The following is a 72,089-nucleotide window of genomic DNA, read 5'->3' as shown; positions in this document are numbered from 1 at the left end:
GCTTGGCAAGTTTTCTACTACCGAGCTACTCTACATTCCAAGAAGATTCATATTGTAGACTGTTGTTTACTTATTTGCTTACTTATTGGGTGCTGGGAATTGACTCCATGTACTTCCTCTTGCTTAGTTATCCTCCAGAAATGAATTTCAATTTGTGAGCAGTGTTCTGGAGGTGGGCAGGTGTTTTACTGGGGAATATACCTACAGGCACTTGACCACTGAACACATCCTCAGCCCTTCCTTATTGTTATTTATTTTTTCATATACATATATTTTGTACAGTTATAGATGGACACTATACCTTTATTTTGTTTATTTTTCTGTGGTGCTGAGGATCATACCCAGTGCCTCACACATGCTAACAAGTGCTCTGCCACTCAGTTACATTCCCAGCCCCCACTTTTAAATCTGATGAAGACCAGTCTCACTAAATTTCTGAGTGTCTTGCTAAGTTGCTGAGACTGACCTCCAACTTGCCATTTCCCTGCCTTGACCTCCCTATTGGCTGAAGTTACAGGTGCACACCACCACACCAGCAGTTGGAGTGACTTGTCAGAACCCGCTGACCATCTGTAGTTCCTTATCAGGTGGTAACAGCAGAGATGCTGAAAGAAAGACACACACACACACACACACACACACACACACACACACAGTAGGAATGAGCACCTCTTTATTTTTTTCCCTTCATCTTTTATATAGCAAAAAAGAAACGCATCCTCCTGGCAGCTTAATCTTTTCCAGCTTGGATAAATATTCTCAGAATAACATTGTTCATGGTCACAGTGCTCCATACTTCTTATTATCTGACTTGTAGTTAGTTATTTCCTGGAAAGCATATATATATATATATCTCAATATAGACTTTAAACTTGGCAGAACATTCTTTTATCTTCTTAAGATGGCAACAAGGACACAGTTCAAACAGTGCATTGTTTCTCACAGAACCCTTTTGTTTTGCTAAGCACAGCAAAAGGTAACACTTTGAGTACATGGGCACACAATGATTTTGAAGACTGATCCTCGAATTTCTTTCCAGATGGAAAGAATATTGAAAATCAGTTTCCTTGATTTTGTCCATACTTTTGAAATTTGTAACTATGACTCTTCCTCTTTGCTTTATTTTTGCATTATTATGATAATGGTACTTGGCATGTACTATTGTTTCTTATGTATATATTTGTAAAACTTCATGGCTTGGTCATTTATTCACTTCTTTTTTTTTAAAGAGAGAGAGAGAGAGAGAGTTTTAATATTTATTTATTTTTCTTAGTTTTTGGCGGACAAAACATCTTTGTTTGTATGTGGTGCTGAGTATTGAACCCAGGCCGCATGCATGCCAGGCGCACGCTCCCACTTGAGCCACATCCCCAGCCCTTATTCACTTCTTTATTAGATAAACTTTGTTTTTATGAGCAATTTTAGGCTTACATAGTTTATTAGTCAGTGTTCTCTAGAGGAACAGCATCAACATGATGTATGATTATAAAAAGGTGAATTATTAGATTGGCCTACTTGACCAGAAGCTGTGTGTCCACAGTGGCGGTCTGCAGCTGGAGAGTTTTAGAAGTAGTAGCTGCAGAGTCGAGGAGGTTGAAGCCTCAGAACAAGAGGGATCAATGCTGCTGCCCGAGTCCAGACCAAAGTTTCTGGAAACTCCCTGGAGAATCACTGGCAGAGTCCACTTTGGGAGAGTTAGGAAGACAGAGCCTGATATCCTTAGGCCATTGCAGCAGCCATCAAGAACCCATTGAGAAGAAAGGAGCTGGCTCTGGTGCAGCTTCCTTCTTCTTCCAACTTTTGTTCCACCCAAGACACCATTCTATTGGATGGTGCTGTCTAGCTTAAGGAGGTTCTCCAGTTTGGTTCACTATTCCATATGCCAATCATTTGTAGACACACTGTTCCACATGCCAATCATTTATAGACACACCCATAAGGTTTTTAATCATTGGCATCTTTTAATCCAATCAAGGTGACAATTAAATGTGACATTACTCATAGTATTGAATACCCCTTCCCTCGAGCTGATACTCTCCACTCTTTTCAACATATCACATTAGTGTACGGTGTTTGTTAGTTACTAAACCCGTGTTGAACATTTGATAAAGAGTATTGATGAAGTAACATGTTATGATAAGCCAAAGTTCATCCTTTACCTTACGGTTCCTCCTCTGTGTGATGTGATTGTGTGTGTCACGTAGTATACAAGATAATGTCATACAGAAGAGTTTCACTGCTCTGGGAATCCTTTGTTCCACCCGTTCATCACTCCTCCTCATTGCTCCCTCCCTCTCTGCTCCCTGAGTCCCTGGTACCCATCAGTTCTGCTAGTGCATCTATAATGTTGTCTCTTAAGGAATGTTCTTGACTTGGAATCTTACCGCACTAAGCCATTTCAAACTTGCTTCTCTCATTTATCAGTCTGCCTTTAAGAGTGCTGTATCTTTCCAGGCAGCAGAGCTCATTTTCTGGTGATGTTCCTTGGTGTACTTAAAATGCAGCTTGTCTATTCAGTACTGAAAGGTGCATCTTCCTTGTGTCTAGCTTTGGGCACTTCTGGATATGGCTGCTGTAGTCACTGCAGTGAGGGTTCCTGTGCCCATAATTTTCACATAATTTTTATAGATCTGGAGTGTGATGACTTAATTATATAGTTTTTTGCATTTATGATAAAATTTTGCATTTATGCTTTGAGCATCATTTATAGTTATCTATTTAATACTTTTCTTTATCTATTTAATTTGGATTATATGGTAACTTATGGCTCAGAAAGAGTTAGGAGGTGTTAACTCAGCTTCTATATTCTGGAAAAAAGTAGAAAATTGGTGGCAGTTCTTAAGTGTATCATGAACACCTGTTTGAGATGTCAGAGCCTCGCCTTGCATTTTTGGGAAGTAATTAGTTATTGAGCCTGTTTTTTTTTTTTTTTGTTTTTTTTTTTTTGTTTTGTTTTTTTTTTTTTACCAGCCATGGGCTAATCCCTTGTCTGTAAGTTGTAGGAGATTGTCTCTCTCAAAGAAATGGTCCAGTTTCTGCAAGTTGTCTAATTTGTGTCAAGCACGTTCATGATAATCTTGAAGTCCCAATGCATTGTTGACGATGACACTTTTAAATCTGATAGCAGGTTTTCAGTCCTCTTTGCTTTTTTCTTTAAAATTATTGTATGTTGTACACTTTTATTTCTTTCTTTTCATGTGTCAGTGAAGATTGAACCCACTTTCTCCCAAGCACTAGGTAAGCACTCTTCCACTGAGCCACAACCCCAGTCCCTGTCCTCTGTATTCTTAGCCTTATGTCAGTTTATCATTGATGCTGATGTTCATGAAGAACTTGATTTTGTAGATTGCGGATTTCCTGGTTGCGGTTTCATCAACACCTTCTCTGTTACCTTCCTGTGGTTAATTTAGGTTTCTCTTGCTCTTCTTTCTCTGGTTTTATGAAGCCGCAGTTTCAATAATTGCTTCTAGCTCTTCTTTTTAGAAATGTGGGTTTGATGACTGAGATACAAATACACCACCACCTCTAGTGTACCCTGTAAATTTCCTATAATGGACTGTTACTTTTTTTCCTTCAAAATGGTCACCTTTTCTCTTGAGTCACCTCTTTGTCCTGTGTCTGTTTAGAGCCTTGTGTTTCACGTCCCCTTCTCTGGAGGCTTTTCAGCTGCTTCTGATCTGATTTCTGCTCTAGCTCTCATGTTCTTTGAGCATACATGGGAATTCACTGGTGGTGCACCTGTAGGGTGTGATATATGTCCTGTGGAGTGTTGCTGTGACCCTGAGACCTCAGTGTGCTTCCAAGGTTTGAAGGCCCATGAAACCCTCCTGCCTGCATCATTGTCCTGACAGAGTTGGGCTGATGTCTCTGAGTGTAATTGTGGATTCTTCCTTGTTTTGGGCGGTTCTGTATGTTTTCAGTCCCTGAGTGTGGTTCTGTTTCAGTGGCAGGGACATTTTCTTTTTGCCTGTTTCATCACTGTGCAGACATCATAGCATGCTTACAGATGTGAGTGGTGGCCTGTTCCACACCCAGACTGTGTGGGATAGTTCAGGAATCTGGGCTACAAACTTGTTGCTTTAGCACACTCTGGAAGAGCTTCTGTCTTAGGTTTGTTTGCACCACCATTGCTGCAGGCACGATGAATCTCTTTCACAACAGACAACCATTGCACATGTGGCCCAACATTGATCAAAATGTCTTTGAGCAGAACATTGGTATGTGTCTCATGATTGTACATTGTCGTAGTGAACCGGATGCTGTTAAGAAGAGTTTGACAGTCTTTAGACATTCATTGTTCCCAGGAGACTTAGAAAAGTAGTGCCTGCTGTTTATTAGGAAGATTGTTTTGAGAGTTATTGTAAGGCTGTTGTTTGGACAAGGTGACATTTTTGGGTCATTGAGTTGTTTTTAAGACATGTGCCATCTTTTACTTGCCCCATTCTGGTTTGACCGTAACCACAGGAAATTATAAATTTGTTGTGTTTATTAATAAATGAACTAAATTAATCAAATGGAGAACTCATGTTTTTTTTGGTCATTTAATAGTAAGTTAGTTGACTAAATTTGTTCTGGAGTAAAGCACCTGCAAACTTCTAGTTGTTCTCACAGGATGAGCTCAATCTCCAGTTAACACATTTTGACAACTTGCGTGAAAAGTTATCTAAATGTTGTCTATGAGGGAATCTCCATAGGGAACCCATGCCCAGAGAGTGTGGGTGGTGGCTGGTTCTAGGCATTTCTTTAAGTATGGAACAATAGACTTGCAGAGGAAACAAGACATCAGTTAATTCCATGTTATTTATATTAATCTTGTAGGTACAGGGAGCCATCAGAATCTCTCTCAAATGGTTAGTTTCATGATTCCTGCAATTTCCTGCTCATCACCTTTCTTTTCTAAACATAAGTACTATCAGACGTGCTTATATTAGCTCTGTACCACATAGGATGTTTCTAGGACATGAAATAGAGGTGCAACCAATAAAGAAGTTAGGTGTGATCTGGGAGCCCGTCTCACTTCCTGTGAACTCACCAAAGGAAGGGTATGAATCAGTATGATGTTTGCCTTCCAAGTAGCCAATTTCTAGTGTTGGAGTAGTTGGAAGAAGTTGAGTGCAATAAAGATTTGATGGACCAAATCGTGCAATTAATCGAGAGGCCAGGGAATTATGTGAACATCATGCATGTTGAGTATAGATTTCTCATGCTGTCAATCTCTCCTGGCCTCCACTATACATTTGTGGGATATTTTAGATCTCACTGACCTTTGAGGATGTGACTGTGAACTTCACCCAGGAGGAGTGGGCTTTGCTGGATCCTTCCCAGAAGAACCTTTACAGAAATGTGATGTTGGAAGTCCTCAGAAACCTGGCTTCTATAGGTAATAATGATGTTTTTAAAATTAATCAAATAGAGAACTCATGTTTATTTTGGTCATTTATGTAGAAGGTGAAAAGGGAATCAGTTGGTGAATTATTGCAGCATAAATGGCACGTATCATTTGGCAAAGCATTTCTAGCTCCTAAATATTCATAAAGCTTGTTCTGTTCTTTCATTTTAGGAGACAATGGGAAGACAAGACCACTGAAGTTCAGATTGAAAACTCTGGGAGCAATGTAAGGTAACTGTACTCACAAGAGGAATTCGTGAGGGAATCTGAGAACTGTCATGTAATATTTAAAGGAAACCAACGAAAGAAGTATGCATAATTTGAGAAGTATTTATTCTTATAATGTTTCTTTACCAGAAATATATACGTAGCTGTAACAGATATTCAGTCTTTTCAAAGTGTATGACATGCTAAAAGTACTATGAAATTGCATATGTGACTATCACTATTTGGACAATAGCCATAGAGTAGCTGTATTGTAAAAGATTGTTTGCTTTCAATCTCCTTATTTTTAGGCAAGTTAAACAAGTCAGAAAACCTAGCCTTTAGCTGATGTTGGTAGTAATGTAAAGATCTATCAATAAATAGAAAATTGTGAATGATCCAAGCATTGATTATGTGCTGGTCACTTCTTCTTCCTTAAAGAAGTCATATGGTAAACTTCAAAGGCACAAAATAGTGTGGGGTAAACCTTCAAATCAATTCCAATTCTTAATTGAACAAAATAAAATTTTAATAGAGTAAATCCATGTGACTTCATTATGTGTGCAAAAGACTTCATATGACCTTCATCCTTCATAGGCAGATCACATCTCACTGTGGACACAAATACTACAAGCATGAGGAATGTGAAGAGAAGCCATGTGAATTTAAACAATATAAGAAATCTCTGGTTTCTTTCAAAAATGTTCACACACAAATGTTAATACGAACTGGAGATGGACCTTATGAATGTACAGTACCTGGGAAAGTCATCAGTCATTCCAGTGACATTCAAAGGCATGATGATACTCATACTGGGTTGCAACCCTATGAATATCAGCAATGTGGTGAAGCCTCATCTTCTCCTACAGGTGTTCCAAGACACACGAGAACACACAGTGAACATAAATGTTTTCAATGTGAGGTATGTGAGAAAGCCTTTTGTTTCTCCTCTGTATTAAGAAGACATGAAAGAACTCTTGCTGGAGAGAAAGTGTATGAATGTAAACGAGGTGGTCAGACCTGTATTTCATTCACAAGTCTTCAAAGGCACAGGATCACATACATGGGGAATGAAGGTTTCAAATGTAAGGTATGTGGGAAAGACTTTGCTTATCCCAGTTTACTTAGAATCCATCAGAGAATGCATACTGGAGAGAAGCCCTATGAATGTAAGCAGTGTGGCAAAGCCTTTGCTACATCCAGTAGCCTTCACAGACATGAAAGAACACATATTGGAGAGAAGACTTTTGAATGTAAACAGTGTGGCAAAGCCTTTACTACATCCAGTTACCTTCAGATTCATGGAAGAATGCACACTGGAGAGAAGCCCTATGAATGTAAGCAGTGTGGCAAAGCCTTTGCTGCATTCCCTACGCTTCACAGACATGGAAGAATACATACCAGAGAAAAGCGCTATGAATAACAACAATGTGGAAAAGCTTTTGCCACATCCTGTCTGCTTCACACAAGTGAAAGAACAGATACTGCAGAGAAATCATATTCATGAAAACAATTGGTAAACGTTTCTGTTATTACTGTTTCACTCATATACATGTAGGAAGTTACTGGAGAAAAATTTTTTGAATGTAAAACCTGCTAAATCAATGTTTCATGTCATCCTCAAAGACAAGGAAGGAGTCACACTGCTTAAAATTTGTGTGTGTGTGTGTGTGTGTGTGTGTGAGAGAGAGAGAGAGAGAGAGAGAGAGAGAGAGAGAGAGAGACAGACAGATAGACAGAGACAGAGACACTGGGGATTTATTCTGGTTGTGCTCTACCACTTAGCTACATTCCAGTTACTCTTTATTTTGAGACAGGGACTTGCTGCATTTCTTAGGGTCTTCCTAAGGTGCTGAGGCTAGCCTCCAACATTGATCCTTCAGAATCAGCCTCTCAAGTCTCAGGAATTAAAGGCATACACCACCACTTCCAACTGAGTAACTCTTTAAATGTTTAAATTATCACAAATCATTCCATTTTTCCCTATTGCCTTCAAAGCCATTTCATTCACATTGAAAAATATACCCTCTGAATGTAAGCAGTGTGGCAACACCTTTGCTCCATCCCATCAGCTTCATAAACATGGAAGAATACATACCAGAGATTAGCCTTGGAATACATACGAGAATACATACCAGAGAAAAGCAACATCCTGTCAGCTTCCCATCCTGCCTTGTTTTTCTTCTCATATATGAAAACACAGAGAGAAGCCCTGTGAGTGTGAGAAATGTGGGGAATCTAGTTTTCACAGTACTTTACTAAGGACTGGGAAGATTCTTTTGGAATAAAAAGAATAAATCCTATGCAAGTAAGAAATATAAAGGGTTCATCTATTCTAGTTTTGTTCAGTTGTATGAAAGGACTCACAGTGTAGGAAATGGTGACTAGAAGCCATGTGAGCTAGTATTCAGCTTTCAGAGATTTCTTCAAAGACGTAAAGAACTCACATCTGGGAAGATGTTTTTTGTCTCTTTAAAAATTGTAGTAAGACCTTCAACTTTCCAGGTCCCTTTGAACAGCATTTAAGAAATCACACTAGTGAAAAGCCCTGTATATAGAAATGTGGTAGGACCTTTGCTTGTTTCAGATCCATTTGAACTTGTTCAGACTTGAGGAAATTTTTATTTTATTTCATTTTATTTATTTCTTTTGAGAAAACCACTGTAGGTGTGTGAAAATGTGTGTGCCTTCATTTCTTTTTTATCTCTTCAGAGGTAACAAAAGTGCACCCTGCATTGGAGAGGAACATTGCATCAACATGAGGATTTGAAAGCAACATGTTTTATGGGTTAAATCTCTCTTATTGTTAGATTCCATTTTCCTGTATTTTAAGTCTTTTGTGTCTCATATTTCATTACATATTGTGTATTTTAGTTTAGGCCTCTCCACTCCAGCCTTTGGTACAGATTGGTGAAATGTTTCTTCTGAACTTCTTTCCTCTCTTTCTTTGTTCAGATTCCACCCAGGAGTGCTCTACTACTGAATTTCTCCGCAGTCTTTTTAATTGGGTGAGGCTGGGAGCTGGGACCATAGGGATGTGTCTGTTTACCCTGCAGCTGGCCTCTTTCTTTTCCCTGATCCCTTATTGAGCTGTTGATGACTCTGGGACCACACTCTTGTCACTTGTACTTTTTCTAAGTGTCATACATTGTGCTGTATGTAGGCACATTAAAGAGCATTATAACATAATGTCATTTGTGTATATTACTTGGAGAGGCACTTTCTCAAAATATGTTTTGCCCTATGCTTGAGTTGCTTTCTCTTTTTGTCCCAGGTCTGGGGTCCCAATCCTGCCTTGTGCATGCTGGCAGGCATTCTAGCACTGAGCACTCCTGTAGCTCTGGTGGTGAGTTTGCTATTGCTGTGCCTGTGGGCCCCACTGATGACCACATCAGCAGATGCAGCTCTGCAGGTGTCTCCTTTACAATTTTAGATGGTCTCTTCCTTCTTAAAGGTCTTTTATACCAGTGAATTTTTTTTAAAAAAAATTCATCCAACTTAACTTTTCTCCCCATCAATAATACTTAGGTGGAATATTCCAGAAAAACCCAGGCTTGATTTCTCTCTGTGTTTAGAGTAGCTCACTAGCCCTGGGAAAATTGTGTGCTGATTTTCTTAATACATACCACATGACCAAAGGCTTGGTAAGAAGCACCACAGTCTGATGTCCTAATATAGTCGCCCTCCCTTCTCCACCAAAGAATCTTAAATAAGCTTCTCGAGAGACCTTCACCATAATCTTTCAACAGAATATCAGGAAAAAAATTTGCAAAAATCTCAATGTGGGTTATAACACAGACTTCTGTTTTTGTGTTAAAGCTTAGAAGACCTCTGAACAATCTTACAATTTATACACAAACACTTTCTGTTAACAAAACAAAAGACACCTTTATGTATACCCCTACAAAAAGTATGAACCTCCATCCCTGTCACACTGGGTGTAAATGCAGATCAAGGAAATTCCAAGCAGTGATCTAAATTTTTAGGTGATACCCCTTAGAACTCTGCATCTAATAGTCTGCTCCTGGAACATTCCTTGGGTGTCTAGCCTCATGTGCCCTACATCACTGATGGAGCTACAGCTTCCAACCAGGTGATGTTGTGCAATACATGATGTGGAGAGGGCTGTTTCTGCTCAGGCTAAAGAATTCAATGACCTGTCCTATGGACTCAAAGCATCCTGAGCAAAACCTCACCCACAACCTATTCAGGAATCATGGATCTTGTGTGATCATTGCTAAGAGTTCCTTACATACTTGTGTTCAAATTTTTAAGGTAACCAACATGCCAACGATGGGATGATTGTCACTGCTATATCTGTTGCTGGCCTTTTGCTGAGTGTCAGTGTTCATTTGGAAAGGAAAGCCAAAAGAGTGTGCTGTGGCACTTCTGTTTTTAATAAATACAGCTTAAGCCATTCAGGATTACTGTAAACTGTCTTTCCACCTACTGAGACAGTGTGGCAATTTCCTAGTTTTACATCTTTGATTTAGTAGAAATATTGCATACTGGTGTATGAGTACTTGATGCAATCTGGACATCTTTGTAAGGAATTCATTTGCCAAAGCAGAAGTTGCAGGCTTGCTCCTGGGCAGTGTGAGGAACTGGAGTGAATGCAACTGTCCTAGGGTGCCAGCATTCTTTGTAGGAATTCAGTCTTGGTGAGTACGTGAGTGCAGGACTCAGACTCCTAAGAGGGCTACAGAATCTTCTGACAGGATCTGCCTACCCCTTTTGGTTAATAGTGTTGGCATGTGGACTGACATGTGGATGGCCACCTTATGATGGGTTTGGGTTTTTAGGAGAGTAAGTAGTGAGAATATATAATGATTAAATGACAATTAAAATATTCTGTGTCATACTGAATACATGATTTGGAGGCCAAAACCCAATAACAAGTCACCTCTTGGACCTTGAATCACATATTTTCCTTTCATATATGCACTTTGTCACAAACTTTTGTAGTGTGATGCTTATGTGAAACAAACTGAGATGAATATGGAGAGGTTTATTTAATGGTACAGTGTACTAGAAGTTTTAAAGATTTGCAGCAGACTTAAATTCCACTCTTGTTAAAATTTTATGAAAGACTGTGAAATCCTCAAAATTCTTGTGAATCCCCTGGCTCTGTGGTATACACCTGAAATTCCAGTTGCTCAAGATTCTTAGGCAGGAGGATTTTGCTTTCTTTTCATATTTTTTAGAGAGAGGATTTTTATTACTTATTTTTTAGTTTTCGGTGGACACAACATCTTTAATTTATTTTTATGTTGTGCTGAGGATCAAATCCAGTGCCCCACGCATGCCAGGTGAGCACACTACAATTTGAGGCCATGGCCCTAGCCCATTTATTCACTTTTTAAGAAAATTATTTCTTACTTGTCAGTGGACATTTACTTATTTAATTATATGTTGTCCTAAGAATCAAACCCAGTGCCTCACATATGCTAGGCATGTTGTCAACTACTGAACCACAACCTTAGCCCAAGTGTTGTGATTTGTAAGGTGACTTACCTGGATTACAAAGAGTAAAGAACTCAGTGCAACGCTGTCTCTAAAACACTAACTCAAATAATAAATTAAAAAGAAGGCTGGGAGGTGTCTCAGTGGTTGTGTCCCCCGAGTTCAATTCCCAGTACCTCCAAGAAAAATACATTAGGAACCAAGATTTAATAAACTGTTTTATGGATGGATGGGCTTGTCCATTATACTGTTTTCTTCTTTGGATTCTCAGGCATGGTTTACTAGTTTAGGAACTCTGTAAAATTTACCAATTCAATAAAAAGCAAGTCTATGGTTTTAAAAAATAATAATATAGCAAGGTCCATAAGGGGCAGCTTCCTGCTCTAGGAACCCTCAGTAATTGGTAGTCATCACAAGTGGCCATAATGTCCTTATCATAAAGAGTTTGTGGAAGCTTCTGTTGTGCAGGAGTTTCTGAAGGTGCTAAAAGTGCCTGTGTTTTCAGAGAGTTGGTGGAGGAATTCCATATGGAGGTCTCTGATTTATAGATGATGTCATTGGGGCGCTCAAATGAAACTGATAAGTGAAGAACACATTGCCACATGGTCTCATGCATTCTCTCAGGCCCATTACAGTTATGCTCACACCCACCTTTTGAACCACAATAAAAGGGATGCTCAGAGGCAAAGTGCTCCTGCCCTCAATTCAGTCTCTACCATGGGGACAATAAAAGCACCTGGAATTCAATTCTCAGCCCTGGGCAGCTATGTGCCCACTTTTCCACACCCGTGGGAATATGACTTCTTACACAATAGCCCCCCTTGGCCATGGGCAATATTGTTAGGTAGAATGAACTTGGGCAAGTGAGCAGGATGTGAAAGACTTCACAAAGCCCCACTTAAGAGCAGAGAATAAAGTTGTACTTAATTTCCAGGAGGGGGGTAGACATGACAGGCAGTATTGACCCCACTTGGCAATTTTTTGTTTTATATGCAGGGTTAATGGGCCAAGCTGAGCAGAGTTTTTGTTTCTTTCTGGCTTGACTATCTGCTGAAACCCAGGAAGCTGAGAGCGCTGGGCCAGGTTCTCAGGGTATGTTGCTTCCTAGGGCTTATGGCTTTTCTTGAAAACCTTGACATGGAAAGAATACACGGAGGGGGACTTGTTCCTGACAAAGTGAGGTCAGTCTGTGCAATAGAGTGACATGTGTCAAGGGGGGAAGTGAGAGTGAGCTCACAGACATGTTATAAGAACACAGATACCTGAAGCTTAAATCCTACAGATAATACTAAATCCTAGATAAAATTTCCCCTATACATACATGCCTATGATTACTCTTTCTCTAAAACCTCAAAGTCCTTGTCAGCATGTGAAGACAGGGTAAGGATGTCTTGTCTTCCTGCTGTAGCTGCACTGGTCAAAGTTCCTTTTCTGCTTTGCATCATGACCTTTTCTGTTTGATGTTGAGGCAAACACCTGACCAGACCTGTGGGATCCCCAGAGTCAGGTCTCTGCACAACACTTCCTAACAGTCAAAGTAGAACATGCTCACTAAGCACAAGGCACCCATTTTATTTCCACCGCACATTGCTGCCCTAGAGGATTGCCTTCCTTCCTCCCCCACCCTCTGTGCTGGGGATGGAACCCTGAGGATCAGAGCCAACCCCAATTGCTTCCTTTCATAGCTCAGGCTGCCTCCTCAAAGCCACAGAGGCCAGAAGGTGATGAGAATTACTAAAATAGTTTTCAAATTGTTTTGATTTTTAGATATTATATATGAGTCATATATATGATATCTTTAAATAGTGTTTCAAAAATTTGGAGACTGGGTCTTTCTAAGTCGCTTGAGGTCGCATCAGCTGAGTGGAAAAATATATGTATAGATGCAATATCGTTCTTTCTTTTTAAAGGTCCTGGGGAATAAACCCAATGGGGCTTGACCTGGACCTCTGAGCTACATCCCACCCTTTCCCTTTTATTTTAAGAGAGGGTCTCTCTGACCTTGGGCTCCTCCAGCCTCAGCCTCCCCGAGAAGCTGCGCTTTGTTTTTGTGTTGAGGTTAAACCCAGGGCCTTGCCAAGCTCCGCCGAAAGCAGCGCCAGGTGTCATCTCTGTACCACAGGCAAAGCCAAGGCTTCCCACCTGGATTCGGTCCCAGCACAGCCCGGAAGCTCCTCCTGAAAAGGGCTGGGGCCAAGAATCCGTCACTCTACCCAATTTCAGCCAGTGATTGGATGATGTTAGCTGTCAGTCACGATGCAGAGGCGGGCCTCGAGGCCAGCCATCCGGGAAGCTGGAGCAACTGTCCAATCAGTGCGCAGAGGAAGGGGAAGGGCGGGCTTCCGCAACATTGCGGGCTTTCTTCCTCACCCACCGGGCTACTGCTTCTCTGGCAGAGTTTCTGTTCCAGTGACCCATTGACTCTGCCGCTGCCTGTGTCCCGGGGGATTTCGGGGGCCGGGAAGTTCCTCCAGAGAACGCCGGGTCACCACGGAAGCCAAAAATGGTGAGTTTGCGACCAGGGCTGAAGGTGCGGGGTTGGGGCCTGGCGCGGGGGTGAGTTGCGGAGGGCGGGGGATTCCACGCTGGCAGGTGGCCCTGGGCCCTGTCCCCTGGTTCCCTGGGGGTTTGGAAGCGCGGTTCAGGGCCCTGGTGTCCCCTTTGCTCCCTACTGGTGGCCCGACCCACTCTTCCCAACGTGGAGGAAGCAGGGCCACAAATGCACCTTCCTCCTCCCAGGGGAGCTCCTCCGGAGGCTTCTGTAGGTCCCCCAAATTGCAGGCGCCTCCTGCCTTCTAAACCCACCTTCCCTCCACCTCACAGCTCGGCCAGACGTTGGTTCTTCCCACTTGGTCCAAATGGACACCGCCCGCTAATTGTCACTTTTCTAGTGAAATATTGGAAAAAATCTTCCTCCCTCCCTTTTTTCCTCCCTCTCTCCTTCCCTCCTTTGCTCCCTCCCTCCCTCAGCCATAACTTGTGATCCTCCTGCTTCAGCCTCCCACGTATCTGGAATGACAGGCCTGTGCCACTGTCCTTGGCAAGAACAACACTTTTGAAAGCATTTGTTTTCTCTTTGTGAATGTTATACTTGAGGGGAAAGAATAATCACTTAACATTTCCTTGTGTTTGGTCAAAATAACTGCTTTAAAGGGAATTAAGAAGTTGTTTATAGATCCCAGGGATATGGAATCCTGGGCTGCACCAATAGAGGATAACTGCTCCCTTTTCTGATAGTCCATGATGTAGAGTCACCCCAGTCGTGTAGTCCCGTAAGCACACAGGGAAATAATGATGTAGGGACAGAGGAGGCAAGGCACTGAAGATAGCTGGAAACAGTTTTATCTGGCTGCAGCCAGTCTCAGAGGGCACTGCTTTTGCTGTAATCAATCAATTCATCCCCTGAACCCCGAGTTCAGGTGGTTTCAGAATCTTATACCCAGCATGTAAGGGGAGGGACTCAGAAGTTCACATTGTAATACTGAGACCCGCAAATAACTCTCAGACCACACAGTCTCATTCCAGTTAAGCCTTTATTGCTGGCCAGTGGCAGACACTCTGCTCTCGAAAGAATGAGGTTGTCAGGGTGGGGCCCCTGCCTTAACTTGGCTCCATATTTAAGCACAAAAACCACAAAAGGGACGTTTGGAGGTTCAGGCAATGCCAGCAGGCTGGAAAGTTGTGGTCAGTTAGTCTCTGGTTGGCACATAGATCATTCTGTGTTCTTAGGGGATTTTCATGAACAAAAGAATGCAAACTGCCCCAGTCATGACCTTTTTGAGTGTCATGGCTGAGTTCACAAAATGGAGTCACCATAGTCAAGTTGTCACATCACACACATAAAAGCAGCTTTTTCTTTCACTGTTCTAGCCACGTTAACCCTTCAAGGACTGCACCTGAGAAGGGGAGAGCTTCTTCTCCCCTTTCTTTCCTCCCTCACCAGCTGTTTCCATGGTGCCCAGTTGGTGACTTCTCTGTGAATCCCAGCTCAAGGCCAGAGGCCTTGTTTGCACATTTCTACAAACTACTATACTGGATACAAGTGTGTAAAAAACTAGTAAGGGGAGTTTGAGTCCAGCACTTGGAGTGCTAATTTCTCCCATACTAGCCACCCGGTAAAATAGGGCAACATGAAAATAGGAAGTTTATCTACACTGAACTTTTTTGTGGACACTCTCTTGTTGACAGTCCTAAAATTAGCCATGGTGAAGATTTCTGGAGAAACCCAGTTAAAATTTTCTGTGAAGGAAGGGGATGCCACTACAATAATGTCTGATTCATTTACTGTCCTTCATCCCCAGCTCTTTTCAATATGATTTTCAGAAAGGATCTGGCTACGTTGCCCAGCCTGGCCTGAAAGTTGTGATCCTTCTGCCTCAGCTTCCCAAGCTGTTGGGATTAAAGGCATTGACAACCCCAGCTACAAAACATACTTCATTTTAACCCAAATATTAATGACCATACTAAGGAACATGGATTCAAGTTACCCTGAATGATGTATATGTCCCTCTTTTCTTTCCTTCTTTTCTTTCCTTTCCTTTCCTTTCCTTTCCTTTCCTTTCCTTTCCTTTCCTTTCCCTTTCTTTCCTTCCTTCCTTCCTTCCTTCTTTTTTTTAATATACCAGAGATTGAACGCAGGGACAATTAAACACTGAGCCACATCCCCAGCCCTTTTTTTTTTTAGTTCTCAGCAGACACAACATCTTTGTTTGTATGTGGTTCTGAGGATCGAACCTGGGCCACACGCATGCCAGGCGGGCACGCTACCGCTTGAACCACATTCCCAGCCCATATCCCCAGTACTTTTTACATTGTATTTTCAGATGTGATCTCACCAAGTGTCTTATGGTCTCACTACGTTACTGAGGCTGCCTTTGAATTTAGCAATCCTCCTATCTTAGCCTCTCAAGCTGCTTGGATTACAGTTGTGCGCCACTGTGTCTGGTCTACATGAACTTTTATAAAAGAAACTTGTGTATCACTACATTAACCAATTGCATTGGTAGGAACATCAGATTAATGGGGTACAGAAAAAAAATAAAGAAAATTTTTTCTGTATGTCTGTTATTGCATTCTGAGCTTTGGTAGATTTTGGAGACTAGGCATCTGGTAAGGTTAGTGGTATATTCTGAGAAGTTTTGAGAATTGTGTTCTGATACAGAAATTAAGATAATTGGCTATGAAAGGACTTAAGATAGCCCAAGATAATTTTTATTCTCCATACAGAACCCTGCCTTTGCACCATCATGGTGGTCTGGTTGGCCAAAGTCAAGTACTCTGAAGGTTCTTTGATGTAGATGCAACTGTATAGAGAACTTGAGTTCACAGCTGTAAAAATCTTGTGCTTCTCCCTTTATCTTCCTTAGGTGTAGACACCATGTCAGATTTCTTGGGCAGAGGTTCCCTTTGGATGCCTCACAGGGTCCCATGTCCTCAGCCACTGTCCTCTCCTGGAGCTGCCACAAGGTGCCCACAGCTGCCCTGGTCCCTTCAAGGTGAACAGAACTTCAGGCCCTGGGTCAGCTCCTCCTAGAGGACAGCCTGAGTTGTGGGGTGCAGCCTCTCAGGGAAGCTGCTGGGGGCTCTGGGCTGAGGAATCTCCTGGAACAACCCTCATCTAGACAGCTACTTCCTTGGGAACTTGTTTTCCCCAAGCTCTTTCCCCATTCCTTTGAGACAGGTGGCCAGTCAGCCTGTGGATGCTGGAGCTGAGGGACCAGGTCACCAGTGATTCCTGCCCTTTCAGTCTCACAGTGTGAAGGAGCGAAACCTGTCCCAGAGCATAAGGACCACCCACCCCAGTGCAGAGCTGTGCAAACCTGAAAAGCCTCTTAGAGTGGAGTTATGGTCCAGGTCTCTTGGAGGGTGATCCTGGAGGCTTTCAGGGAGCAAGACCAGGAGGGAGCATGTCCCAGCTGTCAGGAACCTTCCCTGCCCCTTGAGCCTGACACATGTGTGCTCCCTCAGCACCAAAGCTTTCTGTGTATCACTTTGAAATGATGTGCTCACTTATCTGAGGCCCAGGTTTATTTATTCAGAGCCACATGGGATGGACTAATATTAAAGAGGCAAGAAAGAAGTGGATTTTTTAAAAGTCTGGTTGCATTTCCATTGTTAATAATCCCAACTTACAGCCAGGTACAGTGGTGCACACCTTTGATCGTTTCTTCTCCAGAGGTTCAGACAGGAGTGTTGCAAATTTGAGGACAGCCTTAGGAACTTATCCAGGCCTTATGCAATCTGGTGAGACTGTGTCTCAAAATAAAGTATAAAAATGACTGGGGATGTGGATCTGTAGTAAAATGTCCCTGGTTTTCATCTTGGGGCTATCAAAAAAGAAAGAAAGAAAAGAAAAAGAAAACACCTAATTACCTAATTTACCTTTTGCTACCCCTGAGTATGTATAGAAAGTTTGTAAGATTCAGTCTTGTCTTTTCAGTGATTTCAAATTGAAATCCAACCCTAGATTCCAAAATGCCACGTAAGGTACAGAGAAACTCTGTTTTGCATTATTGCTGCAGAATTTGTGTCCAATACTATAAAAATAGTGGTGGATAAATTTATGAATGTGACTTCATGAAAACTAGTAACTGTCCTTCACAAGGTGATGAATTTGACAAAGGATGACATTTTTTTCACTGTTGTTATCTGGACTTGGCAGGTTCATGTTAACTGTGTGGTTTTTTGGTATCAAGAATGGAACCCAGAGTTGCTTATCCACCAGCCCCTTTTAGATTCTTTGTTTTGGTACAGAGTCTTGCTACATCGCCTAGTGCCTCAGACTCGTGAACCGCTGGGTTACAGGTGTGCACCATCACTCCCTCGTCATTGTAAAATTGAAGGACAATTTTGGCAATACCTGAAATACCCAATTATGATCATTTAATTGCTGAAATAGTAAATGACACTCTTTTTCTGGAAAGGAGCAATACGTCTGTCTAAATAAGGGTGCTGATCCCCTCAAGAGCACTCCCCCTATGTCACCTGATTCCTGTTCCCTCCTAAGTGCCTCCTCCTAGGGCCACCCCTTTGGGAGCTGGCCTTTTTTTTATCTTATGAAATTTGGGATCAGCATAAATGCCCTCTCTATTCTCTCTGTCCTGTACAACATTTTGGCTGGTCTTAGATACAGTCTATTATTTTCAATTTTTTGAAAGCTATTTTTTGTTGTTGCTGTAGTCTGACAAAATGCCTATTTATTTATTTTTATGTGGTGCTGAGGATCTGAAAGGTTAAGAATGTAAAGGTTTTGTTTTCTTGGTTGAAGTTCTGTTTTCCTGAAACCTGAAATTTATGTGGGTGTCAAAACAATTCCTGGAAAAACCGTTAAATGTATGTTGAGAAATGTCTCCTGACCATCTGGTTGCTCTGTACAAACAACCCCTCCTGCATTCCCTGACCTACGCATAAACTCCCCAGTTCAAACAATGTATATAACCTCTGCTTAAGTTGTTCTTGGGGCTCTCAGCTCCTCTCAAGTGAGCTCTGAGCCCCAGCATGCTGGACCCCCAATATACCCTCTGCTGTTGCATGAGACAGTCTCTTAGTGGTCTCTTCCTCTGACGCTCACCCGACCTTAACAGATCAAACCTAGGGCCTCTCATGTGCTAGGTAAGCACTCTACTGCTGATCCAAAATCCCAACCCTACTGTTGTTTTTTTTTTTAATGAGAGAGAGAGAGAAAGAGAGAGAGAATGTTTTTTAATATTTCAGTTTTCGGTGGACACAACATCTTTGTTTGTACGTGGTTCTGAGGATTGAACCCAGGCCGCACACATGCCAGGCAAGCGGACTACCACTTGAGCCACATCCCCAGCCCCCAACAATACTATTTTTATTTTTAGATGTAGTTTTTCTTATGTTTACCTCCAAAATACAGTAAACCATGCCCTAAATTTCACAGAATTTATAGAAATGCTCAGTGTTTTTTTAGAGAGTGTAGATTATGGAAACATTCAATCTCCCCTGTGAGAAAGTGTGTTGTCTTTCCATTGATTTTGTTGTATTTTATGCCTCTAATTGTGTACCTTTTGTATTATAATCATTTTTATCTCTCATTACATGTATTTTAGTTTTTTTTTTTTTGTGTGTGTGTGTGTGTGTGTGTGTGTGAGGTCTGCTGGAGATTGATCTGAGGGCCACAGACATGCTTGGCAAGTTTTCTACTACCGAGCTACTCTCCAGCCCAAGAGAATTAGTATTGTAGACTGTTTTTTTTATTTATTTGCTTACTTATTGAGTGCTGGGGATTGATGCCATGGACTTGCTCATGCTTAGTTATCCTCCAGAAATGAATTTCAATTGGTGAGCAGCGTTCTGGCCATGGGCAGCTGTTTTACTTGGTAATAAACCTACAGTCACTTCCACTAAGCACATCCTCAGCCTTGTATTTATTATTTTTTTTTATATTTTGTATAGATATAGATGGACAGAATACCTTTTTTTTTTTTTTTTAAATTTTCTGTGGTGCTGAGGATCATACCCCTTTCCTCACACATGCTAGCAAGTGCTCTGCCACTCAACTCCAATCCTGGTACCTCTTTTAATTTTGAATGAAGACCAGTCTCACTAAATTTCTGAGTGTCTTGCTAAGTTGCTTAGACTGGCCTCCAACTTTCCATTTCCCTGCCTTGACCTCCCTATTGGCTGAAGTTACAGGTGCACACCACCACACCAGCAGTTGGAATGACTTGTCAGACCCTGCTGACAATCTGTAGTTCCTGATCAGGCGGTAACAGCAGAGATGCTGAAAGACACACACACACACACACACACATACACACACACACACACACACACACACACACACATACACACACACACACACACATACACACATACACACACACAGTAGGAATGAGCACCTCTTTATTTTTTCCCTTCTTCTTTTATATAGCAAAAAAGAAACACATCCTCTTGGCAGTTTAATCTTTTCCAGCATGGATAAACATTCTCAGCATAACTTTATTACTGGTCACAGTGCTCTATACTTCTTATTATACTACTTGTAGTTAGTTATTTCCTGGCAAGCGCAAAAATCTATATATTTTAAACTTGGCAGAACATTCTTTTATCTTCTTACGATGGCAACAAGGACACAGTTCAAAGAGTTCATAGTTTCTCACAGTACCCCTTTGTTTTGCTAAGCACAGCAAAACTTAACACTTTGTGTATGTGACCACACAATGACTTTTGAAGGCTTATCATTCAATTTCTTTCAAGATGGTAATAGTATTGAAAATCAGTTTCCTTGCTTTTGTCCATAGTTTTGAAATTTGTTACTCTGACTCTTCCTCTTTGCTTTATTTTTGCATTATTATGAAAATGGTATTTAGCATATAAAATTGTTTCTCATGTATATGTTTGTAAAACTTCATGGCTTGGTAGTTTATTCACTTCTTTATGATATAAACTTTATTTTTTTTCAGAGCAATTTTTGACTTACATAGTATATTAGTCAGTGTTCTCTAGAGGAACAGCATCAAGAGGAAGTATGATTATGAAAGGGGACTTTTAGATTGGCCTACTTGACCCAAAGCTGGATGTCCACAGTGGCCATCTGCAGCTGGAGAGTTTTAGGAGTACTGGCTGCTGAGTCCAAGAGGCTGAAGCCGCAGAACAAGAGGGATCAATGATGCTTCCCTGGTCCAGACCTAAGGTTCTGGATACTCCCTGGAGAATCACTGGCAGAGTCCACTTAGGGAGACTGAAGGAGGCAGAGTCTGATATCCTCAGGCCACTGCAGCAGCCATCAAGAACCCATTGAGAAGAAAGGAGCTTGCTCTGCTGCTGCTTCCTTCTTCTTCCAACTTTTGTTCACCCAAGACACCGTCCTATTGGATGGTGCTGCCTAGCTTGAGGAGGTTCTCCAGTGTGGTTCACTGTTCCACATGCCAATCATTTGTAGACACACTGTTCCACATGCCAATCATTTATAGACACACCCATAAGGTCATTAATCATTGGCATCTTTTAATCCAATCAAGGTGACAATTAAATGTGACATTACTCATAGTATCGAATACCCCTTCTCTCCAGCTGATAGTCTCCACTGTTTTCAACATATTGCATTGGTGTAGGGTGTTTGTTGGTTACTAAACCATTGTTGAACATTTGATAAGGAGAATGGATGAAGCAACATGTTATGATAAGCCAAAGTTCATTCTTTACCTTAGTGTTCCTCCTCTGTGTGATGTGATTGTGTGTGTTACGTAGTTTACAAGATAATATCATACAGAAGAGTTTCACTGCTCTGGGAATTTTGTGTTCCCCCTGTTCATCACTCCTCCTCATTGCTCCCTCCCTCTCTGCTCCCTGAGTCCCTGGTACCCATCAGTTCTGCTAGTGCATCTATAATGTTGTCTTTTCCAGAATGTTTTTGACTTGGAATCTTACTGCACTCTGCCATTTCAAACTGGCTTCTCTCTCTTACCAGTCTGCCTTTAAGGGTGCTGTATCATTCCAGGCTGCAGAGCTCATTTTCTGGGTGATGTTCTTTGGTGTGGGTAAACTGCAGCTTGTCCATTCAGTATTGCAAGGTGTATCTTCCTTGCATGTAGCTTTGGGCACTTCTGGATATGACTGCTGTAGTCACTGCAGTGAGGGTTCCTGTGTCCATAATTTCCCCATCATTTGCATAGACACCTGGAGTGTACAGTTTTTTACATTTATGATTGTACATTCTCTCTCTCTCTCTCTCTCTCTCTCTCTCTCTCTCAAAAAAATACTTTTCTTTATCTATTTAATTTGGATAATATGGTAACTTATGCCTCAGAAAGAATTAGGAGGTGTTAACTCAGCTTCTATGTTCTGGAAAAAAAGTAGAAAATTGGTGGCAGTTCTTCAGTGTCTCATGGAAGCCTGTTTGAGATGTCAGAGCCTTGTCTTGCTTTTGGGTAGTAATTAGTTATTGAGTCTGTTTTTGTCAGTAGCCATGGGCTCATCTGTTTTGTGTATTTCCCCTTGTGTGTAAGTTATAGGAAATTGTCTCTCTCAAATAAATGGTCCAGTTTTTGCAAGTTGTCGAATTTGTACCAAGCATGTTTATGATAATCTTGAAGTCCCAATGCATTGTTGATGATGATACTTTTAAATGTGTTACTAGGTTTTCAGTCGTCTTTGCTTTTTTCTTTAATGTTATTGTATATTTTATACTTTTTTTCTTTTTATGTGTCAGTGAGGTTTGAACCCACTTTCTCCCAAGCAGTAGACAAGCACTCTTCCACTGAGCCATAACCCCAGTCCCTGTCTTCTGTATTCTTAGCCTTATGTCAGTGTATCAGTGATGCTGATGTTCATGAAGAACTTGATATTGTAGACTGCGGATTTCCTGGTTGTGGTTTCATCAACACCTTCTGTTACCTTCCTGTGGTTAATTTAGGTTTACCTTGCCCTTCTTTCTCTGTTTTTCTGAAGTGACAGTTTCAATGATTGCTTTTAGCTCTTCTTTTCTGAAATGTGCATTGGATGACTTAGAAAGCAATACAGGACCACCTCTGGTGTTCTCCAAGAATTTCCTGTGATGGACTTTTACATTTTTTCCTTCAAAATGGTCACCTTTTCTCTTGAGTCCCCTCTTTGTCCTGTGTCTGTTTAGAGTCTTGTGTTTAACGTCCCCTTCCCTGGAGGCTTTTCAGCTGCTCCTGATCTATTTTCTGCTCTCTCTCTCATGTTCTTTGAGCACACATGGGATTTCACTGGTGGTGCACTTGTAGGGGTGTGGGTTATGTCCTGTGGAGTGTTGCTGTGACCCTGAGACCTCAGTGTGCTTCCCATTTACTTCAAGGCCCATGAAGCCCTCCTGCCTGCATCATTGTCCTGACAGAGTTGGGCTGATGTCTCTGAGTGTAATTGTGGATTCTTCCTTGTTTTGGGCGGGTCTGTATGTTTTCAGTCCTTGAGTATGGTTCTGTGTCACTTGCAGGGACATTTTCTTTTTGCCAGTTCCATCACTGTGCAGACATCATAACATGCTTACAGGGCTGGGGATGTGGCTCAAGCGGTAGCGTGCTTGCCTGGCATGCGTGCGGCCCGGGTTCGAGCCTCAGCACCACATACCAACAAAGATGTTGTATCTGCCGAGAACTAAAAAATAAATATTAAAAAAATTCTCTCTCTCTCTCTCTCTCTCTCTCTCTCTCTCTCCTCTAAAAAAAAAAAGTTAAAAAAAAAATAGCATGCTTACAGATGTGAATGGTGGCCTTTTTTACACCCTGATTGTGTAGGATAGTTTAGGATTCTGGGCTACAAACTTGTTACTTTACCACACTCTGGAAGAGCTTTTGCTTTATGTTTGTTTGCACCACCTTTGCTACAGGCACCATGAATCTCTTTCACAACAGACAACCATTGCACATGTGGCCCAACGTTGATCAAAATGTCCTTGAGCGGAGCATTGGTATGTGTCTCATGACTACATTATGGTAGTGAACTAGCTGCTGTTAAAACAGTTTGACAATCATTGGACATTTATTTTCACTATGAGGCTTAGAAATGTAGTGCCTGCTGTTTATTAAGAAGATTTTTTGAGAGATATAAAACTTTGTAAGATTCTTATTTGGATAAGGTGACATTTTTGGGTCATTGAGTTATTTCTAAGACACCTGCCATCTTTGCACTTACCCCATTTTGCTTTGACAGTAACCACAGGAAATTATCAAATTGTTGTGTTCATTAATAAATAAGTTAATCAAATAGAGAACTTATGTTTGTTTTTGTCACTTAATAGTAAGCTAGTTGACTTAATTTGTTCTGGAGTAAAGCACCTGCAAAGTTCTAATTGTTCTCTGTATAATCACACAGGATGAACTCAATCTCCAGGTACCACATTGTGACAACCTGTGTGAAAGGTTGTCTAAATGTTGTCTATGAAGGAATCTCCTTATTGACCCTTTTACCAGAGGGTGTGGGTGTGGGCTGGTTCTAGGCATTTCTTTAAGTATGGAATGATAGACTTTCAGAGGAAACAAGACATTAGTAAATACCATGTTGTTTGTATTAACCTTCTAGGTACAGGGAGCCAGTGTAGTTTGCAGAATCTCTCTCAAATGCTTAGTTTCATGATTCCTGCAATTTCCTACTCATCACCTTTCTTTTCTAAAGATAAGTACTATCCGATTGCTTATATTAGCTCTGTACCACACCGGATGTTTCTAGGACATGTAATAGAGGTGTAACAAATAAAGAAGTTAGGAGTGATCTGGGAGCCCTTCTCACTTCCTGTGAACTCACCAAAGGAAGGGTATAAAGCACTAAAAAAGGATGTTAGCCTTCTGAGTAGCCAATTTCTAGTGTTGGAATGGGTGTAAAAAATTGAGTACAGTAAAGATTTGTTGGATTAAATCATGGAATTCATCAAGAGGCCAGGGAATCATGTGAACATCATGCATGTTGAGTATAGATTTCTCATGCTGTCAATCTCTCCTGACCTCCACTCTACATTTGTGGGATATTTCAGATCTCAGTGACCTTGGAGGATGTGGCAGTGAACTTCACCCAGGAGGAGTGGGCTTTGCTGGATCCTTCCCAGAAGAACCTTTACAGAGATGTGATGCTGGAAGTCCTCAGAAACCTTGCTTCTATAGGTAATAATGATGTTTTTAAAATTAATCAAATAGAGAACTCATGTTTATTTTGGTCATTTATGTAGAAGGTGAAAAGGGAATCAGTTGGTGAACTATTGCAGCATAAATGGCACCTGTGATTTGGCAAAACATTTCTAGCTCCAAAATATTCATAAAGATTGTTCTGTTCTCTCATTTTAGGAGACAAGTGGGAAGATAAGACCACTGAATATCAGATTGAAAACTCTGGGAGCAATGTAAGGTAACTGTACTCACAAGAGGAATTCGTGAGGGAATCTGAGAACTGTCATATAATTTTTAAAGCAAACCAACTGAAAAAGTATGCATAATATGAAATGTATTAATTCTTCTAATATTTTTTTACCAAAAATATATACTTAGCTGTAACAGATATTCAGTCTTTTCAAAGTATTTGACATGCAAAAAGTACTATAAAATTGCATATGTGAATATCACTATTTGGATAATAGCCACAGAGAAGCTGTGTTGCAAAGGATTGTTTTCTTTCAATCTCTTTATTTTCAGGCAAGTTGAACAAGTGAGAAAACCTAGCCTTTACCTGATGTTGGTAGTAATGTAAGGATCTATAAATACATACAAAATTGTGAATGAATTAAGCATTGATTATGTGTTGGTCACTTCTACAAAGAAGTCATGGTAAACTTTAAAGGCACAGAATAGTGTGGGGAAACCTTCAAATCAATTCCACCTCTTAACTGAACAAAGAAAAATTTTAGTAGGGTAAATCCATGTGACTTCATTATGTGTGCAAAAGACTTCATATGACCTTCATTCCTTCAGGCAGATCACATCTCACTCTGGACACCAACACTACAAGCATGAGGAATGTGAAGAGAAGCTATGTGAATTGAAACAATATAGGAAATCTCTGGTTTCTCTCAAAAGTGTTCACACACAAATGTTAATACAAAGGGTAGATGGATCTTATGAAAGTACAGTATGTGGAAAAGTCATCAATTGTTTCAATGAAATTGAAAGACATGAAGAAACTCATAATGGGGGGCAACCCAATGAATGGCAACCATGTGGTGAAGCCTCTTCTTATCCCACCAGTGTTCAAAGACATATGATAACACACAGTGGAGGTAAACATTTTCAATGGGACACATGTGGGAAAGCCATTCATTTCTCCTCTTTATTTAGAAGACATGAAAGAACTCATTCTGGAGAGAAACTCTATGAATGTCAACAAGGTGTTCGGACCTGTATATCACACACAAGTCTTCAAAGGCACAGGATCACACACACAGGGGATGCACATTTCAAATGTAAGATATGTGGGAAAAACTTTGATTATCCCAGTTTACTTCAAAGACATCAGAGAATGCATACTAGGGAGAAGCCCTATGCATGTAAGCAGTGTGGCAAAGCCTTTTCTATAACCAGTAACCTTCGCAGACATGGAAGAACACATACTAGAGAGAAGCCCTATGAATGTAAGCAGTGTGGAAAAGCCTTCACTACTGCCTCTTTAGTTAAGATACATGAACGAACTCATACTGGAGAGAAGCCCTATGCATGTAAGCAGTGTGGAAAAGCCTTTTCTAGATCCAGTCACCTTCACTCACATGAAAAAACTCATACTGGAGAGAAGCCTTATGATTGTAAGCAGTGTGGAAAAGCCTTTGCTACATCTGGTTCCCTTCAGATTCATGGAAGAATGCACACTGGAGAGAAGCCCTATGAATGTAAGCAGTGTGGGAAAGCCTTTTCTACATCTAGTTCCCTTCAGATTCATGGAAGAATGCATACTGGAGAGAAGCCCTATGAATGTAAGCAGTGTGGAAAAGCCTTCACTCAGTCCTCTCACCTTCACACACATGAAATAATACATACTCGAGAGAAGCCCTATGAATGTAAGCAGTGTGGCAAAGCCTTTTCTACATCAACTCACCTTCACTCACATGAAAAAACTCATACTGGAGAGAAGCCCTATGATTGTAAGCAGTGTGGGAAAGCCTTTTCTACATCTGGTTCCCTTCAGATTCATGGAAGAATGCACACTGGAGAGAAGCCCTATGATTGTAAGCAGTGTGGCAAAGCCTTTTCTAAATCCAGTCACCTTGACTCACATGAAAAAACTCATACTGGAGAGAAGCCCTATGATTGTAAGCAGTGTGGGAAAGCCTTTGCTACATCTGGTCACCTTCAGATTCATGGAAGAATGCACACTGGAGAGAAGCCCTATGAATGTAAGCAGTGTGGGAAAGCCTTTTCTACATCTAGTTCCCTTAAGATTCATGGAAGAATGCATACTGGAGAGAAGCCCTATGAATGTAAGCAGTGTGGAAAAGCCTTCACTCAGTTATCTGGCCTTTACTCACATGAAAAAATTCATACTGGAGAGAAGCCTTATGATTGTAAGCAGTGTGGAAAAGCCTTTGCTACATCTGGTCACCTTCAGATTCATGGAAGAATGCACACTGGAGAGAAGCCCTATGAATGTAAGCAGTGTGGGAAAGCCTTTTCTACATCTAGTTCCCTTAAGATTCATGGAAGAATGCATACTGGAGAGAAGCCCTATGAATGTAAGCAGTGTGGAAAAGCCTTCACTCAGTCCTCTCACCTTCACTCACATGAAAAAATTCATACTGGAGAGAAGCCCTATGAATGTAAGCAGTGTGGCAAAGCCTTTTCTACATCAACTCACCTTCACTCACATGAAAAAACTCATACTGGAGAGAAGCCCTATGATTGTAAGCAGTGTGGGAAAGCCTTTTCTACATCCAGATACCTTCAGATTCATGGAAGAATGCACACTGGAGAGAAGCCCTATGAGTGTAAGCAGTGTGGCAAAGCCTTTTCTAAATCCAGTCACCTTGACTCACATGAAAAAATTCATACTGGAGAGAAGCCCTATGATTGTAAGCAGTGTGGGAAAGCCTTTTCTACATCTGGTTCCCTTCAGATTCATGGAAGAATGCACACTGGAGAGAAGCCCTATGAATGTAAGCAGTGTGGCAAAGCCTTTGCTACATGCGGTTCCCTTCAGATTCATGGAAGAATGCATACTGGAGGGAAGCCGTATGAATGTAAGCAGTGTGGCAAAGCCTTCACTACTGCCTCTTTCCTTCACATACATGAACGAACTCATACTGGAGAGAAGCCCTATGAGTGTAAGCAGTGTGGGAAAGCCTTTTCTACATATGGTTCCCTTCAGACTCATGGAAGAATGCACACTGGAGAGAAGCCCTATGAGTGTAAGCAGTGTGGCAAAGCCTTTTCTAAATCCAGTCACCTTGACTCACATGAAAAAACTCATACTGGAGACAAGCCCTATGATTGTAAGCAGTGTGGGAAAGCCTTTTCTACATCTGGTTCCCTTCAGATTCATGGAAGAATGCACACTGGAGAGAAGCCCTATGAATGTAAGCAGTGTGGCAAAGCCTTTGCTACATGCGGTTCCCTTCAGATTCATGGAAGAATGCACACTGGAGAGAAGCCCTATGAATGTAAGCAGTGTGGCAAAGCCTTTGCTACAGGCAGTTCCCTTCAGATTCATGGAAGAATGCACACTGGAGAGAAGCCCTATGAGTGTAAGCAGTGTGGCAAAGCCTTCACTCAGTCCTCTCACCTTCACCAACATGAAATAATACATACTAGAGAGAAGCTCTATGAATGTAAGCAGTGTGGCAAAGCCTTTGCTACATCCCCTATGCTTCGCAAACATGAAAGAATCCATACCAGAGAAAAGCGCTATGAATAACAACAATGTGGAAAAGCTTTTGCCACATCCTGTCTGCTTCACACACGTGAAAGAACAGATACTGCAGAGAAATCGTATGCATGAAAACAATTGGTAAACTTTTCTGTTATTACTGTTTCACTCATATACATGTAGGAAGTTACTGGAGAAAAATCCTTTGAATGTAAAACCTGCTAAATCAATATTTCATGTCATCCTCAAAGACAAGAAAGGGCTCACACTGCTGAAAATGTGTGTGTGTGTGAGAGAGAGAGAGAGAGAGACTGGGGATTATGTCTGATTGTGCTCTACACTGAGCTACATTCTAGTTACTTTTTATTTTGAGATGGGGACTTGCTGAGTTTCTTAGGGTCTTCCTTAGGTGCTGAGGCTAGCCTTCAGAATTAGCCTCTCAAGTCTCAGTAATTAAAGGCAAACACCACCACATTCAACTGAATAACTCTTTAAATGTAAAAAATATCACAAATCATTCCATTTCCCCTGTTGTCTTCAAAGCCATTTTAATCATATTGAAAAAAAAAAAGTCTGTGGGGGATTTTCTACATCCTGTCAGCTTCCCATCCAGCCCTGTTTTCATTTTCATATATGAAAACCCTCACGGAGAGAAGCCCTGTGAGTGTGAGAATGTGGGAAATCTTCTAGTTTTCTCAGTATTTTACTAAGGACTTGGAATAAAAAGTATAAATCCTATGCAAGTAAGAAATAAAAAGGGTTCAGCTGTTCTAGTTTTGTTCAGTTGTATGAAAGGACACATACTGTAGAAAATACCGAGGATAAGCCATGTGGGGCAGTATTCAGCTTTCAGAGTTGTCCTCAAAGATGTAGCGACTTCATATCTGGGAAGATCCTTTTACTCTCTTTAAAAATTGTAGTAAGACTTTCAAGTTTCCAGGTCCCTTTGAACAGCATTTAAGAAACCACACTAGATCTCCAGTCGCACAGTTCACTTGCGTTTGTGACCCAGTAACCGATCCTCGGTGATGGAAATCCTTCCTCTAGGTTTTGGTGCACCCCAATTTTGATGGAAATTCCTAACAAGATAGCTTTTGGTCATTGTACCTCGTTATTCACCTGTGCAGTGACACTGTACACGGGGATGATGCACTCTATTCACTGCCATCTTCTCCCCAGAAATGCAAATCAAAACCACTCTAAGATACCATCTCACTCCAGTAAGATTAGCAGCCATTATGAAGTCAAACAACAACAAGTGCTGGAGAGGATGTGGGGAAAAGGGTACTCTTGTACATTGCTGGTGGGACTGCAAATTGGTGCGGCCAATTTGGAAAGCAGTATGGAGATTCCTGGGAAACCTAGGAATGGAACCACCATTTGACCCAGCTATTGCCCTTCTTAGACTATTCCCTGAAGACCTTAAAAGAGCGTACTACAGGGATACTGCCACATCAATGTTCATAGCAGCACAATTCACAGTAGCTAGACTATGAAACCAACCCAGATGCCCTTCAATAGATGAATGGATAAAAAAATGTGGCATTTATACACAATGGAGTATTATGCAGCACTAAAAAATGACAAAATCATGGAATTTGCAGGGAAATGGATGGCATTAGAGCAGATTATGGTAAGTGAATCTAGCCAATCTCTAAAAAACAAATGCCAATGTCTTTTTTGATATAAGGAGAGCAACTAAGAACAGAGCAGGGAGGAAGAGCAGGAGGAAAAGATCAACATTAAACAGAGAAATGAGGTGGGAGGGAAAGGGAGAGAAAAGGGAAATTGCATGTAAATGGAAGGAGACCGTCATTGTTATACAAAATTATATATAAGAGGTTGTGAGGGGGAAGGAAAAAATTAAATTACAGCAGATGGGGTAGAGAGAGAAGATGGGAGGGGAGGGGAGGGGGGATAGTAGAGATAGGAAAGGTAGCAGAATACAACAGTTACTAGTATGGCATTATGTAAAAATTGGACGTGTAATCGATGTGATTATGCAATCTGTATTTGGGGTACAAATGAGAGTTCATAACCCACTTGAATCAAATGTATGAAATATGATATGTCAAAGAGTTTTGTAATGTTTTGAACAACCAATGAAAAAATCAAATAAAATCACACTAGAGAAAAGCCCTGTATATAGAAATGTGGTAGGACCTTACTTTTTTCAGATCCATTTGAACTTGTTCAGACTTGAGGAAATTTTTATTTTATTTCATTTTATTTTTTTTTATCTATTCAGAGGTAACAAAAATGCACCCTGGGTTGGAGAGGAACATTGCATCAGCATGAAGATTTGAAAGCAACATGTTTTTCTGGGTTAAATCTCTCTTAGTGTTAGATTCCATTTTCCTGTATTTTAATTCTTTTGTTGTCCTAAGAATCAAACCCAGCGCCTCACACATGCTAGGCATGTTGTCAATTACTGAACCACAGCCTGAGCCCAAATGCTGAGATTTGTAAGGTGACTTACCTGGCTTACAAAGAGTAAAGAACTCAGTGAGACCCTGTCTCTAAAAAAGTAACTCAAATAATAAATTCAAAAGAAGGCTGGGAGGTGGCTCAGTGGTTGTGTCCCCGAGTTCAGTTCCCAGTACCTCCAAGAAAAATACATTAGGAACCAAGATTTAATAAACTGTATGATGGGTGGATGGGCTTGTCCATTATACTCTTTTCTTTTTTGGAATCTCAGGCATGGTTTACTAATTTTGGAACTCTGTAAAATTTACCAGTTCAATAAAAAGCAAGTCTATGGTTTTAAAAAATATATAGCAAGGTCCATAAGGGGCAGCTTCCTGCTCTGGGAACCTTCAGTAATTGGTAGTCATCACAAGTGGCCATAATGTCCTTATCATAAAGAGTTTGTGGAAGCTTTTGTTGTGCAGGAGTTTCTGAATGTGCTAAAAGTGCCTGTGTTTTCAGAGAGTTGGTGGAGGAATTCCATATGGAGGTCTCTGATTTATAGATGATGTCATTGGGGAGCTCAAGTGAAACTGATAAGTGAAGAACATGTTGCCACATGGTCCAGTGCAGTCTAAGAGGTGTCAGATATTCTTGTCTTTAAGAAGTGTGTTAAGGACCCTTGGAGGTGGAAGTCAGCAATTTAGGATGTGCTTTTACAAAAACATGATGCTGTGAGTCTCTGCTCGGGTCACTTGTGAAAAGCTGATGAGTAGTCTGGAAATTTATTTAGTGCTGGTAGTGATAAGGACAATTTGCATTAGAATGCTATTGAAATAGAGAAAACAGAAAATATTAGCCAAATCTGAGGCCAAAATATATACCAGTTGTTAATTAGATAGGATTAGTAATTTTCATTATATTTGGTATTGAGCATGAATACTTAGACATGGAGCCACATCAAATTAGCAGTAATGTACCCCAGGCAAAAGTTGAGATAGAGAATATCTGTGTTTCTGTAGTTGGAATTTCATTGATTCTCTGTGATTATCGGTGACTGTGTTTAAAGATTTCAGGATGCCTTGATATAATTCTGATTTTTCAATATTTAACAAATTGGAAAATATTAGAGTATTAAATATTCTGAGAAGCACATCACATTTTATTGGAAATTTTATTTTCCATATACCTTGTTTTAACATATCAAAAAACATATGAAGTAATTTAATTGTAAATTGATGGTGTTTACTTTATTTATTTATTTTTGTTACTTGGTATTGCTGCGACCAGTGTGGCCAAAGTAGCAGGTTCTGGCAAGTCTGATGGGAGATTGGAAGAAATAAAGAGTAACACGCAGAACTTGAAGATAGAACAGTTGGGATCAGGTGGAGCACTCCTCTCTAATGGAGCAGCAGGTCTAAAGTATTACACCAGCAATCTTTATTATATATATCTCATTAATCAGATTAACGACTATGCAAGCATTATTCTTTGTATTCATGAAAGTTACACAGTTAGCAACAGTATGCAGCTATTTCTTCAGTTACATTCCACAGTTGCAATGCACAATGTTATGAGCATTCTGCAGGTCTCAAGAAAGTCCATCATTTAAGGTTACTAATTTCTGGGCAGATCCAGGAGCAGTAGAACTGGTGAAACATTGTGGTTGTCTTAGCCAGGAAGTTCCTTTATTCCCAGGAGCTGTGTGCCTGAGAATAAGTTCAAAGCTGAGAAAGCTCTCACAACAGAGTTACCCCCATGGAGAGCATTGCCATAGCAACCAGACATCCTATACTTTTGTATAGAAACCTTCCCAGTCACTGAGCATGGAACTGCCATGAAGTCATCAGAGACCCCAATGTCAGACACTTGTCTCCCAATCACTGTCACTGGTCTCCACAGGGGATTGAACCCACTTCTGCTTTACCACTGAGCTACACCCTCATTTGTTTTCCTAGATACAGTGTTGGCCTCTGTTGCCCAAGCTGACCTCACACTAATCTACAACGGGAGCAATGTGGTCCCTGAATCTTTACCCCAATGGCAGTCACATTTGCAGGAAACTCAGTTGAAGTAATTAAGTTAAAGTAATGACAGTTTAACTTAGTTATATAAGTTGTGACTACTGTTTCCAAACCCATTCTACCGAGCCTGGTAGAAATTTTCAAGTCCCTTTTTTTTATGTCTCTAGATCATAAGAAAAAAATTTTTTTTTCAAATTTTCACAGAAGTACCAATATGAAACAGACACTAAGTACTTGGTAATGAGTGTGGGGCCTATGAGGAACTTGTTGGAATTATGTGAATACAATCTGCTTTCTGATTTGTCTTTCTATTTTTCTCTCTATCACTCTCTTTTTAGTACAATGGGATCTTTCTTAAAAAAGAAATATATATATACAGAGAATTTTTAATATTTAATTTTAGTTTTCAGCGGACACAACATCTTTATTTTTAAATTTTTTTATGTGTTGCTGAGGATCGAACCCAGCACCCCGCACATGCCAGGTGAGCGTTCTGCTTGAGACACATCTGCAGCCCAGACAAAGGGTTCTTAATCACTAGACCACATCCCCAGATGCACCTTATTTTTCATTTAGAGACAATGTCTTGGTGAGTTGTTTAGGCCATCGCTAAATTCGTGAGATTGTATTTGAACCTATAGTCCTCCTGTCTAAGCCTCTTGGGCCAGTGGAATTACAGATGCATTCCACTGCACCTGGTGCTTTTTCTTTTTTGATACAGGGTTTCACTAAATTTCTGGGGCTGACCTCAAACTAAAGGTCTTTCTGACTCAGGCTCCTGAGTCTCTAGCATTATAGATGTGAGCCACAACAAGTGCCTTTTTCATGCATCTGTTTATTTGTTGCAGTACTGGGGATTGGGTTCATTACCACTGAGTTGCATCCTCTCTCAGCCTTGCTACCTGTTTCAAGGTAAGCATTATTATTTTTACTTTTGTTGACAAAGGACTGAATCCACATCAGATTGTAGACAGACATGAACTGAGGGTGCCCCTTTTTTTTTCACTTCTTGTAGGCCTCACTTCATGTGGACTCACATTCAAGCCTCAGCTTGATGAATGTTTATTTCTCACTGAATTATCAGTGCTCAAGTCTAGGGAGAGTTAGGATGAAGCAATATTTTTCCAGTGAAATGGTAAAAGCATTACTACTCAGGCTTTTTTTTTAAATCTTATTGTATATAATGGATTTATTTTTTGAAATTTTTAACATTTATTTTTTAGTTCTTGGTGGACACAACATCTTTGTTTGTATGTGGTGCTGAGGATCCAACCCGGGCCTCACGCTTGCCAGGCGAGCATGCTACTGCTTGAGCCACATCCCCAGCCCTATAAGGGATGTTTTGGGATGAGAAATCATCAATTGAATTAATTGTAAAAGCTATGAACTTGTTTGTAAAAGACTTAAAAACTTCCTGATGCATTTAAGTTGAAATTCTTTTAGATTTTCTCATTTCAAACATTTTCTCAATGAAAATGACACTTCTGATAAGGCACACAAAATTTTAGTGGCACTGGGGCACACACTCTAATTCTAGCTGCTCAAGAGGCTGAGGCAGGAGGATCATGAGTCAAAGGTCAGACTGGAGAAGTGAGCAAGGTTCTATGTCAAGATCAGTACATGGGACTGAATGGTAGAGTGCTTTCCCAGCATGTGTGACACACTGGGTGTGACCTCAGCCTGGGGTGGTGTGACATGCAGAATGTCTGCTAATTAAGTACAATTTAGTTTGTGTGTGTGTGTGTGTGAGTGTTGAGTTTCAAGATACTTAAAAATATTTCAATATTTAAAAGCTTTTGACATTTTGTACCACAAAACTGTATTCATATATTGTATATATATAAAACTTTGTATGTGCTCATGTATATTATAAAACACATATGTTTATGTAATGATACATGTCCCAGATGATAATTGGGGACACTATCATTTTAGAGGAATCCAGATGAGATGTGGCAGCAGATTTTCCTTTTCTGTGTCTTCAACTTGAATTACCCTCAGCAGTGAATTAACATAATATGGTTAAATATGGATACATGTATCCCAGGCAGTGAGCATGAGGCGATCACTACTGAGTGATTCAGCCAACCAGAATCAGGTGTTTCAGTGTTAGATGTACCCCGAAAAGACTGAAGGGGACTATCATTATCAGTTGGGCCCAAGCATAGGAAGGCCTCCTTGTTCAGTGCAGGCTCAATAAAACCCTCAGTGTGATCATTTTGAGGTAAATTCACAGTTGTCATAAGGTGTTCCTCCTCTTGTTTTCTAAGAAGAGAAAACATATCTTGTTACCCAGGGTATGAATGTGTTATCACTTAGCCACTGAGCATTTTTTTATATTTTATTTAGAGACAATGTCTCTTGAGTTGCTTGGGATCTCTACAAGTTGCTGAGCCTTGCTTTGAACTTGCATTTTGACACATCATATATAGATGTAGTATAACTTCTCATTCTTGTTGTTGCACATGGTGTAGAGTTACACCAATCCTGTTATCATATATGTACAGAGGGTAATAGTGTCTGATTTATGATACTCTCAGTCCTACCCCTGATCACCCTCCCCTCCTCCCAGTCCCCTCTGTCTAATACACAGTGCCTCTATTCTTCCCCAGCCCACCCTCTGTGCCTTCCTCTGAATTAGCATCTGCACATCAGAGAAAACATTTGGCCTTTGATTTTTGGGACTGGCTTATTTTGTGCAGCATGATATTCTCCATTTCTATCTATTTACTAGCAAAGACTATCATTTTATTTTTTATTAACTGAGAATATTCCATTGTGTGTGTGTGTATCCATTTTCTTTATTTATTTGTCTGTTAATGGCATCTAGATTTGTTCTTTTAAAATGCCATTAATTCACTGATAGATTATTTTAATAATACTCAATAAGTCTCACATGTTGTTAAATCTTCATGACTTTAATAATTGTTTTGTGAAAGCAAAATAAGATTTATGAATAGATTTTTAAATTTGAAAAAAGAAAACTGTATGCCACAAATTGATCTAAAAGTTCTGTATAGTCTCCTCACTTGGGTAGAGATTGAGAAGCTCCCAAATTCCACATACATTTGTGATAAAAACCAAAACTGTGAACCACTCTTAAAATGTATGAGAAAATTCTGTGGTTTAATGATGAACCAAATGAAATTCCATTCTTTTTAGGATTGGGAGTCATCTCGTGAAAAAGTTAAGAAAAGTTCATTTCTGTTTTGCTAAAAAATACTAAGATTTCTATTTGGCCTGTCAACCTGTTTAAACTTGTTTGAAATTCCTGCCTGGGCTTTGAACTCACCCATGCCTGTCTGTTTTTGACAAGGTAACAACCCTCCCTAAAACCCCAGGAGCACCTCATAAATTCTGATGTTGGAATCTCAATTTACTCCCTACCATGAAACATTAAGCCATGTAGATTATTAACCTGCTATCTGCCTTTGTATTATGCTTGCCAGAATTCTATTAGCTGTAAATTCCCAAGGCACTCCTCCACCATTGTAACATTTGGAGCTATAAAACCTTTCACCTGAAGAGCTGGGGTGCTGCTCTGTATCCTAGCTTTGGGAGAGACAGCCGCTTGTGGACTGCTTTTGTGTACACAATACAAGCTTGCTTTAGTTTGATTTAAAATTGGAGTTGGTGATCTTTTCATTTCATCCTGGTTCAACATTAACACAGTGACATCAATGTTCACTGAAAAACTACAGTGATCAAGCCATGAAGCTGTAGCATGAGAACAGATTCCTATAAACGAATGGAAATATTTGAAGATTGGATGATGAACACATTTGTGAGTAATTCATTTTAGCAATCGGATTGCAACCATCAATGAGGAAAGAAGTGTTTTCTAAAAGGTTTCTAGGAAAGTTAAATGTTCATCTGCAGTAGGATGAACCTGGAGCCTCAGCATCAGTCACACATTAAACACACAGTCATCTATGATCAACAAATATGTGAATAGAAGTTTGCCATCTCTAGGAATTAGAGAAATACAAGTGAAAACTACACTGAGATTCTATCTCACTCCAGTCAGGATGACAATTATCAGGAACACAAGTAAATATAAATAAGAATGTTGAGGAAAAGGCAAACTCATAAATTGTTGGTCAGACTGAAAATTGGTGCAAGGACTCTGCAAAGCAGTAGGGAGATTCCTTAGAAAACTTGGAATGGAACTACCATTTGACCCAGTTATCCCACTCCTCAGCTTATACCCCCCCAAAATGAAAATCAGCATAGTTCAGTGATGCAGGCACATCAATGTTTTTAGCAACTGAATTCACAATACCTAAAGTATGGAATGATGCTGAGGGCCATTGCCAAGTAGGAATGATGTATTGAAATTTCCTTGCCAGCGTACCCCATGTTAAATGGACTTGCCTTGGAAATTCGCTGTGACATTGCATGTGTGTTTGAGAAAGGTGACCCTGCTCAAGGACCAGGGTGGATCCAGGTTTATGGTGTATCCTGCAGGTTTTAGGAAGTATCTCTCTCCCTCCTTGGGTTTAAGGCGTTCCTGGCTTAAGACAAATTTAGGGCGTTCCAGGTTTAAGACAATCTGGGTTTAGGGCAGTTCCAGGTTTAAGATTATTCCTGCTGGGAATAGGGCGTATCCTGATGCCTGAGTTCCCCTTGAGTTATCATGGAATTCAGAAAGTATTTGGGACGTGAATTGGGTGGCAGAACTTGGATTTCCCCGGAACGTGTTTCTGCAGGGCTGGTGTGAGTTCGGAAATAAAGAATTGTTGTTTGAATCTACAAAGCTGTGAGTGGCTCCTGATCTTGTACCCAGCCAGACTGCGGCAAGCCTAGATGCCCTTGAACAGAATAATGGAGAAAACACACACACACACACACACACTCACACACACACATTAGAATATTACTCAACTCCAAATAAGAATGAAATATGCCCTTGACTGGTAAATGGATGAAAGTGGAGTCTATCATGCTAAGTGAAAGAAGCCAACCCTCAAAAACCAAAGGCTGAATGTTTCTGCATATATGTGGATGGTTACACACAACCAGGGAAGCTGGGGACACAAAATAGAAGTCTATTGCTTTAGACTAAAGAGAAAGAAGGGAAGGCAGAAGGGGAAGTGTGAACAAAGCAGACTTAATGGGTCATCAGTTTCTTTATGAATACACAACCAAGATAACTCCACATCATGTTCATCCACAAGACAGGGATCCTACTTAGAATAAGTTATAGCCTATTTATGCATAAAGGGTCAAAATACACTCTAGGATCATGTGTATCAAAAGAGAACAAATTTAAAAAGTGAAAAAAGACACTCATGGAGCATTCAGAAATCAAAATACTGAATATACTAGAATTCTCAGGGCAAAAATGAGAGGAAATTTTGATGCTCTTGAAAGAGAATAACATACCTTAGAAATTGCATTAAACCAAATAAAGAAAACAAATTATGAATACTTCTTTCTTTCTTTCTTTCTTTCTTTCTTTCTTTCTTTCTTTCTTTCTTCTCTCTTTCTTAATGAAGATTAAACCCATGGACATTAAAGCACTAATCCATATCTCCCACTATTCTTTATATTTTATTCAGAGACAGGGTCTCATGGTGTTGCTCAGGGCCTCGCTAACTTGCAGAGACTGGCTTTGAACTCACAGTCTTCCTGGTCCAGCCTCCTGAGCCACTGAAATTATGGGCATGTACCACCTCACCAGTAAGAACAGGAAATTTGACATAAAGAATATCTCCTCCTATTTTTAAAAGAGCATGAGAACAGTTTCTATATTTAACCATCCCAAAATGTATGTGTATATCAAAATATAATTAATACATAATTATAGTTATTATAATTATACATACAACTTTTTGTGAAAAAAATTATAATTTTTTATTTGTTTAATTAGTTGTACATGACATTAGAGCACATATATGAAGTTTGATATATCATACATGGATGGGATATCGTTTCTCTTTATTCTGCGTGTACATGTTGCAGAATCATATTGGTCACATAATCAAATATATAATACAATAATGATGTCTGTTTCATTCTACTACTATCTTTTCTGTCCCCTTATCCGTGTCCCCTTCCTCCCATCACTTCCCTCAACCTCATCTAAGGTAAAGCTATTCTGCCCTAGTGCCCCATCACTCCTGAATTAGCATCTGCATATTAGAGAAAACATTCCTCTTTTTTGTGGGATTGTCTTATTTCACTTACCATGATATTCTCCAACTCCAACCGTTTACTAGCAAATGCCATAATTTTAGTCTACTTTCAACCTGACTGATATTCCATTAATTATATATACCACATTTTCTTTATCCATTCATCTTTGGAGGGACCCCTAGGTTGGTCCATAGTCTAGTTTATTGATCTGGTATAAACATTGTTGTGGCTGTCAAAAAGATTATACATGTGAAAATATTAATAAAAAAACAACAGCAAGTTGCTGAGCAGGAGAAAACATTTCACATTACATATTTAATTATTTCCTAGTATCCAGAGTATAAAAGAAACTCTAGTGTATCTGTAATAAAATGATTGACAAATTCAAATTGAATTCCGAATTGTGAATCCCTCAGATATTTCTGCTACTCTTTATGGTGTTTCCTAAGAATGGTTTTAAAAATGCTGATTGTTAATTTTTGCAGGTTGACTGACATCTAGGAAGGCCACACCCAAGGGCAGAGCAAGAGAAGGGGCACACAAAAGTCATATCACAAAGGGACAGGTGAGCATAGCTGGACCCACAGGGATGTAGGAAGGCTCGCCTATGCAAGAGGACACAGTCACAGGACCCCAAAGATTGGGGCTATCATCTAGGTTACTTAGGCAACCAGATGACAGAGTGAATACTGATGATGCCACACCAATCAGAAAGGGAGACAGTCACATGCTAGTTTGGCCTCCCACCGAATGGGTCTCACTGAGTCCGGCTGTGTTATTTTATCTCCCCTGTTTTCCCGAAGTTATCCACATGCTCTGTGCAAACACCCAGCACCTCTGAAGCCTGAGGAATCTGAGGTCCCTTCTCTACTCCCTGCTCAAGTGACACAGTCCAAGGATAACATGAATGCTGAGAGCAGGGCAGCTGTGTGATCCCGCAGGAGCCTGGCAGGGGGTGCCCTTCCCACACTCCTCTTGCAGGATTTCTTTCTTTCTTTCTTTCTTTTTAGAGAGAGAGGAGAGGAGAGAATTTCAATATTTATTTTTCAGCTGACACAACATCTTTGTTTGTATGTGGTGCTGAGGATTGAACCCGGGCCGCACGCATGCCAGGCGAGCGCGCTACAGCCTGAGCCATATCCCCAGCCCCACAGGATTTCTTAATGCAGGAGGAATGATGGAGCCTGACTCTCATTTCTGCTTCCACTGCAAGTGAGGTTACAGAACAACTCCAGAGCTCTAGAGGACACATTTTAGTATCATGTCCAACTACAGCATCAACTAGTTATGAAAATTAAAGGTTTCCCTGGCTCATGAGAATGAGAGGATCTGGAAAAGGGCTGTCAGGGATGAGGAATGGGGACATGTGCTCTTTTCATAACCTTCCTGGGATCCCAGGAAGAGGATATTAGTTTTCCCATCTCATCAGAGCTGGAAGGACTCATTGGAGCTCCTTAAGCCCCAGCTTCACCTGCTGCTGAGGAAGAGGGTGAACCTGACCTTGTGTGAGGAGCTTCCACTGACAGGGATTTGACCTGCAGTCCAGGAGACTGTGAGTGAGGTTGGGAGTTCACAAGGCCATCCTCAGAACCGTGGGCCGGTCTTCTCACCCCCACAACTCATTGTGCTCCAGTTGTCATCATTCAACAGTGACCACATGACTCTGTCTTGTGGAAAAGGGCCTCAAGCATCACCTGCCAACAAGTAGAAGAGGCCACAATCATTTAGCTTTAGGAAACCAGGAGGCCTGAGACTGAAGCCATCCAAGTCTCTCTGACCAAGCCCAAGGTAGGAGACAACCTTGAGCAGAGCATGGTCATTAGCACAATTCTGGTCTCTTCAGCCAGAGCAGCACAGCATCACCTCATTCTCTGACCCCCCTTCACACAGAAGGACACCAAGCCTCTTGAGACACACCCATCACAGGGACCAGGGATGGAGCCAGGATCCCTGTCCAGCTGTCTGACTTCTTAAGCCCATGTGTCGTCTGAGCTTCCTCCAGATCAAGGCAATCCTCCTGCACTCAGTCCCTCTACCTTTCACTTTAAAACTAGAAAAATGGGGCTGAGAGGATTCGTCGGGGTGCTTTTCTGGCCAGGCATCTAGTATGGATGGGCTGGCACTGGGGTGGGCAGCAGAGTCTCAATCCTCTCTTCCCACTCCAAATCCCCCTCCAAGGAAATTCCCGTGTCTAGGCTGTTGTGCTGCCCTTGCTGCCAGAGGACAGCCCCACCTCAACCCCAAGCCCTTTGTGGCTCTCCTGACATGGGAAAGCTGGTCATCCAGCAGGACTCCCTGACACCCATCTGGGTCTCACCTTCCTACTCGATTGTTTGAACAGGCCAGAGCCCAAGGCTGTATGCACCCAAACAGCCAGGAAGAAGAACTGGGGCAGAGTTGGGTCTAATTCTCACTATATTTCTTGTTCTGGGCCACATGGCCTGATGAAATATGGGGATGAGGGACTTAGGCAGGCCTGGGATTGTCACTGTCATTGAAATGGGTGTTGCAGAGGGTCACTGTCATGGAAATGGGTGTTGCAGAGGGTTGACAAATGGGTCCCAGATCATATCGGCAACCCAGGTGGCCTGGTCCCTGATCCCCAGCCCAAGACCTGAGTGTCACTTTTCTCTTGGCAGGAGCGCCCTCCAGATCTCAACCTTCACATGGGAGGAAGATGTGGCACGTGGGTCATTCTGTCATTGCTTCCCCACTCCTTGTCCTTGTGACACCCGACTCTTCTGTTAGACATGAGGTCCTCTTTCAGGTGCCAAAGTCAGCTTGCATTTTCAGCTGACCCTGAATGGTTCATATTGGTAAGAACGTGAAAGGAGGAACATGTTGCTTTCATATCCCGGGGAGGCCACGAGGGCGGATCATCTAACATTATGTGGACTCTACAGGCCTTTGTGTGTCCTGGAGTGTGTTTTGGGTTTCTGCAATAGCAAACCCAAACAAACACAGAACCAAATTCTTAACTCTATTTGACATCAAACTCAGGGCATACCATTTCGTTAATGAAATGTTTTGCTTTGCGCCAGGTGTGGTGGTGATGCCTTAATCCCAGCCACTAGGGAGGCTGAGGAAGGAGGATCAAGAGTGCACAGGCAGCCTCAGCAAAGGCTAGGTGCTAAGCAACTCAGTGAGACCCAGGCCCTAAATAAAATATAAATGAGGCTGGGGATGTGGCTCACAGATTAATGCCCCTGAGTTCATTCCTGGCACCTCTGGGTCCCTCCAAAAAGAAAAGCCTACACTTTTTTCCGATTGGCAGAATCCCAGCCTCTGGGACAGTAGTTATTTTGATGCTCCTTTGCTAGCAAACAACTTTTTTTTTCTTGTAATCTCACTGCTTGTCCTCATTATTGGATTGGCATTGGGAAAGAGGATGGAGACTTCAGGAACACCTTAAGCTCATGTGTATATGTCTCGTGGCTGCTATCTTTCAATAAATTTTGGTTTTAAAATATTTTGCCTGTTGTTGGGGAGGTAGTATAGTAGAATTGTTTTCATAGTGTAGGACTCACATTCTCTTATTTTCAAACTCTTTTATACATTTGTGTCCCAGCAGTGACCCCTGCACATAGCACGGAATTGGACCTTGTTTTCATTCTGTCTGCTGATCTCTACCTTAGGATAGGATTGTTCAGTTAATTGCCATATAATGTCACTGTTGATGTAGTTCCATTTATGTCTGCCCTTTTACACTCTTCTATTTTCTTATGTCTTTCCCCCCTCTATTCTTCTTCAAGGTGTTGTTTTTTTAAACTGGTCATTGAGCTTAGGGGTACTGTGACACTGAACTACATTCCCTGCCCCTTTTTAAATTGTATTTTGAGAGAGGGTGAAGGTAAGTTGCAGAGGCTGGCCTCGAATTTTTGACCCTCCTGGCATGATTTTCACCACCATCCCAGGGTACGGTTCTATTTTTGTTGTTGTTTTCTAATAAATGATTTATTCAATGATTTTTTTTCATTTTTATTTTTTTAATTTTTTTATTGGTTGTTCAAAACATTTCAAAGCTCATGATGTATCATCTTTCATACATTTTATTCAAGTGAGTTATGAACTCCCATTTTTTTATTGGTTGTTCACAACATTACAAAGCTCTTGGCATATCATATTTCATACATTAGAATCAAGTGGGTTATGAACTCCCATTTTTTCCCCAAATACAGATTGCAGAATCACCTTGATTACACATCCACATTTTTACATACTGCCATATTAGTGACTGTTGTATTCTGCTACCTTTCCTATCCTCTACTATCCCCCTCCCCTCCCCTGGCATCTTCTCTCTCTACCCCATCTACTGTAATTCATTTCCCTCCATGTTTGTTATCCCATTCCCCTCACAACCTCTTATATGTAATTTTGTATAACAATGAGGGTCTCCCTCCATTTCCATGAAGCTAGCCAATCCCTAAAAAACAAATACCAAATGTCTTCTTTGATATAATGAGAGCAACTAAGAACAGAGCAGGGAGGAAGAGCAGGAAGAAAAGATTAACATTAAACAGAGACATGAGGTGGGAGGGAAAGGGAGAGAAAAGGGAAATTGAACTCCCATTTTTACCCCAAATACAAATTGCAGAATCACATCAGTTACACATTCACATTTTTACATAATGCCATATTAGTGACTGTTGTATTCTGCTGCCTTTCCTATCCCCTACTATCTCCCGTCTTCTCCCCTCCCATCTTCCCTCTCTACCTAATCTGTTGTTGTTCAGTTCTCTCCCTTGTTTTTCCCCCCTTTCCCCTCACAACCTCTTATATGTGATTTCGTATAACGTTGAGGGTTTCCTTCCGTTTCCATGCAATTTCCCTTCTCTCTCCCTTTCCCTCCCACCACTCGCCTCTGTTTAATGTTAATCTTTTCCTCATGCTCTTCCTCCCTGGTCAGTTCTTAGTTGCTCTCCTTAAATCAAAGAAGATATTTGGCATTTATTTTTTAAGGATTGGCTAGCTTCACTTAGCATACTCTGCTCTAATGCCATCCATTTCCCTGCAAATTCCATGATTTTGTCATTTTTTAGTGCTGCATAATACTCCATTGTGTATAAATCCCACATTCTTTTTTATCCATTCATCTATTGAAAGGCATCTAGGTTGGTTCCACAGTCTAGCTATTGTGAATTGTGCTGCTATGATCATTGATGTGGTAGTATCCCTATAGTACGCTCTTTTAAGGTCCTCCGGGAATAGTCCGAGAAGGGCGATAGCTGGGTCAAATGGTGGTTCCATTCCCAGCTTTCCCAGGAATCTCCATACTGCTTTCCATATTGGCCGCACCAATTTGCAGTCCCACCAGCAATGTACAAGTGCACCCTTTTCCCCACATCCTCGCCAGCACTTATTGTTGTTTGACTTCACAATGTCTGCCAATCTTACTGGAGTGAGATGGTATCTTAGGGTGACTTTGATTTGCATTTCTCTGAATGCTAGAGATGGTGAGCATTTTTTCATGTACTTATTGATTGATTGTATGTCCTCCTCTGAGAAGTGTCTGTTCAGGTCCTTGGCCCATTTGTTGATTGGGTTATTTGTTATCTTATTGTTTAATTTTTTGAGTTCTTTGTATATTCTGGAAATTAGGGCTCTATCTGATGTGTGAGGAGTAAAGGTTTGTTCCCAGAATGTTGGCTCCCTATTTACTTCTCTTATTGTTTCTCTTGCTGAGAAAAAACTTTTTAGTTTAAGTAAGTCCCATTTGTTTATTCTTGTTATTAACTCTTGGGCTATGGGCGTCCTATTAAGGAATTTGGAGCCTGACCCCACAATATGTAGTTCGGAGCCAAATTTTTCTTCTATCAGGCACAAAGTCTCTGATTTGATATCAAGCTCTTTGATCCATTTTGAGTTAACTTTTGTGCATGGCGAGAGAAAGGGTTTCAGCTTCATTTTGTTGCATATGGATTTCCAGTTTTCCCAGCACCATTTGTTGAAGATGCTATCCTTCCTCCATTGCATGCTTTTAGCCCCTTTATCAAATATAAGGTAGTTGTAATTTTGTGGATTGGTCTCTGTGTCCTCTATTCTATACCATTGGTCCACCTGCCTGTTTTGGTACCAGTACCATGCTGTTTTTGTTACTATTGCTCTGTAGTACAGTTTGAAATCTGGTATCCCTATTCCTCCAGATTCACACTTCCTGCTTAGAATTGCTTTTGCTATTCTGGGTCTTTTGTTTTTCCATATGAATTTCATGATTGCTTTATCAATTTCTACAAGAAATGCTGTTGGAATTTTGATTGGCATCTCATTAAACCTGTAGAGAACTTTGGGTAATATCGCTATTTTGATGATGTTAGTTCTGCCTCTCCATGAACAGGGTACATTTTCCATCTTCTAAGATCTTCTTCTATCTCTCTCTTTAGGGTTCTGTAGTTTTTATTGTATAAATCTTTCACCTCTTTTGTTAGGTTGATTCCCAAGTATTTCATTTTTTAAATGTATTGGCCTAGTTATGTGTCACCATGTGTGAAAAATGTGCTCACTTGGCCAAACCTACAGATGGCCTTGTTAGAGACCTGGCACTCTTAAACCACAACACAAGAAAAAGAACACAGACTCCAATTTTGAATCAAACTAAATCAAAGTCACATTTACATATCCAAGAGCTGGCCATGTCTGTCTCTCCCTATACCCTGGGCTAGAGATACCCCAGCTCTCTAGGAACAAATTTTTACAGTACAAATGTTTGCAAAGATGGGTGTCTTGAGAACTTACAGATACCAGGATTTGGACAAGCATAATACAAAGGCTGGTAGTAGGTTAATGAACTACATGGCTTAACATTTCAAGGTAGGGAATAAATTCAGATCCCAACTTTAGAATGTATGAGGTACCACTGAGGTTTCAGAGAGGTAGATATCTGGTCACTGGGAGCCAAGTATGGGTGACTTCAAGGCATGGGAAAGCATTCCAAGCAAGTTTAGAAATTGCAGTAATTTATAGTAAAACAAAAATTAGTTTTCATGAGTTTTGGACAAAATGGCTCCCAATCTTAAGAAGGAATTAGGCTGGGTTTCAGAGTTATATTCTCAAAACCATTACATTTATGCTTCCACCCACTTTCTTTGTACCACAATAGCAAAAGTGCTGTGGATGGAGCTCAGGGGTTCTATACCTCTGTCATGGATTCAATGCCCAGTAAAGGAGTGGAGGAGCACCTAGAGTTGAGTTCTCAGTTCTAGAGGGGTATGTGGCCACTATTCCACACTTGGGGGAATATGACTGTTTATATGTAAGCCCGCCTCCCCGTTGTCATTGGTAATATTGGTAGGAGACTGTATTTGGGCCAGTGTGCAAGATGTGAAAGACTTCACCAATTCAAGTTAACAGTAAAAATACAATTGTATTTACTTTCTGGGAAGGGGTAGATACTGAAGCCAGAAATAGACAGGCAGTCAGTACAGACAGGTAAATGGAGTCAGGTCTGATCAAGGAGGCCAATTTTGAGTGAGTCTGGCAAGTTGGAGACTGTCCTCTGACTGATAGAAATGTTAATTCCTTCAGAGCCCTCACTCCACCCTAATCAAGAACTGTCCTGGCTCCTTCCTGTTGCTAAGGTAGCCTCTCCCAAGAATTGCCCCTCCTTATAGAGAGCTATTAGGTTGTTAATGTGTCCTTGGCTGCTACATCCTGCCCATAACCTTTTTTGCTTTTTCTGAATATCATCCTTTAGGGGAAAGAAGGGTAACTTGACACATCTTGTGTTCTAGTAAAATAGCTGCTTTAAATGAAATAAGGCAGTGGATTATTCATACTAGGGATATTGAATCTTTAGCTACATCCTCAGCTCTTTTTTGTGTTTGTTTGTTTGTTTTTGGCAGAAGTTATTTTTTTATTGACTTTTATTACTTATACATGACAGTAAAATGCATTTTGACACATCATATGTAAATAGAGTGTAACTTCTCCTTTTTCTGGTTGTACCTAATGTCCATTCACATGGGTCATGTAGTCAAATAGGATAATAATGTCTGATTTATTCTCTTGTCGTTCAACTCCAGCCCTTTTAAAATTTATTTTCAGACAGGATCTGGCTATGTTGTCTAGCCTCACCTGGAACTTCTGATCCTCCTGTCTCAGCTTCTCAAGCTGTTGGAATTAAAGGCACTGGCCACCATACCTGAGGAAAATAGTTTATTTTGACCCAAATATTAATGATCATCCTTAGGAACATGGATTCAACTTATCCCGATTGATGTGTGTGTCCCATTCTGGAAGAAATTACATCTTTTCTAATAACAGGGATTGAACCCAGAGAAACTTAATCACTGAACCGTATCAGCAACCCTTTTTATATTTTATTTTGAGACATGATCTTGTAAGAGTAAAAGAAATTGAAGTTAAAGTGTAAACGACAGGGCATTGTAAAGTTTCCAAGCTGCAAGACCTGAGTTAAAAAGTGAAGGACCAGGTATTGTTAAATTCCTCTGTTAGGACAATACCCGAACTCCCAGTAAATGTTTCTCCTGATCCTCTGGCTGTTTAATAACTAAGGGCTCTGAGTAGCCCGGTAGGTAGGTTTCCAGGACCCAAAACCAATCAGTTTAAAGGTGTACCCCGCTTAGAAGTGACCAATCACCCTGCCCAGCCTGTTCCCGCCAATAAATGTACTAGTCATGTCTGAGAGTTGTTGTTCAATTTTCCTGCGCCTCATGATGATTTGTTCTGATGTATGCAAAGCCCCCCGCCATCCCCAAAAAGTGTACTTAAGCATTGTTCAACCCCTGCTCTGGGCTCTGGGCTGCTCTCCTTTCTTGAGTGGGCAAGGAGCCCCAGCATGCTGGTTCAATAAATCCCCTTCTGCCAATTGCATGAGTGGTTTTTTGGTGGTCTCTTCCTCTGATGCTTCGCCAGACCCTTACAATCTCACTATATTCCTTAGGGCTTCACTAAGTTGCTGAGGCTGGCTTTGAATTTAGCAGTCCTCCTGACCCAATCTCTCAAGCTGCGGGATTATAGTTGTGCCCCACTGTGCATGCCTGACAAGAACATTTGAAAAGAAAGTTATGCATGAATACATTAACCAAGGGCATTGGTAGGATCATCAGATGGGTGGCTACAGTAGAAAGGGGAAATTTCTTTTATAGGTCCATTATTACATTGTTAGCTTTGGAAGATGGTAGTTATATGTCAGGTAAGGTTGGTAATATATTCTGAGAATTTCATTTGTTTGGAGAATTTTGGACTAATACAGAAATTAAGGTAATTGGCTTTAAAAGAGCTTTAGAGAGGCCAAGATAATTGTTGCCAACCATACAGAACCCTGTCTCATACCTCATGGTGGTCTAGTTCCCCAAAGTCAGGTGGTCTGAAGGTTCACTGATATAGAGGAAGTTCATGGAGAAATTCAGTTCACACCTGCCTAAATTCTGTTTTTTTTTTTTTTTTTCTAAAGGCTAGACACCAAATCTGATTTTCTCAGCCAGGTTTTCTTTGGACACCTCAGAGAGTGTTATGTTCTCAGCCACTGTCCATTCCTGGGGCTGCCACCATGTGCCCACAGCTGTCCTGTGCGCTGCATGGTAAAAGGAATTTCAGGCCCAAGGTCAGCTCCTCTTAGAGGAGAGCCTAAGTTGTGAGGTACAGCCTCTTGGGGGCTCAGCTGAGGTCTTGGGGCCAAGGAATGTCCTGGAATAAGCCTCATCTAGACAACTAACTTCTTGGGGACTTGTTTTCCCCAAGCCCTGTTCCCTCCCATTCCTTGGAGACAGGTGGCCAGTCAGCCTTTGGATGCTGGTGCTGAGGGGCCAGGTCAGCAGTGACTCCTGCCCTTTCAGTCTCTCACAGTGTGAAAGAGCAAAACCTCTCCCAGAGCATAAGGACCACCCACCCCAGTGCAGAGCTGTGCAAACCTGAAAAGCCTCTTAGAGTGGAGTCATGGTCCAGGTTCATGGGAGGGTGATCCTGGAGGCTTTCAGTGAGCAAGACCAGGAGGGGGCATGTCCCAGCTGTCAGGGACCTTCCCTGCCCCTTGATCCTGACACATGTGTGCTCCCTCAGCACCAAAGCTTTCTGTGTATCACTTTGAAATGATGTGCTCACTTATCTGAGGCCCAGGTTTATTTATTCAGAGCCATATGGGGTGGACTATTATTAAGAGGCAAGAAAGAATTGGAGGGGCTGGGGATGTGGCTCAAGCGGTAGTGAGCTCGCATGGCATGCGTGCGGCCCGGGTTCGATCCTCAGCACCACATACCAACAAAGATGTTGTGTCCACCGAGTACTAAAAAATAAATATTAAAAATTCTCTCTCTCTCTCTCTCTCTCTCTCTCTCTCTCTCTCTCTCTCTCTCTCTCCTCTCAAAAAAAAAAAAAAAGAAAGAATTGGATTTTAAAGTCTAGTTATATTTTCATTGTCAAAATGCCCAACTTACAGCCAGGTACACTGGGGCACAACTGTGATCCTTCCTGCTCCAGGGACTGAGACAGGAGTGTTGCGAATTTGAGGACAGCCTTAGCAACTTAGCTGGGCCTTCTGCAACCTGGTGAGACTGCATCTTAAAATAAAATATAAAAATGACTGGGGATGTGGATCTGTAGTAAAATGTCTCTGGGTTTTATTTCGGGGGTACAAAAAAAAAAGAACACACCTTATTATCTAATTTACCATTTGCTACCCCTGAGTTTATATAGAATGTTTGTAAGATTCAATCTTGTCTTTTCAGTGATTTCAAATTGAAATGCAGTCCTAGATTCCAAAATCCCACATAAGATACAGAGAAACTCTGTCTTGCATTATTGCTGCAGATTTTGAGTCCAATTCTACAAAAATAGTGGTGGATAAATTTATGAATGTGGTTTCATGAAAACTAGTATCTGTGCTTCACAAGGTGATGAATTGGACAAAAGATGACAGTTTTTCACTGTCCTTGTCTGGCCTTGGCAGGCTCATGGTTTTTTTGGTATCAGGAATGGAGCCCAGAGGTGCTTAACCAACCCCTTTTAGATTCTTTGTTTTGGTACAGAGTCTTGCTGCATCGCCTAGTGCCTCAGACTCCTGAACCTCTGAGATACAGGTGTGCACCATCACTCCCATCTTCAATGTAATTTTTTTAAATTTATTTTTTAGTTTTCGGTTTATATAACATCTTTATTTTATTTTTATGTGGTTCTGAGGCTCGAACCTAGCGCCCTGTGCATGAGAGACAAGTGCGCTACTACTTGAGCCACATCCCCAGCCCCATTCACCACTGAGCACGTACTCAGCCCTTCTTCTCATGTATTTATATATATATATGTATAGTTATGGATGGACAGAATACCTTTATTTTGTTTATTTTTCTGTGGTGCTGAGGATTATACCCAGTGCCTCTCACATGCTACCACGTGCTCTGCCACTCAGTTACAGTCCCAATCCCCCCTTTTTATTCTTGATGAAGACTAGTCTCACTAAATTTCTGAGTGTCTTGCTAAATTGTTGAGACTGGCCTCCAACTTGCCATTTCCCTGCCTTGACCTGCCTATTGGCTGAAGTTACAGGTGCACACCACCACACCAGCAGTTGGGGAGAAGTCCATGTTACTAATTTTTAAGTAAATCCTGCTTTGTGTGCTTGCCTGGGCTTGCTTCTCTAATGTTCAAACTTCAACATTTGAGGAAGCAGAACTCCTCCCGAGTAACCAGCAGTGTCAACGCCACAGGCCATATGGGCCCCAAGTGGGGTTTCATGTGCAGGCTTTATGGGCGGAGCTGAGCAGGGTTATTGTGTCTTTCTGGTTTAACTATCAGTTGAAACCCAGGAGGCTGAGAGCCCTCGGTCAGCATCTAGGGATTTGGTGCTTACCAGGCCGGAGGTGGGCTTGTGGCTTTTCTTGAAAATGTTGGTGCCTCTGAACCACTGATAAGGAAAGAACACAAGGGAGGGGATCCTACCTGAGAGGTCAATTCAGGTCAGCCTGTGCATGAAAAACCAGCCTCTACCTCAGAGAAAAGTCTGTCCAAGGAGGGGGGTGGTGTGACCCTTGTCCTTACAAAGACCCACAGAGCACTCCTAGGCATATACTGACCCTCCCACCATGCTGAGTTGTTTATCTGAAAATAACAGGAGAGATCTGCTGTGCTAGGTGTCCCTTACTTAGTCAGGCTAGGTGGGGACCCATAGCAATCTCCTAGCAGCCACCTATTAGCATGAGGCAGGGAAAATACCTGGGATGCCAGATGACCCTCCCAGTAGTATATGGAGGTTGATAACATGTTGGGAAATCCCAGAGCTCAGCAGGAACACCCTTCTTGGCTTAAACCAATCGGTTCAAAGGAATCCCCCTCTTGTTCCAGCCAATCACCCCTACCCAATTGTTCCCACCAGTGAATGTGCTAATCATGTTTTCCAGTTGTTTTATAATTTCCCTGCGGTGTGTGATGATTTGCTAAGAGATGCTATGATGCATGTGAAGGCCCTGCCTTCCCAAAGAGTGCATAAAACTGCTGCAAACCCTGGGTTTGGGGCCTCTCAGCTTCAACAGTTGCTGTGTGCAAAAGGAGGACTGAGCTAGCTCGCAATAAATACCTCTTTGCTGCTTACACGGATCTTGTCCTCTTCTGGTCTTTTGGGGGTCCTGAATTTGAGCATAACATGCAATGGGGTGAAGTGTGTCAAGGGGGCACGTGACCATGAGGTCACAGACATTTTATGAGACCCACACATGCCTATGACTGATTACCCTTTCTATAAAACCTGAGAGTCCTAGACAGCCCCTGAAGAGAGGGCTAAGGACATGGTGCCCTGGTCTTCCTGGTGTAGCTCCACTGATCAAAGTTCCTTTCCTGCTATTTATTATGACATTTTCTGTTTGGTTTTGGGGTAAACAGATGACCTGATGTGTGGAATCACCAGAGTCAGGTCACTTTGTATAATGTAGATTGTAGAACTTGGACATTAAGCACAAAGCAGCCATTTTATTTCCAGTGTACATTGGTGCCTTAGAAGATTGACTCCACTTCCTTATTTTCCCCTGTTCTGCTGGGCACAGAACACTGGGCCAAATCACCAACACCAGTTGCTTACTTTCTTAGCTCAGGCTATCTCCTCAAATGATCAGGGGGCAGAAGGTGAGGAGAATTACAGAAATAATTGTCAAACTTTTTTTATTTTTAGATATCACTCAAGTGTGATATATGTGACATCTTTAAATATTGTTTCAAAAATTTTGTGACTGTCTTGCTAATTTTCTGAAGTCACACCAAGTGATTCTATATATGTATATAGGTGTCTTTTTCTTTGAGGTTCTGTGGTATATTCCCTGTGGGACTCGACCTCTGAGCTTGAACTCCAACCCTTTTATTTTATTTTCAGATAGGATTTCCCTGTTTGTGAAGCCAGGTTTAAAAGAAGAGTCTATGTAGCTAGGTTAATGTGGCCCAATAGGAACCATAAAGAAAATGGAGTCTAATCTGAGCCTGGGAAAACCAGAACAACACCTGAGAAATTGAAATATTAATGTCCCATTGTTGTAGGGACAAATGAGGCAAGGCACCAAACATAGCAGGAAACACTTTTACTTGCCTGCAGCCAGGTTCAGAGGGTGCAGCCTTTGCTGTAATCAATCAATCCCCTGAACCCCAAGTTCAGGGAGTTTCAGAGTTTTATACCCAGCATGTAAGGGGAGGGGCTCAGAAGTTCACATAAAAGCAGCTTTTTCTTTCACTGTTCTGGGCAAGTTAACTCTTCAAGGACAACACCTGAGAAGGGGAGAGCTTCTTCTCCCCTTTCTTTCCTCCCCCTGCCAGCTGTTACCATGGAGCCCAATTGTAACTTATCTTAAAAAGGTAGACATCTCTGTGAAGCCCAGCTCAAGGCCAGAGACCTCCTTTGCACATTTCTTCAAAGTACTGTACTGGATGGCTTTGTGATGACTAGTAAGGGGGTGTCCAGCACCTGGAGTGCTGGTATCTTCTCGGTCAGTGGCCAAGTAAACAGGGTGACATGAAAATAGGAAGTTCATCTACAATGGACTCTTTTGGTGACAGTCCTAAAATCAGCCATGGGGAAGAGGGCTTTTCTGTGGAGAAAGGGGGTGCCACTTCACCATGACCCTGGGCAGGTGCTAAATAAGGGTGAATGAAGTAGCTCCCAGTAAAACAGGGAGATGCTAATCAAACCCCCCTAGGCTGTTCTGCCCAGGTTTATGCTCTCTGCCCCACCAGTCCACCAGTTCCCCACCCTTGGTCCTTCCACCTGCAGCCCCCATCACATGCACAATACAGAGAAATAAAGGACAGGAATGTGGGAGGACAAAAGACGACCTTAGATGTAAAAGGGAGAAGACTTCTGTTTTCCAAGGATTTCTCCTTTGGAGTCCCCTTCTTCCTGGGGGGTGGGGGTGAATCTTCTCTGCTCTCCCTTAATTGAGCCTTCCACTTTCCACTCTCCACGTGCTTCTCTGTGTTATACTTCAGCATTTGGGGAAGCAAGGACCCGTCACAGTAAACACGGGTAACAGTGTAGATCCTGACCTGAACCTTGGGCTCCTCCTGCCTCAGACTCCCCAAGTAATTTTTTTAAATTGTTGTTTGTTTCTGTGGTGAGGGTAACACCCAGGGCATCACCCATGCTGGGAAAGCAGTCTCCCAGAGCCATAGCTCAATCCCATCCTTACCAAGTTCCAAGCAAAGGCTTCTAACTTGGCATATTTTTCCAACCCAGCAAAGACACTCCACCTCAAAAGGACTGGGACCAAGGATCTGTCACTCTAGGGAATCTTGGGAAGTGATTGGATAACATTAGCTGTCAGTTATAAGGCAGAGGTGTTCCTGGAGGAGGCCCATTAGTGTTTCTGGGGTGGAACTGTCCAATCAGATTCATGAACAGAGGGGAAGGGCGGGCTTTGGAAATCTCGCGGGCTTTTCTTCCTCACCAACTCCGCTCTTCCTTCCTGGCCCCATGTGCTCTGCCCTAAAGGCCTAGGTGATTCTGAGCATCCGTGTCCCGGAGATCTCTGGTGCTCAGGGGTTCCTCAAGAGAACACCGGTCCCCAAGGAAGATAAAAATGGTGAGTATGTGAGGAGGGCTGAAGGTACATGGTCAGCACCATCCTTGGGGCCCCGCAAACCAGTGAGCTGCAGAGCCTGGCGGAGTCCCCTCTGGAGGTTGCCCTGGGTCTCTACCCTGGTCCTGGGGGTGGGGCTGGATGGTAGAAACTTGAAGTCACCTCCCTGGCGACTGATCCTAAGCCTCTATCCCCTGGTCCTGCCGGGTTACCTGGGTGTTGGGTGCCTGAAATTGGTGCAGAGGGTGCGGCCTAGTCCTCCATGGTATTCGTCTCTGGGCTTCAGCCCTCTGGGCCTGAGGGGTGGGCTGGTCTCTGAAGTCAGCTCAGAGCATGAGGCCCAATTCTCCCTGGAAGGTGGTCCTGGGCTCCATTCTGTGGCTTCCATTGTTGAATGGGCTGCTCAGATCCCTGGCTTCCCCTCCCCTCCCCTCCCTGCTGGTGGCCCGCCCCTACTCTTCCAAATGTGTAGGAAGCAGGATCGCAAATCCACTTTCCTTTTCCCTGTTCAGAGTCTCTGAAGGCTGCTGTAGGTCCTTCATTTGCAGTTGCCTGCTGCGTTCTAAAATGCCATCTTCCTCTCCACTTCCCATCACTCTCAAATATACTTTCTTCCTGTGTTTCAAATGAACACAGTCTATTCATTTTCACTTTTCCTTTAGTTAAGTATTGCAAGGAATATTTTCTTTTTATATTGGGGATCAAAACTAGAGAAGGTTTATCAGTTAAATCCTCAGGAAGCCCCCCCCCCCCACACACTTTTTTAAAAGCGATCATATACCACTTGTTTTGGACACAGTCCTCCAGTTTATGATCATCCTGCCTCAGCCTCCTGAGTCCCTGGGATTACAAGCATGTGCCACTATCCTTGGGAAGCATAAGCTTTTTTTTTTTTTTTTTTTAAAGAGAGAGAGAGAGAGAGAATTTTAATATTTATTTATTTTTTTGGCAGACACAACATCTTTGTTTGTACGTGGTGCTGTGGATTGAGTCCTAGCCACACCCATGCCAGGCGAGCATGCTACCCCTTGAGCCACATCCCCAGCCCATAACCTTTTTTGTTCTGTTTCTGAATATCATCCTTTAGGGGAAAGAATAGTAACTTGACACATCTTGTGTTCTAGTAAAATAGCTGCTTTAAATGAAATAAGGCAGTGGATTATTCATACTAGGGATATTGAAACTTTAGCTATATCCTCAGCTCTTTTTTGTATGTTTGTTTGTTTGTTTTTGGTAGAAGTTATTTTTTTTTCTTGACTTTTATTACTTCTACATGAGAGTAAAATGCATTTTGACACATCAAACATAAATAGAGTGTAACTTCTTTTTCTGGTTGTACCTAATGTCCATTCGCATGGGTCATGTAGTCAAATAGGATAATAATATCTGATTTATTCTCTTGTCATTCATCTCCAGCCCTTTTAAAATTTATTTTCAGACAAGATCTGGCTATGTTGTCTAGGCTCGCCTGGAACTTCTGATCCTCCTGTCTCAGCTTCTCAAGCTGTTGAAATTAAAGGCACTGGCCACCATACCTGAGGAAAATAGTTTATTTTAACCCAAATATTAATGACCATTCTCAGGAACATGGATTCACCTTATCCTGATTGATGTATGTGTCCCATTCTGGAAGAAATTACATCTTAATTACATGATTAAGTTCCTCTGGGTTCAATCCCTGTTATTAGAAAATTACATTTTCTAATAACAGGGATTGAACCCAGAGGAACTTAATCACTGAAACGTATCAGCAACCCTTTTTATATTTTATTTTGAGTCATGATCTCACTACATTTTTTAGGGCTTCACTAAGTTGCTGAGGCTGGCTTTGAATTTAGCAGTCCTCCTGACCCAGTCTCTCAAGCTGCTGGGATTATAGTTGCGCCCCACTGAGCATGCCTGACAAGAACATTTGAAAAGGAAGTTATGCATGAATAAATTAACCAAGTGCATTGGTAGGATCATCAGATGGGTGGCTACAGTAAAAAAGGGGAAATTTCTTCTGTAGGTCTGTTATTACATTGTTAGCTTTGGAAGATGGTGGTTATATGTCCGGTAAGGTTAGTAATATATTCTGTGAAGTTCATTTGTTTGGAGAATTTAGGACTAATACAGAAATTAAGGTAATTGGCTTTGAAAGAGCTTTAGAGAGGCCAAGATAATTGTTGCCAATGATGCAGAACCCTGTCTTATACCTCATGGTGGTCTAGTTCCCCAAAGTCCAGTGGTCTAAAGGTTCTTTGATATAGAGCAAGTTCATAGAGAACTTCAGTTCACACCTGCCTAAATTCTGTTTTTTCATGTTTTTTTTTTTTTTTTAATCTTCCTAAGGTGTAGACACAATCTGATTTTCTCAGCCAGGTTTTCTTTGGACACCTCAGAGGGTCCTATGTTCTCAGCCACTATCCATTCCTGGGGCTGCCACCATGTGCCCACAGCTGTCCTGTGCCCTGCATGGTAAAAGGAATTTCAGGCCCTGGGTCAGCTCCTCTTAGAGGACAGCCTAAGTTGTGAGGTACAGCCTCTTGGGGGATCAGCTGAGGTCTTGGGGCTAAGGAATGTCCTGGAACAAGCCTCATCTAGACCACTAACTTCTTGGAACCTTGTTTTCCCCAAGCCATGTTCCCATTCTTTGGAGAAAGTTAGACAGTCAGCCTGTGGATGCTGGTGCTGAGGGGCCAGGTCCGCAGTGACTCCTGCCTTTTCAGTCTCTCACAGTGTGAAGGAGCAAAACCTCTCCCAGAGCATAAGGACCACCCACCCCAGTGCAGAGCTGTGCAAACCTGAAAAGCCTCATAGACTGGAGTCATGGTCCAGGTCTCTTGAAGAGTGATCCTGGAGGCTTTCAGTGAGCAAGACCTGGAGGGAGCATGTCCCAGGTGTCAGGGACCTTCCCTGCCCCTTGAGCCTGACACATGTGTGCTCCCTCAGCACCAAAGCTTTCTGTGTATCACTTTGAAATGATGTGCTCACTTATCTGAGGCCCAGGTTTATTTATTCAGAGCCATATGGGGTGGACTATTATTAAGAGGCAAGAAAGAATTGGATTTAAAGTCTAGTTATATTTTCATTGTCAAAATTCCCAGCTTACAGCCAGGTACACTGGGGCACAACTGTGATCCTTCCTGCTCCAGGGACTGAGACAGGAGTGTTGCAAATTTGAGGACAGCCTTGGCAACTTAGCTGGGCCTTCTGCAACCTGCTGAGACTGCATCTCAAAATAAAATACAAAAATGACTGGGGATGTGGATCAGTAGTAAAATGTCTCTGGATTTTATTTCGGGGGGTAGAAAAAAAAATGAACACACCTAATTACCTAATTTACCATTTGCTACCCCTGAGTTTATGTAGAATGTTTGTGAGATTCAATCTTGTCTTTTCAGTGATTTCAAATTGAACTGCAGTCCTAGATTCCAAAATCCCACATAAGATACAGAGAAACTCTGTCTTGCATTATTGCTGCAGATTTTGAGTCCAATTCTACAAAAATAGTGGTGGATAAGTTTATGAATGTGGTTTCATGAAAACTAGTATCTGTGCTTCACAAGGTGATGAATTGGACAAAGGATGACAGTTTTTCACTGTCCTTGTCTGGCCTTGGCAGGTTCATGTTTTTTTTTTGGTATCAGGAATGGAGCCCAGAGGTGCTTAACCAACCCCTTTTAGATTCTTTGTTTTGGTACAGAGTCTTGCTGCATCGCCTAGTGCCTCAGACTCCTGAACCTCTAGATACAGGTGTGCACCATCACTCCCATCTTCAATGTAATTTTTTTTTAAATTGATGTTTTAGTTTTCGGTTTTTATAACATCTTTATTTTATTTTTATGTGGTCCTGAGGCTTGAACCTAGCGCCCTGTGCATGCGAGGCGAGTGCGCTACTACTTGAGCCACATCCCCAGCCCCATTCACCACTGAGCACGTACTCAGCCCTTCTTCTTATGTATTTATATATATATATATGTACAGTTATGGATGGACAGAATACCTTTATTTTGTTTATTTTTCTGTGGTGCTGAGGATTATACCCAGTGCCTCACACATGCTACCATGTGCTCTGCCACTCAGTTACAGTCCCAGTCCCTCCTTTTTATTCTTGATGAAGACCAGTCTCACTAAATTTCTGAGTATCTTGCTAAGTTGCTGAGACTGGCCTCCAACTTACCATTTCTCTGCCTTAACCTCCCTAGTGGCTGAACTTACAGGTGCAAACTACCACACCAGCAGTTGGAATGTCTTTTTTTAAAAAAAAAATTATTTGTAGTTGGACACAATACCTTTATTTTAGTTAATCATTTTTATGTGGTGCTGAGGATTGAGCCCAGGGTCTTGCACGTGCAAGTAGAGTGCTCTACCACTGAGCCACATCCCCAGCCCCTGGAATGACTTTTGAAGATTTATCATCCAATTTATTTCCTGAAGGAAATAATATTGAAAATCAGTTTCTCTGCTTTTGTTCATAGTTTTGAAATTTGTACGTATGACTCTTTCCTTTATTCTTGCATTATTATAAAAATGGCATTAGCATATACTATTATTTCTTATGTATATATTTGTAAAACTTCATGGCTTGGTAGTTTATTTACTCTTTATTAGTTAGACTTTGTTTTTCAGAGCAATTTTTGGCTTATATACTTTATTAGTCAGTTTTCTATAGAGGAACAGCATCAAGAGGAAGTTTGATTATAAAAGCGGACTTATTAGATTGGCCTACTTGACCCAAAGCTGGATGTCCACAGTGGCCATCTGCAGCTGGAAAGTTTTTGGAGTAGTTGCTGCAGAGTCCAAGAGGCTGAAGTGTCAGAACAAGAGGGATAAATGATGCTGCCCTAGTCCAGACCAAAGGTTCTGGAAACTCCCTGGAGAATCACTGGCAGAGTTCACATTGGGAGAGTGAACAAGGGAGTGTCTGATACCCTCAGGCCATTGCAGTAGCAAACAAGAACCTATTGGAGAAGAAAGGAGCTTGCTCTGCTGCTGCTTCCTTCTTCTTTGAACTTTTGTTCCACCTAAGACACAGTCCTATTGGATGGTGCTGCCTACCTTAAAAAGGTTTGCCAGTTTGGCTCACTATCCCACATGCCAATCATTTGTAGACACACCCTCATGGACACACACAAAATCTCATTAATTATCAGTATCTTTTAATCCAATCAGGATGACAATTAAATGTGTCATTACTCATAGTATGGAATACCCCTTCTCTCCAGCCGATAGTCTCCACTGTTCTGAAAATATTGCATTGGTGTAGAGTGTTTGTTAGCTACTAAACCAGTGTTGAACATTTGATGAAGAGAATGGATGAAGCAACATGTTATGATAAGCCAAAGTTCATCCTTTACCTTAGGGTTCCTCCTGGAATCATGTGAACACCATGCATGTTGAGTACAGGTTTCTCATGGTGTCAATCTCTCCTGGCCTCCACTATACATTTGGTGGCATATTTTAGATCTCAGTGACCTTTAAGGATGTGGCTGTGAACTTCACCCAGGAGGAGTGGGCTTTGCTGGATCCTTCCCAGAAGAACCTTTACAGAGATGTGATGCTGGAAGTCCTCAGAAACCTGGCTTCTATAGGTAATAATGATGTTTTTTTTTAAATTAATCAAAGAGAAAACTCATGTTTATTTTGGTCATTTATGTAGAAGGTGAAAAGGGAATCCGTTTTTGAATTATTGCAGCATTAAGAGCATGCATCATTTGGCAAAGCATTGTTAGCTCCTAAATATTCATAAAGATTGTTCTGTTCTCTCATGTTAGGAAACAGGTGGGAAGACAAGACCACTGAAGTTCAGATTGAAAACTCTGGGAGCAATGTAAGGTAACTGTCCTCACAAGAAGAGTCCATGAGGGGGTCTGAGAACTGTCATGTAATATTTAAAGGAAACCAACGAAAGAAGTATGCATAATTTGAGAAGTATTTATTCTTATAGTGCTTTTCACCTGAAGTATATTCTTAGCTGTAACAGATATTCCGTCTTTTCAAAGTATTTGACATGCAAAAAGTATATGAAATCGCATATGTGATTGGATAATAACCATAGAGAAGCTGTGTTGAAAAGGATAGTTTGCTTTCAATCTCCTTATTTTTAAGCAAGTTGAACAAGTCAGAAAACCTATCCTTTACCTGATGTTGGTAGTAATGTAAAGATCTATCAATACATAGAAAATTGTGAATGAATCAAGCATTGATTATGTGCTGGTCACTTCTTCTTCCTTAAAGAAGTCATATGGTAAACTCAAAGGCACAAAATAATGTGGGAAAACCTTCAAATCGATTCCAATTCTTAATTGAACAAAGAAAAATTTTAATAGAGTAAATCCATGTGACTTCATTATGTGTGCAAAAGACTTCATATGACCTTCATTCCTTCATAGGCAGATCACATCATACTCTGGACACAAATACTGCAAGCATGAGGAACGTGAAGAGAAGCCATGTGAATTTAAACAATATAAGACATCTCTGGTTTCTCCCAAAAATGTTCACACACAAATGTTAATACAAACTGGAGATGGACCTTTTAAATGTACAGTACGTGGGAAAGTCATCCATCATTCCAGTGACATTCAAAGGCATAAAGATACTCATACTGGGTTGCAACCCTATGAATATCAACAAAGTAGTGAAGCCTCGTCTTCTCCCACGGGTGTTGCAAGACACATGAGAACACACAGTGAACGTAAACGTTTTCAATGTGAGGTATGTGGGAAAGCCTTTTGTTTCTCCTCTTTATTAAGAAGACATGAAAGAACTCATGCTGGAGAGAAAGTGTATGAATGTAAACGAGGTGGTCAGACCTGTATTTCATACACAAGTCTTCAAAGGCACAGGATCACACACATGGGGAATGAAGGTTTCAAATGTAAGGTATGTGGGAAAGACTTTGTTTACCCCAGTTTACTTAGAATCCATCAGAGAATGCACACTGGAGAGAAGCCCTATAAATGTAAGCAGTGTGGCAAAGCCTTCACTCAGTCCTCTGGCCTTCACTCACATGAAAAAATTCATATTGGAGAGAAGCCCTATGAATGTAAGCAGTGTGGCAAAGCCTTTGCTACATCTCATCAGCTTCATATACATGAAAGAATACATACCAGAGAAAAGCTCTATGAATGTCACCAATGTGGAAAAGCCTTTGCTATTGCCTCTGGCCTTCAGATACATGAACGAACTCATACTGGAGAGAAGCCTTATGAATGTAAGCAGTGTGGGAAAGCCTTCACTCAGTCCTCTAACCTTCACTCACATGAAAAAACACATACTGGAGAGAAGCCCTATGCATGTAAGCAGTGTGGCAAAGCCTTCACTCAGTACACTAACCTTAACACACATGAAAAAACTCATACTGGAAAGAAGCCCTATGCATGTAAGCAGTGTGGCAACGCGTTTTCTACATCCAGTTCTCTTCAGATTCATGGAAGAATGCATACTGGAGAAAAGTCCTATGAATGTAAGCAGTGTGGCAAAGCCTTTTCTAGATCCAGTTACCTTCAGATTCATGGAAGAATGCACAGTGGAGAGAAGCCCTATGCATGTAAGCAGTGTGGCAAAGCCTTCACTCAGTCCACTAACCTTCACACACATGAAAAAACTCATACTGGAGAGAAGCCCTATGCATGTAAGCAGTGTGGCAAAGCGTTTTCTACATCCAGTTCTCTTCAGATTCATGGAAGAATTCATACTGGAGAAAAGCCCTATGAATGTAAGCAGTGTGGCAAAGCCTTTTCTAGATCCAGTTACCTTCAGATTCATGGAAGAATGCACAGTGGAGAGAAGCCCTATGCATGTAAGCAGTGTGGCAAAGCCTTCACTCAGTCCACTAACCTTCACACACATGAAAAAACTCATACTGGAGAGAAGCCCTATGCATGTAAGCAGTGTGGCAAAGCGTTTTCTACATCCAGTTCTCTTCAGATTCATGGAAGAATGCATACTGGAGAAAAGCCCTATGAATGTAAGCAGTGTGGCAAAGCCTTTGCTACATTCAGTTCCCTTCAGTCACATGAAAAAACTCATACTGGGGAGAAGCCATATAAATGTGAGCAGTGTGGAAAAGCCTTTTCTACATCTAGTAACCTTCAAATTCATGGAAGAAGACATACTAGAGAGAAATGCTCTGAATGTCAACAATGTGGAAAAGTCTTCACTACTGCCTCTGGCCTTCAGATACATGAACGAACTCATACTGGAGCGAAGCCCTATGAATGTAAGCAGTGTGGGAAAGCCTTCACTCAGTCCTCTAGCCTTCACTTACATGAGAAAACTCATACTGGAGCGAAGCCCTATGATTGTAAGCAGTGTGGCAAAGCCTTTGCTACGTCCAGTTACCTTCAGATTCATGGAAGAATGCACAGTGGAGAGAAGCCATATGAATGTAAGCACTGTGGCAAAGCCTTTGCTACATCCAGTCACCTTCACTCACATGAAAAAACTCATACTGGACAGAAGCCTTATGAATGTAAGCAGTGTGGCAAAGCCTTTTCTAGATCCAGTTACCTTCAGATTCATGGAAGAATGCACACTGGAGAGAAGCCTTATGAATGTAAGCAGTGTGGCAAAGCCTTTGCTGCATCTCCTACGCTTCACAAACATGAAAGAATACATACCAGAGAAAAGCGCTATGAATAACAACAATGTGGAAAAGCTTTTGCCACATCCTCTCTGCTTCACACACGTGAAAGAACAGATACTGCAGAGAAATCATATTCATGAGAACAATTGGTAAACTTTTCTGTTATTACTGTTTCACTCATATACATGTAGGAAGTTACTGGAGAAAAATCCTTTGAATGTAAATCCTGGTAAATCAATATTTCATGTCATTCTCAAAGACAAGAATGTACTCACACTGCTGAAAATGTGTGTGTGTGTGTGTGTGTGAGAGCGAGAGACATAGAGAGAGAGAGAGAGAGACAAAGAGAGAGAGAGAGACACAGAGAGAGAGAGAATGGGCATTTATTCTGGTTGTGCTCTACCACTTAGCTACATTCCAGTTACTTTTTATTTTGAGACAGAGACTTGCTGCATTTTTAGGGTCTTCCAAAGGTGCTGAGGCTAGCCTCCAACACTGATCCTTCAGAATTAGCCTCTCAAGTCTCAGGAATTAAAGGCATACACCACCACTTCCAACTGAGTAACTCTTTAAATGTATAAAAATATCACAAATCATTCCATTTTCCCTATTGCCTTCAAAGGCATTTCATTCACATTGAAAAATAAACCCTCTGAATGTAAGCAGTGTGGCAACACCTTTGCTCCATCCCATCAGCTCCAAGGCTTTACCGGACCTTGGTGTAAGGGTCCGGTAAAGCCTTGGAGAAAGAGACCACCAAGAGACCACTCATGCTATTGGCAGAAGGGGATTTATTGATTCAGCATGCTGGGGCTTCATGCCCACTCTGGAAGAGGGAAAGACCCAGAGCCTAGGGCAAGGGTTGAGCAGTGCTTAAGTACACTTTTTGAGGAGGGTGGGGACTTTATACACATCATAGTCTCCTTTAACCAATCACCATACACCCGCGGGAAAATCAAACAATAATTCTTAGACTTGATTAGTACATTCATTGGAGGGAACAGGCTGGGCGAGGGTGATTGGTCACTCCTAACCGGGGTACACATTGAAACTGATTGGTTTTGGGCCTTGAATGCCTATGTGCCGGGCTACTCAGGGTCCTAAGTTATTAAACAACCAGAAGATCAGGAGGAATATTTACTGGGAAGTTCGGATATTGTCCTATCAGCTACAGGAATTTAACCCAGGCTTTGCAGTTTAGAAGCAGGTTTACAATGCCTGGTCCTTTACATTTTAACTCAGGCTTTGCAGCTTAGAAACTTTACCCTTTCACTGGCACTGTTAAACCACAACACAAGAAAAAGAACACAGACTCCAATTTTTAATCAAACTTAATCAAAATTTTATTTATGTACCCATGAGCTGGCCATGTCTGTCTGTCCTCAAACCCCAGGCTAAAGATACTCCAGCTGTCTCAGAACACATTTGTTTTAAATCAACAACTCTTTTTTTAGACAGAGGGAGAGAGAGACAGAGAATTTTTAATATTTAATTTTCATTTTCGGCAGACACAACATTTTTTTTTGTATGTGGTGCTGAGCATCTTACCCATGCCTCACGCATGCCAGGCGAGCGAGCTACTGTGTGAGCCACATCCCTAGCCCTCGGAACACATTTTCATAACACAAAAGTTTGCAAAGAGGGGTGTCTTGAGAACTTACAGACACCAGGATTTGGATAAGCATAATACAAAGGCAGGTAGTAGGTTAATGAACTACATGGCTTAACATTTCAAGGTAGGGAATAAATTCAGATCCCAACATTAGAATGTATGAGGTACCACTGAGGTTTCAGAGAGGGTTCTTATCTGGTCAGGGAGGGCCAAGTATGGGTGACTTCAAGGCATGGGCAGGCATTCCAAGCAAGGTTAAAGATTGCAGTAATTTATACTAAAACAAAAATTAGTTTTCACGTGTTTTGGATGCGATGGATCCCAATCTTAAGAAGGAATTAGGCAGGGTTTCAGAGTTATATTCTCAAAACCACTATATTTATGCTCCCACCCACTTCTTTTTACCACAATAGAAAAAGGGCTGGGGATGGAGCTCAGGGATTCTGTACCCCTGCCATGGATTCAATGCCCAGCAGAGGTGGGGGGGAGAGCACCTAGAGTTGAGTTCTCAGCCCTAGACCGGTATGTGGCTACTATTCCACACTTGAGGGATTATGACTGTTTATATATAAGGCCCCCTCCCCATGGTCATTGGGAATGTTGCTGGGTAGACTGAATTTGGGCCAGTGCACAAGATGTGAAAGACTTCACCAATTCAAGTGAAGAGTAAAAATAAAGTTGTATTCACTTTCTGGGAAGGGGCAGATACTGAAGCCAGAAATAGACAGGCAGTCACTACAGACAGGTAAATGGAGTCAGGTCTGATCAAGGAGGCCAATTTTGAGAGAGTCTGGCAAGTTGCAGACTGTCCCCTGAGGGATAGAAATGTTAATCCCTTCAGAGCCCTTGCTCCACCCTCATCAAGGACCTGCCCAAGCTCCTTCCTGTTGCTAAGGTAGCCTGTCCCAGGATTGCCCCTCCCTACAGGCAGCTTTTAGGGTGTCAGTGTGTCTTTAGCTGCTGCATCCTGCCCTTCCCTCTTTATCCCCCTTGTTTGTCACCTTTGTACTGAAAGACCCTCTGTTTCCCTGTCCAAGGAGAATCACCGGAAACACTGGCTGCAAAAGCAAGAGGTGATTTATTGAGACACAGGCGCCTGCGGGTGCACAGCAGAACCTCAGCTGGAGCTTTGGTGAACTGGCGCACCGGGCTTGGGGATACAGAGATTTTTATAGGGTTTAGGGCAGGTTTCGCGCAGGCGGGAAGTAGCCAGTTTCTTATTGGTTTCTTTAAATCTAGCATATAGTTTACCTAGGGGGTAAGGTTGTTTTTCACTTTATGTTCCTAAACAACCCCAGGTCTGCATTCCATTCTTTTTGTTCCTGCTTATCTGTTCCTGTTTATTCATGCATGCCCCAGGATGCGGGTGCTCTGTCCTTTCTCAACTGGTTATGTGGAAAGCACATCCGGAGCCTGAGCCTGTTTATGACATGCCAGGTATCTTGATTTCATATCTTGGCCTTAGGTAACTGGGCTGGGGTCTTTCAGTACCATCTCACCAAGCATTCCTGGGCCCAGTCACCAAGGCAGGAAGGAGAAGATAAGGGGAAAGGCATGGAGAACACAGGAAGCCTAGGACTCATAGAAAGGCTAAACACCTTGCTTCTGGGAATACCAGGATAACACCTATGGCCTCCCTCTTTCTCCTGGGGAGAAGTCTATGTTACCTCTTTAAAAATAAACCCTGCTTTGTGTGCTTGTCTGGGCTCGCTTCTCTAATGTTCAAACTTCAACATGTGACGGAGCAGAACTTCTCCCCACTAACCAGCGGTATCAACGCCACAGGCCATATGGGGCCCAAGTGGGGTTTCATATGCAGGCTTTATGGGCAGAGCTGAGCAGGGTTATTGTTTCTTTCTGGTTTTACTATCAGTTGAAACCCAGGAAGCTGAGAGCCCGGGGTCAGCATCTAGGGTTATGGTGCTTACCAGGCAGTAGCCGGTGGGCTGGTGGCTTTTCTTGAAAATGTTGGTGGCTCTGAACCACTGACATGGAGAGAACACAAGGGAGGGCGGCCCTTCCTGAGAGGTTAATTCCAGTCAGCCTGTGCAATGGGGTGAAGTGTGTCAAGGGGTCAGGTGACTATGAGTTCAGGGACATTTTATGACACACACAGATGCCTGAAGCCACAGAGGACACCAAACCTACATACAGTGTGCCCTCTACACACATGCCTATGACTGACTGCCCTTTTTATAAAACCCGAGAGTCCTAGACAGCCCTGAAGAGAGGGCGAAGGACATGGTGCCCTTGTCTTCCTGGTGTAGCTTCACTGATCAAAGTTCCTTTTCTGCTTGTCATCATAACCCTTTGTGTTTGGATTTGGGGTAAAGAGATGACCTGATGTGTGGGGTCACCAGAGTCAGATGGCTTCCAACAACTCCCTAATAGTGGAATGTAGAACATGGACATTAAGCACAAGGTGCTCATTTTATTTCAACCCCGCATTGCAGCCTTAGGGAATTGCCTCCCACACCTCCTTCCCCTCCATCCTGCTGGGGAGAGAACACTGAGCCAAATCACCAACACCAATTGTTGTTTTTCTTAGCTCTATCTAATTCCTCAAAAGATAAGTATTCCAGAGGTGATGAGAATTACTAAAATAATTGTCAAACTCTATTTATTTTCACATATCAAATATGTATGATACATATGATATTTTTAAATATTGTTTCAAAAATTTTGAGACTATATCTTGCTAAGTTGCCTGAGGTCACACCAGCTGATACTATATATGTATATAGGTATCTTTTTCTTTGAGGTTCTGTTGAAAACTCCCTGTGGGGCTCGACCTCTGAGCTAGATCATCAACCCTTTTAATTTATTTTAAGGTAGGCTCTCCCTGTTTGTGAAGCCAGATTGAAATATTGTAGTGTGTGTAGCTAGGTAAGTGGGGTCTAATATCAGGCCCAATAAAAAAATGCAATCTGATCTGATCCTGGGAAACCAAAAAAAACACCTGAGAAGTGAAGTGTTCATGTCCCCATGGCCTTGGGTAAGTCCTAAATAAGGGTTAATGAAGTAGCTCCCAGTAAAACAGGGAGATGCTAATCAAACCACCCTAGGCTGTTCCTGCCCAGGTTTCTCCTCCCTGCCCCACCAGTCCACCCAATTCCCTCCCTTTGGCTTTCCACTCTCATGCCCAATCACCTGCACAATAAAGGGAAACAAAGGACAGAAATGTTGGAGGACAAAAGAAGACCTTAGGTTTATGAGGGAGAATACCTCCTCCTTCCAGGGATTCTGCCTTTTGGTTCCCCTTCTTCCTGCGGTTGGGGGAGTCTTTTGTGCTTTCTCTTATTAAAGCCTTCCACTTTCCACTCTCCATCTGCTTCTCTGTTGTTATTCTGCAGGATTTGGGAAAGCAAGGACTCCTCATGGTAAACAGCATTAACATTTGTTGATTTTCACCTGACCTTGGGCTCCTCCTGCCTTAGACTCCTTAAGTAACTAATTTTTGTATATTTTTAAATTGTTGTTTGCTTCTGTGGTGAGGATAAAACTCAAGGCATCACCCGTGCTGGGAAAGCACTCTCCCTCAGCCAGAGCTCAACCCCAGATGTTACCATTTGTACCAAGTTCAAGCAAAGGCTTCCCACCTGGATTAGTTCCCAGCCCAGGAAAGAAGCTCCACCTCAAAAGGGCTGGGGCCAAGGATCTGCCACTCTAGGCAATTTTGGTTAGTGATTGGATAACCTTAGCTGTCAATCACAATGCAGAGGCCTGATTGGAGGCGCCGCATTAGGGATGCTGGGGTAGAACTGTCCAATTAGATCCAGAACAGAGGGGAAGGGCGGCTTTGGAAATCTCGCGGGCTTTTCTTCCTCACCAACTCTGCTCCTCCCTTTCCAGGCCCCACGAGGTCTGCCAAAAGGCCTAGGTGATTCTGAGCAGCCTGTGCCTCCCTCTATCTCTGGTGCCTTAAGGTCCTCTAGAGAACACCTTGTCCTCTATAAAGACAAAAATGGTGAGTATGTGACGAGGGCTGAAGGGACATGGTCAACGCCTGCCTTGGTGCCCCGCAAAGGAGTGAGCTGCAGAGCCTGGCGGAGTCACCTCTGGAGGTTGCCCTGGGTCTCTGTCCCCTGGTCCTGGGGGTTCGGCTGGATGGTAGAATCTTTGTTTTTTTTTTTTTTTTTTTAAAGAGAGAGAGAGAGAGAGAGAGAGAGAGAGAGAGAGAGAGAGAGAGAATTTTAATATTTATTTTTTAGTTTTCGGCGGACACAACATCTTTGTTGGTATGTGGTGCTGAGGATCGAACCTGGGCCGCACGCACGCCAGGCGAGTGCGCTACCGCTTGAGCCACATCCCCAGCCCTGGATGGTAGAATCTTGAAGTCACCTCGCTGGTGGCACACCCTAAGCCTCTTCCACTGGTCCCCCGGGGTGAGCTGGGTGTTCGGTGCCCAAGGTTGGTGCAGAGGTTTCAGCCTAGTCCTCCATGGCGGATGGCCCTGGGCTTCTGCTCTCTGGCCCTAGGATTGGGCTGGGTATCCTGTCCCTGAGGTCAGCTGCGGAGCATGAGGCCCAGTTCCCGCTGGCAGGTGGCCCTGGGCCCTGTCCCTTGGCTTCCATTGTTGAATGGGCGGCTCAGGTTACCAGCTTCCCCTCCCCTCCCCGCTGGTGGCCTGCACCCACTCTTCCAAACGTGTAGGAAGCAGGATGGCAAATCCACTTTCCTTCCCCCAGTTTAGTAACTCCTAAAGCTGCTGGAGGTCTTTTTTTTTTTTAAGAGAGAGAGAATTTTTTTTAAAATATTTTAGTTTTTAGTTTTCGGTGGACACAACATCTTTGTTTGTATGTGGTGCTGAGGATCAAACCCGTGCCGCACTCATGCCAGGGGAGCATGGTACCGCTGAGCCACATCTCCAGCCCTGCTGTAGGTCTTTCAAGTTGCAGTTGCCTGCTGCATTCTAAAATGCCACCATCTTTTCCACTTCCCGTCATAAATATCTGGTCTTCCTCCTGTGCTTCAAGTGGACACAGCCTATTAATTTTCACTTTTTCTCTACTGATATACTGCAAAGAATATTTTGTTTTTGTATTGAAGTTCAAAACTACAGAAGCTTTATCAGTGTAATCCTCAGGCATACCCCCCCACCCAATTTAAAGAAAAAATGAGATTGTATCCCAGTTGCTTGGGACACTGCCCTCCAACTTCTTCTTCTTCTTCTTTTTTTTTGGAGAGAGAGAGAGAGAAATTTTAATATTCATGTTTTTTTTTTTTTTAGTTTTGGGGAGACACATCTTTATTTGTATGTGGTGCTGAGGATCCAACCCAGGCCCCACGCATGCCAGGAGAGTGCACTACCACTTGAGCCACATCTCCAGCCCAGTCCTCCAACTTGTGATCCTCTTGCCTCAATCTCCTGAGTCCCTGGAATTACAGGCCTGTGCCACTGTCCCTGGCAAGAATAACACTTTTGTTTTCTGTTTCTGAGTATCATACTTGAGGGAAAAGAATAGTCGCTTGACACATGCTGTGTTCCCATAACATAGCTACTTTAAATGAAATAAGGCAGTGGGTTATTGGTACTAGGGATATTGAATCTTGGTTTACATCCACAGCCCTTTTTTGTTTGTTGTTTGTTTGTTTGTTTTTGGCAGAAGTTATTTATTTATTTTACTTTGTTTCCATTACTTATACATGACAGTAAAATGCATTTTGACACATTATACGTAAATAGAGTGTAACTTCTCCTTTTTCTGGTTGTACCTAATGTACATTCACACTGGTCATGTAGTCACATATGCAAATAGGATAAAATGTCTGATTTATTCTCAGGCTCTTCATCTCCAGCCCTTTTAAATTTTGTTTTCAAAGTGGATCTGGCCATGTTGTCCAGCCTTGCCTGGAACTTGTGATCCTCCTGCCTCAGCTTCTCTAGGTGATGGAATTAAAAGCACTGGCCACCATACCTGAGGAAAATAGTTTATTTTAGTTTTCAGCGGACACAACATCTTTGTTTGTATGTGGTGGTGAGGATCGAACCCAGGCCGCACGCATGCCAGGCGAGCACGCTACCACTTGAGCCTCATCCCCAGCCCGAAAATAGTTTATTTTGACCCAAATACTAATGACCATACACAGGAATGTGGATTCAACTTATCCTGAATGATGTATGTGTTTTAACCAGGAAGAGATTACATTTTTTTTTAAATACCAGGGATTGACCCCAGGGGTACTTAAGCATGGAGCCAGATCTGCAGCTCTTTTTATATTTTATTTTCAGACATGATGTCACTAAGTTTCTTAGGGCCTCACTAAGTTGCTGAGGCTGGCTTTGAATTTAGCTGTTCTCCTGACCTAGTCAAGCTGCTGGGGTTACAGTTGTGCCCCACTGTGCTTGGCTGACAACATCATTTGTAAAAGAAAGTTTTGTATGAATACATTAACCAATTGCATTGGTAGGATCATCAGATGAGTGGCTACAGAAGAAAAGCGGGGGGGGGGAGTTTCTTCTGTAGGTCTGTTAAGTACATTGTTAGCTTTGGAAGATGGTGGTTATATGGTAAGGTTGGTAATATATTCTGAGAAGTGCATTTGTTTTGAGAATTTGGGACTAATATAGAAATTAAGGTAACTGGCTATGAAAGGGCTTAAGATATCAGATGAGAATTTTTGCCATCCATCCAGGACCCCGTTTTACTATCCTCATGGTGTTGTAGTTTCCCAAAGTCACGTGGTCTGAAGGTTCATTGATATAGAGCAAGTTCATAGAGAACTTCAGTTCACACCTGGGAAAATCCTGTGCTTCTCTCTTTATCTTTCTTAGGTATAGACACAATATCAGATTTCTCAGGCTGGTTTTCTTTTGATACCTCAGAGAGTTCTATGTTCTCAGCCACTATCCTTTCCTGGGTTGCCACCATGTGCCCACAGCTGTCCTGTGCCCTGCATGGTTCAAGGAACTTTAGGCCCTGAGTCAGCTCCTCTTAGAGGACAGACTAAGTTGTGAGGTACAGTCTCTTGGGAGATAAACTGAGGTTTTGGGCAAAGGAATGTCCTGGAACAAGTCTCATCTAGACAGCTAACTTCTTGGGATCTTGTTTTCCCCAAGCCTTGTTCCCATTCCTTGGAGACAGTTGGACAGTCAGCCTGTGGATGCTGGTGGTGAGGGGCCATGTCACCAGTGATTCCTAACCCTTGCATTCTCTCACAGTGTGGAAGAGCAAAATCTCTCCCAGAGCATAAGGACCAGCCACCCCAGTGCAGAGCTGTGCAAATCTGAAAAGCTTCATAGCCTGGAGTCATGGCCTAGGTCTCCCCGGAGAGTGATCATGGAGTATTTCAGTGAGCATGCCCAGGTGTGAGGATGTCCCAGCTGGCAAGGGGACCTTCCCTGCCTCTTGAGCCTGATATGTTTGCTCCCTCAGCACCAGCCACCTGTGGTTATCACTGTGAAATGATCTGCTCACTTATCTGAGGCCCAAGTTTATTTATTCAGCACTAAATATGATGAAATATGATGAAAGAGTGAAAAAAGAAGTGGAAAAAAAGCGTACTTACATTTCCATTTAGTAAACATCCTAATTTATGGCAAGGTGCAGTGGTGCACAGCAGTATTCCTTCCTTCTCCAGAGGCTGAGGCAGAAGGATTGAAAGTTTGAGGACAGCTTTAACAACTTAGCGAGACCCTTTGCAACTTGGTGAGACTTCAAATACTGGGGATGTGGTTCAGTGGTCAACTGCCTCTGGGTTCAATCCAAGGAATCTAAAAGAAAAAAAAATGTTCCTTATCCTTGGACCACCACGTTGGGAGCTGGACTGTTAGCTTATGAAATTTGGGAGTTAAATGAATTCTCTCTGTCTACACTCACTATGATCACTACAAGATTTTCAATCATCTTAAACATGGTCTCCTTTTTCCATTATTAGAAGTAGGGTTTTTTCTTTTTAAGCTCACCAAGAAGCACAGCACACCTGGCCCTGGATTTCACAGAATTTTCTAAAATGCTCAGGGATTTTCAGACAGTGTAGATCATGGGGAAGTTTAGTCTCCTTAATCTCCTTGGTA

General features: G+C 41.9%; 2 protein-coding genes across 2 annotated transcripts; both read left to right on the top strand.

Annotated features, from left to right (window-relative positions):
• The first annotated feature begins 13,415 nt into the window (after positions 1–13,415).
• On the top strand, positions 13,416–41,663 carry LOC144250855 (uncharacterized). Its single transcript, XM_077794065.1, has 7 exons — positions 13,416–13,562; positions 24,513–24,639; positions 24,820–24,880; positions 25,441–27,236; positions 27,321–28,459; positions 39,372–39,451; positions 41,526–41,663. Exons 1-5 carry the CDS (start codon positions 13,560–13,562, stop codon positions 28,364–28,366), a joined length of 3,033 nt encoding a protein of 1,010 aa, XP_077650191.1. The 5' UTR covers positions 13,416–13,559; the 3' UTR covers positions 28,367–28,459; positions 39,372–39,451; positions 41,526–41,663.
• A 14,262-nt stretch (positions 41,664–55,925) lies between these two features.
• Positions 55,926–62,516, top strand: LOC144250742 (uncharacterized). Its single transcript, XM_077793694.1, has 6 exons — positions 55,926–55,943; positions 59,335–59,461; positions 59,645–59,700; positions 59,736–59,738; positions 61,047–61,974; positions 62,059–62,516. Exons 1-6 carry the CDS (start codon positions 55,926–55,928, stop codon positions 62,514–62,516), a joined length of 1,590 nt encoding a protein of 529 aa, XP_077649820.1.
• Positions 62,517–72,089: the final 9,573 nt, after the last annotated feature.

The sequence above is a fragment of the Urocitellus parryii genome, chromosome X (genome assembly GCF_045843805.1).
Source record: "Urocitellus parryii isolate mUroPar1 chromosome X, mUroPar1.hap1, whole genome shotgun sequence".
Classification (NCBI taxonomy): domain Eukaryota; kingdom Metazoa; phylum Chordata; class Mammalia; order Rodentia; family Sciuridae; genus Urocitellus; species Urocitellus parryii.
Note: the sequence above shows the minus strand (reverse complement) of the source record. Positions and strands in the feature narration are given on the sequence as shown.

What these genes read in the sequence shown, in the direction of transcription:
- LOC144250855 (XM_077794065.1), top strand. An exon ending in AACTCTGGGAGCAATGTAAG is followed by an intron (nt 24,881 to 25,440) that starts GTAACTGTACTC and finishes TCATTCCTTCAG; the next exon opens with GCAGATCACATCTCACTCTG. An exon ending in GTCCTCTCACCTTCACTCAC is followed by an intron (nt 27,237 to 27,320) that starts ATGAAAAAATTC and finishes ACCTTCACTCAC; the next exon opens with ATGAAAAAACTCATACTGGA.
- LOC144250742 (XM_077793694.1), top strand. An exon ending in CAGAAACCTGGCTTCTATAG is followed by an intron (nt 59,462 to 59,644) that starts GTAATAATGATG and finishes CTCTCATGTTAG; the next exon opens with GAAACAGGTGGGAAGACAAG. An exon ending in ATCTAGTAACCTTCAAATTC is followed by an intron (nt 61,975 to 62,058) that starts ATGGAAGAAGAC and finishes GCCTTCAGATAC; the next exon opens with ATGAACGAACTCATACTGGA.